Source organism: Homarus americanus, unplaced genomic scaffold, assembly GCF_018991925.1.
Source record: "Homarus americanus isolate GMGI-L3 unplaced genomic scaffold, GMGI_Hamer_2.0 scaffold46197, whole genome shotgun sequence".
NCBI classification, from domain to species: domain Eukaryota; kingdom Metazoa; phylum Arthropoda; class Malacostraca; order Decapoda; family Nephropidae; genus Homarus; species Homarus americanus.
In genome coordinates this window covers 3,790,072-3,851,019 of record NW_024723050.1, presented here as the reverse complement: position 1 = coordinate 3,851,019, position 60,948 = coordinate 3,790,072, and the positions used below count along the sequence as shown (strand labels likewise).

General features: G+C 39.1%; 3 protein-coding genes across 7 annotated transcripts in view; 2 read left to right on the top strand and 1 right to left on the bottom strand.

Moving 5' to 3' along the window:
* The first annotated feature begins 3,104 nt into the window (after positions 1-3,104).
* On the top strand, positions 3,105-12,364 carry LOC121863287 (tubulin alpha-3 chain-like). The gene is made up of 3 exons (XM_042361872.1): positions 3,105-3,223; positions 8,721-8,943; positions 11,166-12,364. Exons 1-3 carry the CDS (start codon positions 3,221-3,223, stop codon positions 12,293-12,295), a joined length of 1,356 nt encoding a protein of 451 aa, XP_042217806.1. The 5' UTR covers positions 3,105-3,220; the 3' UTR covers positions 12,296-12,364.
* A 1,346-nt stretch (positions 12,365-13,710) lies between these two features.
* LOC121863286 lies at positions 13,711-45,099 on the top strand. 5 transcript variants are annotated; one of them, XM_042361868.1, is made up of 13 exons: positions 13,719-13,856; positions 14,873-14,999; positions 21,340-21,477; positions 28,060-28,189; positions 30,070-30,183; positions 33,890-34,000; positions 34,998-35,119; positions 35,337-35,472; positions 35,689-35,882; positions 37,493-37,545; positions 43,610-43,801; positions 44,245-44,350; positions 44,735-45,099. In XM_042361868.1, the coding sequence occupies exons 3-13, from the start codon at positions 21,360-21,362 to the stop codon at positions 44,839-44,841; spliced, it is 1,383 nt and encodes a 460-aa protein (XP_042217802.1). In that variant the 5' UTR covers positions 13,719-13,856; positions 14,873-14,999; positions 21,340-21,359; the 3' UTR covers positions 44,842-45,099. The 5 variants fall into 5 exon arrangements, with proteins under 5 accessions (XP_042217804.1, XP_042217802.1, XP_042217801.1 ...); XM_042361867.1 differs by having other exon boundaries at positions 14,870-14,999; XM_042361866.1 differs by lacking the exon at positions 14,873-14,999 and having other exon boundaries at positions 13,720-13,856.
* An 8,190-nt stretch (positions 45,100-53,289) lies between these two features.
* LOC121863285 overlaps positions 53,290-60,948 on the bottom strand; it is a 9,052-nt gene continuing 1,393 nt past the window's right edge. Inside the window, exon 2 of the mRNA XM_042361865.1 lies at positions 53,290-55,960. Coding sequence (XP_042217799.1) covers positions 54,226-55,047 — 822 coding nt within the window. The 5' untranslated portion in view covers positions 55,048-55,960 and the 3' untranslated portion in view covers positions 53,290-54,225. The remainder of the gene's footprint in view (positions 55,961-60,948) is intronic.

Below are 60,948 nucleotides of genomic sequence, written 5' to 3'. Positions count from 1 at the left end.
TTGGTTGATTGATCAAAACAGAGGTGCCCAAGCGGCACTCCGGTGAGCTCCGGCAGCACTGCACCCCTGCTCTAAACTAAGCTTTCAATTACAGGGTATATCATTATAATACCTAAACATGACACACCTTGAGAGGAAAAAACTGACGCTTGTTTCATGGACCAATGCCCTGACAAACATGGTCTTGTAGCATCCTGGAGGACCATAGAAAATAACTCCTCTCAGTGAATGTTCCTCAGGATCATTTGTGTGCAGTTGAAGCATTGTCTAAAATGAGAATTTAAATTAGATACAAGATAACTGAAGATTTTAATAAGGATCTGGACTGTAGCACTGTACTGTACTGTACATGCATTTATATAGTACAGTACAGTATACAGTACTGTAATTGCTGAAGATTTCATATTTTCCTGGACTACAAATACTGTATTGGAAATAATATTACAAATATATATTTTGCAGAGTGATCAGGAAATTAAATTAGCACGAGCAGAAAAAGTGAATGTTACACAGATTCATACATAAAAAAAAATAGTGAAATACTGTAATAAGGAAGTCCCAGGAAATGATCTCTGAGAACTTAAAAAAAAAAAAAATGATATACTGTAGGTGTTGATAAAAGGAAGGATGTCAAGAATAAGGAACACAGATACTATAGGAGGAGCTACAGCAGAGTTGAGGGGCGAGAGAGAGAAAAAAAAAACATACTTCAGGAGGCTTTTGACATACAGTACAGTATAGCAAATGAACACGAGTAAAAAAGGAAAAGTACAAAACGAAAATTTAACTTGCCTGAAACTTAGATCTGACTGTTTAGTATCTCCATATATCAGACCATCTCACCTGTCAAGCAGAGGTCTACCTTAGTTTATATTTAATTTTTTGCCACATCAGCTTACTAGCCATTTTGGTAGGGTCACACTGGATAAAACCCTTCTCAAGTGTGTCTGGGTCGAGGCTCGAGCTCCTGACATATGTACAACTCTGCTAAAAGTGGTAGTCAGCTGGACAAACTTGATTTATATATCATTGGAAATTTGGAGAATGAGAACATCTGTACTGTACTTCAATTTAGGATTTACTGTACAGATGAAAAATAAGGAAGTTCCTCTACTAAAATTATATGGCACAGTTGTAGAATTATGAGATATTGGTTCACACTCAGGATGGGATGGAGAAAGGAAACTCACAATGTGCTCTCTGTATACATATTGTATTGGATGTACAATGCAGCTTGGTGCTGGGAAGGCAGCATGGTTACAAGCGTTGAGTAGAGAGAGCTGGTTGGTGAGGATGCCCAGAGGAGGGCACGCGGCTTGAGGGACGCCAAGGTCGCCGGCGGGAGCAGGAGCCGCCAGGCTGGCGCGGAGGAGGAGGTGTTGCTTGCTGGTGGCCGTAGGTAGAAGAAAAGGTGGTCACAGCAGGGTGAGGTCTTATGAGGCGGGGGTAGGCATGGGTTGATAGTTGACCCCTGCTCCGTTAGGGGGCGCTGGAGGCGTAGGCTAGGGAATTTGAAAAGGGTCAGCTACTCAGCAACAAACGGCGTTTGTAGGGGAGGAATCCACTACACAGTTAAGTATCTGTTGTCACCATGATCCACTATGGAGGTACTGTACAGTAAAGTTTGGCACAAGGCTGTACATTGACCTTTATTCACATACTGTACATATAAATGTCATAGTAATGTAACTGAAAGAAAACTGGGATATGACAAATGAAATAAAAAGGTGTAGAGAACAACCAAGAAGAAGAACCCTATTTCTACAACTGTGTACAAAGTAGAGTACACAGGACATGATACAGAGAGGTGTGTGGTGGTTAAATATACTTGAAGCTCCTCTGTATTCCATGGTGGCTAAAGCTCAGAAAATTCTACTCCCATCATTATAAGTGCATAAGGACAGAAAGGCAGCTAACAGACCCCAGGTATAGCTGTATAATAGTGTATAAGAAATATTCTCATTGATATAAATCGGTACTGCTCCTTTGGATTTATGACATATTGTTTATGAGCATTGACAACATTTTTATAATGATCTAAACTTATTGTACAAACAGCTGAGTAGTTTCGTCTCGACATAGTTGGGACCATAAAGCTGTCCTCTGTTGAAGAGCAGAATTATTCTGTAGTGTACTGTATGGTGAAAAATGTAAGAACAATTGTCTAAGAAAATATATATAGATATATAAATATATTTGTTTCAAATTTTTTTTAACTAATATAATGTAAATGAGTGCAGTTCATAGGCTGAAGACATGAAGGCTGTGTAGCTCATAGAATAATTCCCACCAGACATAAATGATCACTGAACCATCCAGGGACGTTAATTTACACCATATACATTCTCAATCAAACTACAGTACTGGTCTTGTGAGTTTGTAACCAGTGTCAGGAGCACATTGTTGGAAACACTAAGAATAAGTGCATCTGGAGGAAATCAGCAGGTGTTATTTGATGACTGTAACCTGAGTACAGTAGGACATCAAGTACCTAAGTGTGTGATGGTCGTAAAGAGGTTGAACAGTAATAAACAGAATTCTTCACAATCGTATGTAAGGATATGTTTTCAGTATGTATATGAAAGCAAAATTTGACTTTAAAATAAATTAAACCTGTGTATCAACCGTCAGAACGGCTAGTAAAGTAATAAGTGGATAGTGGTAAAAAAAAAAGTCAACAGCCGTTAAGACTACAGGTACCAGTTTTCGTTGAAAAACCGTATACGAATTTTAGTCATCCTGTTGATGAATGCTCTATTTTGTATTTCAAAGATGAAATATGCAAAATCATAGTAGCTTCTAATATAAAACACTTCATTTTTATATTGGTAGTAAAATATGACGTCTCATCAACTATATTTAAATTTTGTCTCTTTCTTTATTTTAGACTGGATTAAGAAAATGAGAACTATTTAAATATTTGCAAGTTTTTCTAAGAATTATAAAAGAAAAAATTATGTTATTATCGTTGTGATGAAGGTTAAACTTTTAAAATTGTCCAACACAGCGTCGACACCTTCGCGCCACTTTTGGTCCAATGAGAGCGTTCTTCACTGTGCGTAGACCAATCAGAGTGTGTTGGTGTTATGACGTCATGGGTGGTATATAAACCCAGGCAAGTTGAAAACTGAAATCGTTGAGGAATTGCGAGGGCAGCGTACACAGTTCCTTGTGATCTCGACGTAGATTTCCGTTTAAGACTCCTTATAATAACGCCAACATGGTAAGTTTTAATATTTTGTGTATGTTAAACTGGTTGTTAAGGTGTGAAAGTGTATCATGATATATTTGTAATTGATTTTAATGAAAGTGGAGTTGGAGGTTGACCGGTGTCGCGGCGCGGGCGGGAGCAGACAGGGCTGGGCCAGCAGACAAAGACACGCCCTTTCATTGGAATTTTCTCCCACACTTTATTTGTATTCCTTTACCATTTTGTAAGACATGTTTAGAATGTAATGATAATAGTTTAATTGTTAAGTTTTTACATTCTTTGAGTTCCTATCATGTTCGTATGTCATTAACTCGCCGCGTGTATGAAATGGAGATATTCTGCCACACCGGAGTTTATCAGCTTAATGGTCACCGGTTTGGATCCAAATTGATTATAAGTCGGTAAACCCAATAAATGCAAGGACTAAGGACTTGGGTTTTTTTTTATGGCCGTCAACAGCTAATATGGCAAAATTACTGAATGGTAAAATCACGGAAGGGCGTGACCAGTTCTCGAGAGACGGTTTCTCACTGGGTATCGGTAGGTCTGCTAGTCGAGTCTAGCTTGAGTTATACCTCCCGAAAATTTGAACATTCACTTCCAAGGGGCGCCGAAGAAAATGGCCGCCGGAAATCAAATCATACCGAGCGGTTGACACGCCCTTCGCCGAATTTTCAGGAATTGATTTAGAAACTACAAAACATTATGCAGTGGGCACTCGTAGTTTCGGCTAAGTTATATTTTTTTAATTTAACCAAACGTAACATAACCCGAGTTTTTCATTATTAGGCCTAGGGGCCTAAATTTTTGCAATTGGACAACCATGGTTTATTTTTTAGCAATAGTGTTTTTCCGATAGTTTAGGCAGTTCGTTTCTTCTAAGACGGTTCTCGTAAATGGCTTTAAATGATTTAACCTAACCTGGGGGCTCTATCCCTTGGTATATTTGTCATTTGCAAGACAAACGTCATGGAAGTTAAGTGTTTAACATTCTCTAAACCATCTGAAAATCAATTGCTCAAACCAAAAAGCACCGAAAACTAAACCTTACAAATCGAACTAACGTAACCTAACCTGTTAGGTTCATTGGTTGTCTACTGGTTATATATATATATATATATATATATATATATATATATATATATATATATATATATATATATATATATATATATTGCTAGTCTAAAATCACTTAATGGCTTTAGATGGAAAACCACATAGGAACAATACAACGGGTATTACAAAACTTAGTTTCAATAAATCCAAAACTAACTTTAATTGACAATCCCAAATTAAAAAAAAAAAATTTAAGGTAAACATTAGAAATTCATCAATCAATATGTATAATTCACACGACCATCACAATCACCAGACTGGTTTTAATACCAATTTGTTTACCAAAAGCTGGATAGTTTTTATGCATGTATAGACGCCTCCATTATCTATATTTTAACTTGTGGCTATTTTAAACGTTTACATCTTTTAGTTTATAAATTGAAACTGCCAAATCTATTAGCCTGAAATCTTTAAATTGCAATAAAGTTACTGTAAACCAGTGGAATATACTTGAAGGGCCATGTTTGTGTGACAGGATAAGACACATTTGTAATGATCGGCAACCATTTTAATGTGCTGCATTACATTTCACTGCACTTTCCTACAAGATTTACATTATCTTCATTGTAATCATAGATGAAGCTAAAATTTGTGACATTTCAGTCTTGCACTTGTCTTTCTCTAACTTATGTTTTTTTGTAATTTTTGTCAATTTTTAAGACCCTTTTCTGAAATTTCTGCTGGAAGTTGGTGATAATGGAGATAATAATTTTCAATATTGGTTACCCGGTAGTCAAGTGTTGCCATTTGTTTTTTACGTCTCGTATAGGTCTGACCACCCATCACGCAGTGCTCCTTACCTCTATGTTGGCTTCTTAAGCATCTACAGCGTTCGAAGATTGTCAAGTAACATGGAGGAAAAAAATATTTTGAATATCCAAAGGAAGACTGGAGCACTAGTAAAAATCGACCCATTATTTTACTTCAAATGCAGTTTCACCGAAAAATGGTTGGGTCAGGTTTGCTTGGTTGGCAATTGTGATTTACTTGAGAAAAAAATCAAGATTGAGGGGGGTATAAAAATAATTAATTAACTGGTGAAATGAATATCAAATTACAGTAGCTCGAAACTCGTCAAATAACCTAAAAAAAAAAAGTGCTGAAGTGAAATTTGGCCCTGAAATTTTAGACAACTCCAAACTGTTAAATTCAATTGTATTTTTATTCGTCACCCTCCCTTAATCCAGCCCTGTATGGTTTGTAATAAGCTATAATAATAACAATAATGCTGTGAGAGCAGCTACCTGTGTAAGATATGATATATACTAATCGGTATGGATTATCTCTTGAATTGGGTGCGAGTAATCTTGGGTAAAAGTTCACTTTTTTGAGTAGGATTTTTCTTGGGTGCAAGATGACCCCAACCCATGCTGCATCCTGGATGTGAAGAGCCAATCATATTGGCATATTTCAAAGTGCCTGCATTCTTTTTGATGCCCATGTTCATCTGAAGGGGGGGGGGTGTTAAATTAGACCATATCATAGTTTTGTTTATGCCAGGGTGTTGGGTTCGGCGGTTTTCTTTGGTTAGGTTGATACGGTTTTGTAACATGTCGGCTGCGGGTTTCTTGGCCAAAGTTAGGTTTAATTTAGAAATGATCACTTTACACATTCGTGCAAACAGATTGTCCACTAAAATTGAAATAGTGGAGGGGGGGTGGGTATAGGGATTTACCAATGCTTTACTTGGTGGCTACCGCTGCACAAACGGTCCAAATTGGAGTGCACCAGCACCCCAAGTGAGGTTATGTAATAGGATTTTGGTGTTGGGTAAGGGCTTTAAAGGTTCGTATTGGTAAAGACGGTGTTCAAAATATTAAGTGACTGAAAAATAACAAACCTATGGCCATAATGTGATAGTATTCTTGGTGGATTCAATGATTTTGGAGTGGTGAGTGTGGTCTGATTCTACTGGTTGACGATAAGGCGGCTGATGCAGGTATCGAGGCAGTTGCGTATATAGGCCCTTCCTTCATAGGAATGAAATTTTTAAGGTTCATGTCATCTTTGAACAGGCTTGGCATTCATTAACCTGAAGATCACTTCATCAGGCTCTTGACACTTGCCATGAAGACAAAAACTTGTAGCTTTCACTTGTGCAAGTATAGGTCATGGCTTAAGATTGTCCTGCTGACATGACTGTAAATTCAATGCTACTACTGCCTTGTTGCATCCTATGCAAATATACAATGTACTTTCCTTGCTCTCCTATTAGGTTGATATTTGCTGCATTAATAGGGAACTTGAATTCTGAAGGCTATGAAATTTTGCATATTTGAACAAAGGGTTATATTGCGACTTTGTTTAAAGATTTTTCGTACATTGTGGCTACCAAAATTATAAAAAAAAATCCTATATATAGTGAAACTTTTTTATTTTGTGGGAAATCAGTCCTGAAATATTTCAAATGTACAGCCAAGGCAAACAAATGTGATTTGCTCACCAGAGGCGCCACAGTGGCTGCTCACGCACGCCCGCCCGCTCAGTCTTTCTCCGAGTGACAAGAAAGCAGCCGACTGCTGCAGATTACAACTTCTAGAGCGAGTGTAAGTGGGTTGCTAGTGATGTGAAAAGTTAAGATAATGGAAAAGATTTAATAATGTAACTTATATTATTGGTGTTGGTTTATGTAGGTGTGGGATTGTCAAGTGAGGGTGGCGTCTGGTGTTCCCAGGATGGTGTCAGATGCTGAGATGCGTCTATTGAAATGACCTGTTCATTGGTGCTTTAGTTAGTAAGATAATTAACTATTAAGTCAAGTTTATTCAATTTTTGGCCTACAGATCCTAAACCTAATTTCCCCCATTTATTACTTGGAATTATATATCGCGATTTAGTATACTGTATAGCGAACATCGTTGGACCCTATCTTGAAATATATCCCGACCCTACTGTCCTTCCATTTACCAAGAAATATCCTCTTTTGGGGGACTGGTAATTTAGAGCAGACCAGTACTGGAATTTAAACTTCGCATACTGAGAAATGTCTTTTTTTTTTATAAATATGCATTGCAAATTTGAAAATCCTATTGATAATACCATTAATGGTAATCAGTCATGTCCAAGACAACTATATTGCGAATGCCACTTGAGACTATGGTATCGAACAGTACTGCTGTAAGGGCGTTGCTTCTGCCGATCGCTAAATATGACCCATACCTAAGGGGAGACACTCCTGTAACTGATTGAAATTGTCTTTCATGTGAGCAGCAGGTTACTGGGCATGTGCATATTTAGGGTACATTGATTATAAAAGAAATAGGGGTTTTCCAATTTGAAATGTACAGTATTTATGCAGTTTAGTTTAAATGTACAGTACTGTACTGGGGTGTCTAAAGATGACAACTTCTTGGAATAGACCAAGCTGTTACTTCAGTGTTGCCAATGTCATGAATGCTTAAATGCAGCCTATGTTCCTGTAAATTGTCACCATTGTTTGTACATAATCTACATTTTTATAATGCACTTTTTCACATATCCGTTGAGACATTGTTACAGAACTATTTGACAAATTTCATAACCGAATGACAATCTAAAATAACTGTTCGTTCATGCTAACGGAAGTGATTGACAAAAGTTATGAAGTTGACAGACTTAACAATAAACCAACAGTACATAAAGTTTGAGAATGTAACAATTGGAGAATGACATACCACCAACAGTTATTTTAGATTGTCATTCGATGTGTTCTGTCATTGTTATGAAATTTGTCAAATAGTTATGTAACAATGTCTCAAGAGATGTGTAAAAAGGAGACTACTAAACTTTACTGCATAAATACTAAGTGTAAGAGACTTAAATTTAATATACAGTATTGGTTTCAATGTGATTTTTCTTACAGTATTTTCGTTTAAATAAAAATGCTGTGGGATTTGTAATAGGATAAGCTTGTGATATTTAGATATTCAAGCATTTGGGAAGGTTGTGTATTTTTGCTATTCAGTGCAATACAGTAGACCATTGTAGCAAGCAGATGGTGGCTAGTTTGCAAGCTTTTTCCCACACCACAAGTCACCCCACGCAGCTTGTTGTACTCTCAAAACTTGTTTGTAAAATTGCCCCTAAAAGACTGCATAGTGTCAGTGAAATGTAAAGGGCAGAAGTCAGTGATAACCCTATGAAGCATTAATAGATCAGTTTAGAGGTGGTGTGCTTCTGTGGCTGGTCAGTTGCTTGTTATAGTTATATGATGTTGCTCAAAGGTAGTATAAGTTCTTATTTGTGATTTTGCTAATTTGCGCCATTTCTTGGAACCTGTCCGTTGGGAATGGCAAGGGTCTACTGTACTTGATTTTATTATCTACTTTGCAGTCTTTATCAGTGTCTAGTTCTTTAAATTACATTAATAAAATAAACCAGTTGTGGAAATAAAAACTTTACTTTTTATTTACAGCGTGAGTGCATCTCAATCCATGTAGGCCAGGCTGGTGTTCAGATGGGCAATGCCTGTTGGGAGCTGTACTGTCTGGAGCATGGCATCCAGCCTGATGGCCAGATGCCCTCAGACAAGGCTATTGGCAGTAGTGATGACTCCTTCAGCACCTTCTTCAGTGAGACTGGTTCTGGCAAGCATGTACCCAGGGCAGTGTTTGTTGATCTTGAACCTACTGTTATAGGTGAGGATATTTTGTTTATTCACTAGATGCATAGTTATGCAGACAATCTTCCCTAACCATAACAATACCTGGTACATAAAAGGGGGGGTTGACATGCTATTGTTTTGTATGTACAGTCACCCAAAAAAGTCCTGTCGTGACCCATGAACCCCAAGATTCAGACTCTTGAATCAAAAGCATTTATGGACCGAATAATGTATGTCTACTGCTTCGGGTTCACGAGTCTGAATCATGGTTTGCGACAGGACTTTTTTGGGTGACTACTTATATACATGTCCAGTCTCCCCATAAGTCCTGTTTCAGAGATTAACTCCTGCACTCTTTTTCTGCTCCTCTTTTTTTCTTCTTTCCTTTCCTGCTCTGCTTTCTGACCCAATTACATCCTGAAAAGTGCCTTTAAATCCTGGCAATACAAATGGCTCCTGGTTTTATATTGTTAGGACATAATTTTCCCACTGTTATGAACCAGTAGGTTTTTTCCTTTTTGAGAGCTTAAGAAGGTCTGGAATGTGCTGCAGTGGAATGAATTGTCTTGTGGAGTTCAAAGTTGATCCAGTCTTGCTTTATTTTTTCACAATTTGACTTTAATAGTATTAATCTTAAGTTATTCATTGTTTTTTAGAAGTTTGGCAAAAACTATCATACTATGCAAATAATTTTTTGGGGTCTTTGGTTGATTTGAGTTCTTGGCATGGTTATACAATAAGCATTCATCTAGATTGCTATTGCATCGGCACATAATTTTGCCAGCAACTTGGTATCATCCACACAGAAGTCAGTTGGTTGGAGTACAGTTCAGCTCATAAATTTACATGCCTCTTTCCATATCCATCACAATCAGGAGTCTAATTTGCTTTGCTACTCCTTTTGGTGTTGCATCACTTGAGGACTCCTCAGCCTGCCATTTTTTGAAATTGGATAACTTGGTATGTTTAAGTTCTGTACATGGGATTAGAATACAGTAGTTCAGGGAAAAATTGGAAAATGTCAAATATGTTTGTGGACAGATTTCCATAGAATGAGATTTGTGGGTTTGATTAAAAAAAAAAAAAAACTTCCTAACTTCGTGTTTGAACATAAGGGGTAAATTTACGATTAGTTGCTTAAAGGTGTTGTGGTGGTCACTGGCTAGGGATGCTGCAGGCTACCGGGAAGGCTGTTCAGTTGGCACTATTGAAAGTTTTATGGTCCCAAGTAATGTTTGTGGGCAGACAGTATCCTAATTCGATATAAAAGTGCACAATCTTAAAGGGTTCATGATTATCTGTCCTACCTAAATGTGTTTATTCCTTGAAGTGGATACATTGCAGTTGAAGTAAATAAACCTGCACCATAATGAACAAAATAATTGATATGGGGTAAGATCATTTTGCTTGGTTTTTAGGTTACTTTGTTTATTCATGTAGTTGACCATTTGACATTAGCCAGTGATGTCCGAGGAATGAGTAAGGTTATATTCTACTGCTTTTCAATATTTAAAGTCCTGGACTGTCTTTTTGAACATGAAGCCCTGCTTCAAAAATTGTGTACTTTGAAACTCAAATTGGTATGCACCAACCTGAAAGTGGGTTTAAATTTTGTTATAAGGTATAGATTTGGTTATTGGAATGTGAATGTTGCTGAGCTTTACATTTATTCTTACTTGATACAATGCTATAAAATGTGAATCCACAATTTAAGCTTGGCTTGCAATAAATGTTTTAATGTGCTGGTAGCATACTTATACAGTATTGTGTAATGAAAATCCTATGTACAATCCTGCCTATTTACTCGTACCTGTATTTGAATGATTAGTACTGTACTGTTTGGTAACTGACCAGGATGGTTACACAAGATTTGCAGTTGGTGTAAAAGGATTTTTCTGAATCTTGAGCAGTCTAATAATTATGTATTGCTAATGTGGGAGTGTCAAATGTTTAAGTAGCTGGGTTTTTTAAATATATTAAGACCTTTAAAGCAACTGGCTAGTATCCATTGTCCTTGTTTGGTGTTGAAACTGACAGATCTTTTGACAAGCATGACAAGTACCACACTGCATTTAAATGTGTGATGGGTATTTTTCCCTCACTGTAAATGTTGAGTTACCAGGCAATCTAGTAGATGAAGACCTACTAAAGTATTAATCTAAAGTCCCCTTTTAGTTCAGTGATTAAAGTTGGTAACCTTTGTTCAAGGACTTCATTGCTCTTGATTCTTTCCGCTGACATTTATTCTTTCTACAGATGAAATCAGAACTGGTGTGTACCGTCAGCTGTTCCATCCTGAGCAGTTGATCACTGGGAAGGAAGATGCTGCAAACAATTATGCTCGTGGTCATTATACAATTGGCAAGGAAATTGTTGACATAGTACTTGACCGCATCCGCAAGCTGGCCGACAACTGCACTGGTCTTCAGGGCTTCCTAATATTCCATTCCTTTGGTGGTGGCACTGGCTCGGGTTTTACTTCTCTGTTGATGGAAAGGCTTTCTGTGGACTATGGTAAGAAGAGCAAGCTAGAATTTGCAATTTACCCAGCTCCTCAGGTTGCTACAGCAGTTGTTGAGCCCTATAACTCCATTCTGACCACCCATACGACACTTGAACACTCGGACTGTGCCTTCATGGTTGACAATGAAGCCATCTATGACATCTGCCGCAGAAACTTGGACATTGAACGACCCAGCTACACCAATCTCAACAGGCTGATTGGCCAAATTGTTTCCTCAATCACTGCTTCTCTTAGATTTGATGGTGCACTAAATGTAGACCTAACAGAGTTCCAGACAAACTTGGTGCCTTACCCAAGAATTCACTTTCCCCTCGTTACATATGCCCCTGTAATCTCTGCAGAGAAGGCTTACCATGAGCAGCTTTCTGTATCAGAGATCACAAATGCCTGCTTTGAACCTGCCAACCAGATGGTAAAATGTGACCCCCGGCATGGAAAGTACATGGCGTGCTGTCTTCTCTACCGTGGGGATGTAGTGCCCAAAGATGTTAATGCAGCTATTGCTACAATAAAAACAAAAAGAACCATTCAATTTGTGGACTGGTGTCCTACAGGCTTTAAGGTTGGCATTAACTACCAACCACCCACTGTTGTCCCTGGTGGTGACTTGGCCAAGGTATCCCGAGCAGTGTGCATGCTGTCAAACACTACTGCCATTGCTGAAGCTTGGGCTCGTCTGGACCACAAATTTGATTTGATGTATGCCAAGCGTGCATTTGTCCATTGGTATGTTGGTGAGGGAATGGAGGAAGGAGAGTTCACAGAAGCTCGTGAAGATCTTGCTGCTCTTGAGAAAGATTATGAAGAGGTTGGTGTTGACTCTGCTGATGCAGAGGGTGAAGAGGAAGGGGAAGAGTATTAAATGATACCTGTGAAAACCCCTAACATTCCATTTCATCTTAGAAGTCTGTCCTAATAAAATTTAATTTGAGATCTATTTAATTATCCTTCATTTGTGCTGTATGTAGATAAAAAAAAACTGCTACTGAATGAACCTTGTACCCCACAAATTGGAAGTAGGGAGATTGTTCTGTACATTGAAAATTAACATGACTATTGCTGCTGAATTATATAGAATACAATGTAAAAATCTGACTTGATGCCTAGAAAATGGGGGGGGGGGGTTCGTTATAAATGTAGCATCAAATGTCAAGGAAAATTGGCATAGTGAAGCCAGGTGGGCATGAAAATTTAATTCCTTCAGAAATTCATGGGAGGTTTAAATGGAATTGGAAATTGGTCACCACCACAAAAATTGGATCGGCACGTTTATTAAAACATGCATACTGTACTGTAAAGTTGTGCCTGCATTATTACTGCAGTGATATTTTCTGACATTAGGTATAGTACAGTATACGGTTATCACTTCAATATTTATTTTTACGGGGATTAGCCCACCCGGGCACAGGCCAATGACTCATCGGGGCCTGGTGGGCGAAAATGTGCTAATAAATCATGGTAAATAAATTTAAAATAGACAACTTGAAAATAAAATAACATGTTAACCATAAAGAAATGCAAAAATAAAAAGTGAGAACAAATATATAAAGGCACGTGTCAGTAGCAAGAGAAACGATTAAGACCCTGCAATTGAGGCAGTCAGATCAGCAACCTGGGACTTTGCAACAATTTTCGTGATGCCATATGGCAGCAGGGTCTACCATTAGACTATACTTTATGCTTTCAATATCTACAACTACCTACTACGCTTGCGCGGTTTCGCCTTGCACTCCCGTCTTTCTTATTAGTCTGATGAAAAGTATTTGTCTTTTTTGGGTAAAGTAAATTCTTACTGTTAAGCATGAAAATTCCCATTAAACGTGCAACAAACTCACCCTCTACGTACAAGGAGGAAACTTATATATTGAGGTCATTGCTCGGGAGTTTGGTGCCACCCTTCTCTTGCAGGTCCTGCCAGCAATAACCTTAAATTCTAGAGAAATGTTCTACGGTTATTAGACAGCTCAATGGCGCTCAATTCTAGTCGCCTTGATATAGGGGACTTTTCGATGGTGACATCGACTGGAAGAATGAAAACGGGCGAATTAAGCCGGCGAAGAGGATAATAAAATGACAGTAAGAGCGAGCCTGGCGCTAGGACGATGACCTCAATATAGAGTAATGCTTGGATGCAGAGGGCGAATTTGTTGCAGGTTTTATTTTATTTCTCCTCTGTAAAACGATATTTCTAGACCTATGTGTTTAAATATAGGCTTTGACATCATATATATGTTTAATAGTAATACTATATACTTAAATAAGCCGAACACTTGAAAAGATAGTCCGCATGGGTTGTTAGATCGTTCAGCCCGTGACTCCGTGAGCTGTCCCATCACTTGTTGCTACGAGGAGTCTTGTGACGGTGTAGCTGGAGGAGTTACGAATAGAGTTGTCAGACTCGATCATTGGCGAAGAGAATAAAGGTAATTGATTCGCATAGCTAATGAGAAAAGTAGTTACCTAGCTGCAGATAATTTTTTATTTATTTTTGGCGGGTATTGTACTTGACAGGACACCAATTGGAAGTACTGGAGGGTGTTCATAGCTTAAATCTACTGTGCTGTAAGTTGTATGGCGAGTTTTAACTTCCGTAAGTATTTATCTACTTTTTTATTACCTAATAATTATGATAGGTAATTATATAGGACTAACCCATGAGCGAAATTGATTGAAAACAATTCTAAAAACATAGGATTCTCATCGTTATATTATAGTGGAGACTTGTAGTTTGTGGAAATATGTAAAAAAAATTAATGTTTTTTAAATAAACGCTATTTAACATTTGTGGGTATGAAGAACAGACCTAACCAAACAAACCTACCTAACTTCCCCTGTATATTAAACAAAGAACTTACTACGATATGGTGAAATTTGAGACATTTTCTGGAGATGATACGACCGCATCGGCGCTATGCAGCCCTGGCGGGTTAGTCCTTTATATTAACCGATAGTAATAAGTGAAAGTTGAAAAAGGGTAGTGAAAGTGATCCGTATTCTTGAATAAGGTACTGTACAGATATACAGTACGTAAAAACTACCATACAGTAATACTGTACTGGGATACAACCCATTTCGCTACCACTATCAAATCCGTTTCGTCACCACTAACAGTTACTGGTATTAGGGACAAATTCCTTATTTTACACGAATAGAAATTACACATGTATACAGACGACTCGAGAAGTATTGTATTATTATTATAGTACATGAATATGAATTATTTAATAAGGAAAACGTTTAAAACATTGGTAAATACAAAATACAGAACAAATTAAGATTTGTTTTATTTCTATACATGAATATTAATTGTTTAATGAAAACGATTCAACATTGTTAAACAAAATACAGAACAACTGAAGGTGATTTGGCACCAGTGCATAAATCACCGAGCAGTGAGAGGATTGCAGGCGTATTAACGTTTTTATTTTTTTACTAGCAGGATCGCTGCCCTCCGGGTGGCTCATCCGCTAGGCAACGGTAGGACGCCACCCTCCGCGAGGCTCCACATTGTCTCACTGTCAGTCCCTAAAACAACTTCTTCCTTCAATAGTTCATTAACGGTGTATGTAAGTTCCACCATGTTTTTCACTACAACGGTACAGCAAAGTATATTTTTTTAGCATTAAACTGTTATTGTTTTATTGTCTAATCATCACTACATATAACACCACCCATCATCACTACATATAACATCATCCATCATCACTACATATAACACCATCCATCATCACTACATATAACACCATCCATCATCACTACATATAACACCATCCATCATCACTACAGATCGGTAAAGTAGTTTCCGAGATTCTCGTGTGGACACAACAGACGCACACACACACACACACACTTCTTTGTATATATATATATATATATATATATATATATATATATATATATATATATATATATATATATATATATATATATATATATATATATATATTCTCGTCCTTAACAAATTGTCTTGGTGTCTTTTACTGTTTTCTAACCTAAGCAACAGTTATTTTTGTGTATATATTGCTGGGAATGAACACGGTGACGAAACAGGTTAAAAATAGTGGTGACGATACTGTACTGTACTAGTCACGCCATGCACTGTACTACTTTTTATCAGTTGCAGGTATATCAATCATCGGTATTATTTTACTTTCGGATATAGCGCCCTTGAAAATTATAAACTACTGAAGCATTTAGATCTCGCTATTCTGAGCATTTTGAACCCTATATATACATGGAAGAAATGGATAATAGAGCCACAATTGAATTTAATTGATTTTAAGTAGTTTTCAGTCCTCGTCTGTGAGATGATCATATCGGCGCATCACGCATGCGCAATGCTGACTGACATCATCCAGCCGTGACCAATGAGGTATTGATATCATTTTAAGTTTATTGCCGAGTTTTACCAGAAAGATGATCATTTATCCCTGGACCTTCCACTTCTAACTAAGGTATTGGAATTTCGGACATGGCGCGCCCCAAAGTTTTTAACCAATGAAACATTTAGGTTAGTTTAAGCTAGGCCTACCGGGGGTCCGGGGGCAGAGCCCCTGGCTAGGTGTCAGGTTAGGCCTACCTGGGATCCGGGGGCAGAGCCCCTGGCTAGGAGCTAGGTCAGATGACTCGTTTTCGTTTTCTCCCCCACCCAAAAACCCCAATTTTCCAGGCTCTCCCCTATTACTGGCAAAAACTATCAATTTCCGCCAAAAATGAAGGTCAGATTTGTTTAAAATACACTGGAAAAACATATTGGTCAACCCCTAGAGACTCATGTCCTCAAGTAAAAATTTACCCAATCATCTCTGAATTCAGTGTTGATATACTGTACATTTTTTCTTGCTGTAATGACCCAGGTATTGACGGCCAGAAAAAAAAATCCACCAACCAAGTTATGTTTTTACCGTAGATTTATTTTTTACTCCTGGTAGACTGGGGAAGAGAAATAGAGGAATAAAAAAAAATTGTATCTGTAGGTTAGGTTAGGTTAGGTTAAGTTGAACTAGATTAGGTCAACTTCGAAGGTGAATATGAGAAGAATGTGGATGGGTCAGACAAATAAGCAAAATAAAAACATTGTACAAGAAAAGTGTAGGAGAGGCACTCAACTTTATTACTCAGAATATTTTTTATGGGTTTGTTTTAATGTAATGCACAGAATTTGATTCCAATGGGAAGCAAAAATTATAAGGTACAGTCAATATATTGTTTACACAAATGATGATACCTCTACTGTATACTGTATGTCCAATAGAATAACAACAGTTTATCTTGGTAAAGCCTGTGTAAGTTAGGTTTGGGCGCATCTTGCTGTCTTATGTAAAATATGATTTAGTCCGATAACAGAAGTGGATCCAAGGGGGTTTGTACACACCCTTCGTTTCTCATGAAACAGTGCAACCCAGTGCAAGGTTTTGTAAGGAAAACTGATGACCAGCTTTTTTGCTCATACTTAACAGTGAAGCAAATTCTTTTTAAATGGAATTACTTGGGCATGAAGATTGACTAGAGGGTGAAGATGGTGAAGTTAACTTTTACTTTTATCCTCTTCACCACTGATCGGCTCGTTAGCCGCTTGGGCGAGCGGCCACGTCTCTGTTATGCACTGTTGGCAAGTACTAGGCATGCACCGGCTCCTGAATGTACCTGAACCTGCTCCAGTGTTGGTCAAGTCTGGTCTTGAAAGAACTCGCACTCGGTGCCATCACAACACACTGGCAGACTGTTCCAAGAGATCACAACTCTCACTCTGAAAAAGTTTGCCCTCACAGTTTTCTGCACCTGCGGCTTCTTCAATCTTGAGCTGTGACCCCTTGTGGGGCGAGCGTCCACCAGCTCCATGTAAGGACACTCGACTGAATAGTACCGCTTGAGATGCTTACTAGGGATATGCACCTCAATTAGGTCGCCCCTTACCCATCTGTAGTATAAGCTGGGCAGGTTCAGGCGCTCTAATCTCTCAGGGTAGCTAAGGTGCCGAAGTGCAGGCACCAGTCTGGTGGCCCTCCTTTGAACATTTTCAACCAACTGACAGTCCCTAGTATATCTCGGGGACCAGACGGGGTGACAGTACTCCAGATGGGGAAGCACTTCACTCTTGAAGATCTGATATCTGAATGATCTTCTTATAAGACCTAATAATTTATTTGCCTGATTTACCTTCTTCTCACAATGGTCCAAGAACTTCAGCTCGTTGTCAACATACACACATCCCGTTAGGTTCTTCTCACATTCAGTCTCAAATAGTGCCGTTTCTTCATCCCGTTGGGACATATAAAGGTAATTGCCAACCCAGGGATAGATCCAGGGGGGTCCTGGGGGTCTGGACCCATCTTTTCAGCATAGAATTCCAATACAGTACTTTTTCTTTAGTGCAGTATTGTACTCAGGCATTTTTATATAGTAAAAAGTTATTACTCTTGACCTCAGATTATCTCCTGATAATCAAGTGCACATGGCTTCAAAATGACCACAAAATGCCCATGGGTGGGCTCACTATGGTCGCCATAGTCCACCACCCACAACTTCCTGCAATCATCTCCTTGGTATGCAGTGACAGGTGCACCTCGTCCAATGTGAATGGCCCCAGGCAATGTATCATACCAATTGAAGTCGCCTTAATTTAAAATATAGTACACTACATTCTCTCTCTCTCTGCATATACAGTGGTCCCTCGGTTAACGATTTGCCTTCCATAAGATTCTTAACTTCGGTTAACGAGCAATCCCTCGATTAACGAGTTTTTTATGAGCCGAGTTCAACATGTTTTTGCTTGCATTTGGCGGTGCACCAGCTGTAGTATTAGTCCGCCAATACAGTAATCGGTTTTAGGGCTTAAATTCCTTACTATTTTAGTAAATATCAAGAAGTTTATACTATTCAATAATTTTAAAAGTTTAATATTAACTTTTTTAGTCATTCTAACAATTATTGAACATAATTGAAGGTAAAGAAACTAGTTTCTGGCATGCCATCCAGCCTGTTAACACACCAGACAGGCGTTAGTCTCTCTCTGTTTTCACTGGAGGTAACATCTTGCTTGAGACTCTTCAACTAAATGCTTTTTTTCTGTGTTTCCAAGCAAATTATTGGTCATTTTGAAATTTATTTTACATATTGACAATATATTATGCAGTGCAGTGTTGATTTAAAGAAAATAATCTTGAATTACACCAAGAGAACTAAAATTTTATGGGTGAAATGGTGCCATGGGGTGACTTCTCTTCCACCCCAATGCCTTCTCTTCTTCCTTCTCCTCCACCCCCATTCTAATTCCCATCATCATCATCCAGGAGCCTTCTACATACACACCTCAAAGTAAGTGTACTTTTCTACCTTTTTTGTTGAATTTAGGCAATTTTCGGTGAGCTGGAACCAATTACCCAAAAAACCATTGAAACAATGGTTTTGGTTAACGAGCAACCTGCTGGAACGAATTGTGCTCGTTAACCGAGGGACCACTGTACAGTATCTTGCAGAGTTTAATATTTGTGTTTTTTATTTTTTTTAATACCTCTGTACATTCATATAAGAAATGTTAAAAAAAACCCAATAATGCTAGTTTAATGTTGCTGTTGCTGGTTATTGTCCCATTAGGTTTGGCATCTATACAGTAAAGTGAGTGAGGTGTATCTGAAAGTTCCTGTAAAAAGATTGGGAGTTATAAGGTAGTGCCCTTATTCTACACCTTCATTGATATACAGTAGACCTTTGCCATTTGTGAGGGATAGGTTCCAAGAAATGGCGCGAATTGGCAAAACCGTGAATGGCAACTTATACTACCTTAGTGCACTACTGTATACTTATACCAAACATTTGATCAGCGATGGGCAGCACTCATACCCTCTTTTAACTTATCTAATAATAAAACTTTGTCAGGGTCATCACTGACTTCTGCCTTTTACATTTCACCCCATAGGTATCACAAGCACTGACACTAGGCAGTCTTTTAGGGGCCATTTTACACAGAAACACCAAATATTTGAGAGTACAACACGAGATCCTGCGTGGGATGACTCGTTGTGCTGTGAGAAAAGGCTTGCAAGCTGCCTCGATAGCCACCATCAGCTTACCGTGAATTGCAAACTTGCGAATGGCAAGAGTCTACTGTAGTACAGTACCTTGTTTGGTTTCTACATTCAGTATATCTCCACATATTTATTAGCCCCAAATTTCAAGGAAAATAGGTTTTTTTATGATGCTGAGAGGGAATCAAAACTTAATTATAATTGTGCAAAGCTTCTAGATATAAAGCAGATCTAAATGATTGTTAACAAATGGCAGTCGTGTGCGTATGGCATTAAATTATCTGTCAAAGATGTTATGAACCATACTGATATACTGGGGGTCCCCGGGTTCTATTCCTGAGGATGTTCTTAAGTCGGAACACATGTTATGCTCATACAGTACCGTAATTACAGAACAATGTTTAAAATTACACTATATCATAGCCTAAGTCCTTATATACATCTAAAATCACTTAATTTAAGAGAAAAGAAGAAATCGAATGACAATTTACAGTAAATGAAGGTAAAAGATAAGTCATCAGGTAAGTAAAATATTGTAGCTTTTGAGTTTAACCCTGTTCGTATCGGGGGGCGTTTGTAAGTACAGTGGTCCCTCGGTTAACGAGTGCTTCGGTTAACGAATTACCTTCCATAAGATTCTTAGCTTCGGTTAACGATCAATCCCTCGATTAACGAGTTTTTAATGAGCACCCCTCCACATGTTTTCGCTTGCATTTGGCGGTCCACCAGCTGTAGTACAGTATTAGTCCACCAATACAGTAATCGGTTCTAGGGCTTAAATTCCTTACTATTTTATTAAATATCAAGAAGTTTGTACTATTAAATAATTTTAAAAGTTTTATACTAAATTTTTTAGTCATTTTAACAATTATTGAACATAATTGAAGTATAGGAAGCTGGATTTTTGCGCGCCAAACAGCCTGTCAACACACCAAACAGGCGTCAGTCTCTGTCTTTTCAGTGGAGGTAACATCTTGCTTCAGACTCTCTTCAACTAAATGCTTTTTTTCTGTGTTTCCAAGCAAATTATTGGTCAATTTGAAATTTATTTTACATATTGACATTACAGTATATAATGCAGTGCAGTGTTGATTTAAAGAAAATAATCTTGAATTACACCAAGAGAACTAAAATTTTATGGATGAAATGGCACCATGGGGTGACTTCTCTTCCACCCCAATGCCTTCGCTTCTCTCTTCTCCCATCTCCTCCACCACCATTCTAATTCCCATCATCATCATCATCATCATCATCATCCAGTAGCCTTCTACATACACACCTCAAAGTAAGTGTACTTTATTACCTTTTTTGTTGATTTTAGGCAATTTACGGTGAGCTGGAACCAATTACCCAAAAACCCATTGAAACAATGGTTTCGGTTAACGAGTTTTTCGGTTAACGAGCAACCTTCTGGAACGAATTGTGCTTGTTAACCGAGGGACCACTGTAGGACATTCGTAAGTTGGGGACCCCCTGTACTGTAATTTCATGGTCTTGGGTTGATTTTTAGTTAAAGTAAATTAATGTTTAGATTTCTTCATTAAATGGTTTTAACACTATAGTACAGTCGTTTAATAGGTAAGATTTGTAAGTAATGGTTCTATGCTTGAAAGGTTAGCACACGATTGTAAATACTGTACAGGTACAGTACAGTACAGTAATTTTAAATGGTACAGTAGCTCTTTTCTTACTGTAGGAATGACGGTAGGTTCACCGCCTTTAAAAATCTATAACAAACTTATTTTGCTTGAAACTTGGGGCTAAAAAGAATGTTGAGTTATGTCTAAATACAATATTACTGATGATAGATGTCAGAAGACAGATCATAGGTTGATATGCTCTACTTGTTAATGAGAATATGAACTAATACTTTTAACAGGTGGGTTTGATGAAAATAAAATGAATCAAGAAACACCACATGCAAGAAATACCTGTAGAAATGGTGAACCAGAAGGAAGTGAGGACCTCTTGCCCAAGAAAGCCCACAGGAAAGTGACTGCAATTGTCGTCGGTGCAGGTATGGTACTTGCCATTTACAATGTATATTACTGTTACAGGTGCAATATTAGGAAGTGACAAAGTTATTTCAGATTTGGAATAGGTATTTAGATACATAAGAACATAAGAATGGAGGAAACTTCAGCGGGCATATTGGCCCATACTGGGCAGTCCCATTTACACCCAACCCCTATTGCTCATATATCCATCCAACCTATGTTTGAAGCTATCCATCGTATTCGAGTCAATAATGATGTTTGCTAACTTGTTCCATTCATCCACTACTCTATTTCCAAACCAATGTTTACCTATTTCGTGCCTAAATCTAAATTTGTCTAATTTAAAACCATTGTTACGAGTTCTCTCCTGGTTGGATAGTTTGAGTATCTTTGTTACGTCCCCTTTGTTTAGCCTTGACTTCCATTTATACACCTCTGTCTCTCGAGGGAGTGCAAATTAAGACTTTTTAACCTGTCTCTGTACTCGAGGTTCCTAATGCACGGGATTAGTCTTGTCATTCTCCTCTGAATTCTTTCCAATGATTCTATATCCATTCTGTAATACGGTGACCAGAATTGAACTGCGTAATCCAAGTGAGGTCTCACAAGCGCTAGATATAATTTTAAGATGACCTCGCTAGTCTTGTAACTAACACTCCTTTGTATGAACCCAAGTACTTTATTAGCCTTTTTTCGAGCAAATACACATTGCTTACTTTGCTTAAGATTCCTACTTATCATTACTTCTAAATCTTTCTCACATTCGGATTTCTCTATAACATCGTTGTTCATCTGATATCTGGTTTCTCTGTTTACATCTCATAGACTAAGTACTTTACATTTGTCCACATTGAATTTCATCTGCCATTTTTCAGACCATAAAAAAAAAATGTCTAGATCTTCCTGTAGTTTTGCGGAGTCTTCGTCAGATTTAACTACACACCCTATTTTAGTGTCATCAGCAAATTTACTTATGTTGCTGCCTACTCCGATATCTATGTCGTTTATGTATATAATAAATAATAATGGTCCAAATACAGAGCCTTGGGGTACTCAACTTGTGACGTTACTCCAATCGGATTTAGTGCCGCTAATCCTCACTCGCTGTTTTCTGTCCTGTAACCACGCACTTAGGCCCGGATTATGGGTAGGGCGTACCGGGCTTACTCCCAGGGCCCCCCCACATCTAGGGCCCGCCCACAACATTGTAAAAAAAGTTTTAAAAACCTTTACCACAGAGCGATAAACAAATGGAACAGATTGCCTCACACTCGCTGTGCACCACTTACGTAACTCCACCAGGCCGCCACAAATATTTCCTACAAAACTCGTGTTTGGTGAACTGATTTAACTTATTTAACACAGAGATTAAAATAAAATAATAAAATGGCTGTATAAACAAGTGAACACTACACCACACAAACTTCTTCAAGATCCAAAACTAATTCTTCAATCAGCAGTAAATTCCCTGGTTTTATGCCGGGGCGCTCCTGCTTAACACAATTGCTCAAGGTATTGGATATTTGGACCCATATTCTGGAACAGGGTGGTAATATCGACAATATTTACCTAGATTTTGCCAAGGCTTTCGACTGTACCCCACGAAAAGCTGAAAATCATACTGGAAGGGTACGGAATTCGGGGAAATGTCCTAGTGTGGAGAAGACTTTCTACATGACCGCAAGCAGTGTGTGGTGATCAATGGCACGAAATCGTCATCTGTACCTGTCACAAGTGGGATACCACAGGGCAGTGTATTGGGCCCACTGTTGTTTGTTTGTTTCATAAATGACATATCTGACTTTGTACACTCCTCCATACAAATGTTTGCCAATGACGCAAGTTATTTCGGGAAATTAAGAACCAAGCGAACTGTGAAGAGCTGCAGAAGGACCTCTGTGGGCTCCAGGAATGGTTGAAGAAATGGCTGCTGAGATTCAATGTCACGAAGTGTAATTGATTTTGATTTTGCTGCTTGCAGCGGCTACTTTATTGTGCACCCCACACTCATCCTGTGAGCGGTAGCGCAAAAGGATTACAGAGTAGGGTTTACAAAGGGTCATAATAATTAACCCCCGTTGTCAGGATATTATGACACTGAATGTTACACAGTATTTCATTTACATTATTTGTTTAGTTCTGTACATAAAGGGTAACTTATTCACAAATGCGTGAGTACAGGCGTGTGAGGCAGTATGTCTGGCCTCACACTTTGTTATTCACATTTACGGGAGGTATTCAAGCACATTGCGTATTTGGTTCTGTACATGAGAATTGATATAGTTACTAAGTGCAAAAAAGTGGATACAATCTTAATATGTCGGCTATCTTGCCATTAGAGATGAAGTGTTGTGCCATTTCACACACAGTGTGCTTGGACCTGTCCTAAAAGGTTCTATCTTCACACAGTCGAGGACGTAGTGTTCAAGTGTGTGGCCATATGTATGGCCACACACTTTACATTTAGTTTTGTTTACATCTGCTTGAGGAACATACTGCCAAAGGTACTTATATCCTAACCTTAATCTAGCGGTTACAACATCTTGTAATCTAGTGATCTTGTTACTTGCTCCATATACACGTTTCACTTGATACATCTCATCATGGTAACCTATGGATCAACTAGTGCCTGTTTGCACTTGTCTACTTGCGTCAAACTCATCAATAAGTTCTTTCCTAATTACAGTTTTAAGGGTTCTTTTTGACAGACCCAAATTGTATTCAACGGTGTCTTTGTTAGACGCGAGTTTGGCAAGGGCATCAACTCTGTCATGTTACGAAGTGTAAGAGGATGCACCTGGGGCGTACCAACGGTAAGGAGGTGTATCATATGTCCCAACGGGATGAAGAAACTGCACTAGTTGAGACTGAATGTGAGAAGGACCTAGGTGTGTATGTTGACAATGAAGCTGAAGTTCTAGGGCCATTGCGAGAAGAAGGTAAATCAGGCAAATAAATTATTGGGTCTTATAAGAAGGTCGTTCAGATATCTAGACAGTCCATCCCTCGTAACGATCTTCAAGAGTGAAGTGCTTCCCCATCTGGAGTACTGTCGCCCCGTCTGGTCCCCGAGATATGTCAGTTGGTGGAAAATGTTCAAAGGAGGGCCACCAGACTGGTGCCTGCACTTCGGCACCTTAGCTACCCTGAGAGATTGGAGCGCCTGAATTTGCCTAGCTTATACTACAGACAGGCAAGGGCGGACCTATTTGAGGTGTATAAGCATCTCAGGGGGCACTACTCAGTCGTGTGTCCTTACTTGGAGCTGGCGGATGCTTGCCCCACAAGGGGTCACAGCTCAAGATTGAAGAAGCCGCAAGTCCAGAAAACTGTGAGGGCAAACTTTTTCGGAGTGAGGGTTGTAAATTCTTGGAACAATCTACCAGAGAGTGTTGTGATGGCACCGAGTGTGAGCTCTTTCAAGACAAGACTGGACCACACTGGAGCGGGTTCAGGTACATTCAGGAGCCGGTGCATGCCCAGTATTTGCCAACAGTGCGTGACAGAGACGTGGCTGATCGTCTGGGCGGCTAGCGAGCCGATCTTTTGGTGAAGAGTATAAATGAAAAGGAAAAGTAATCAGAGACGTGACCGATCGCCCAAGCAGCTAACGAGCCAATCAGTGGCGAAGAGGATAAAAGTAAAAGTAATTTGTTACTGGTGTTTTATTGGCAACTTGCCATTATGATTATTGTGCTTATTTTATTGTGTTAAATACAGTACACTTCACTATACTTGTATTGTAAACTTAATTATAGCTACTATAGAAAGCTCTGTACAGTTAACCCTCACTTTACGCGGTTAATGTAACCCGGAGGGTCCCGCGTAAAGTGAGAAACGCGTAAAGTGAATAACATAACATATGGGATTAATTGAAATGGAGTCCGGGCCGATCCGCAAACTCCACTTTTTGACGACACACAACTATGCTGTAGTAAAAATATTATCTTAACTTTATGATGGTATGCACACACAATTAATAATTAAGATAAATATCAATAATATTAGGTTTTTTAACACTTACATTAGTAGAAAAAATGGCTGGGCACACGGGGATGGGCGGTTGGTTCCGAGACAGAGGGCAGATTATTGGCCCTCACCTGTGTCACTTGTATCAATTGTATCACTATCCACCACAGAGGCTTGCAGGGCCTCTTTGTCAAACTCCCCAAAGTCCATATAAGTCCATATCCTCACCATAATTATCACTATCACTGACTTGGGCCGGCTGTGGTGGGTGGCGGGTGAAGAACTGGTAATGTTTTGATGACTGGGCGACCTTGTGCGCACCATGTTCGCGCCGCTTACACAACATGGCGGATGGCGGGAGGTTTGGATCCAAAAATGGCGCGGCTCGCCAGCCGCTCTCCGCGTAAAGGGGTACACGCACCGCGGAATGTGAGCATCCTGGGTTCCGGCAGGGCACCGCGTAAACGTGGAATGTGGGACCGCGTAAAGTGAGGGTTAACTGTATTTATATTTTTCATCCTTAAGGTAGTTATTACAAGTCAACTTTGTTTACATAGAAAAATGTAAGGATGCAGAGTAATACAGTAGCCTTTTGTTTGCATATAAAGCTTAAGAGTAAATAAGGTAAAACAGAGCTATTTGGGTGCTTTGTGGCCTGACAGGCAGACTGTGATTACGTGGGTGACCAACGTGGCTACTGCTTACAGGATGATTGTAATTACAGCTCTCGATGACTGCAGTACAGAATTGAGATTGAAAATACACAAAATTTATTTAATATCACTGCAGCTTCAGTAACTGTAGTCTTCACTATTATCCAGTGATCCCTCGGTTAACGAGCACCTCGGTTAACGAGATTTCGGTTTAGCGATTTACCTTCCATAAGATTCTTAACTTCTGTTAACTAGCGATCCCTCGATTAACGAGTTTTTTACGAGCCGACCTCAACATGTTTTCACTTGCATTTGGCGGTCCACCAGCTGTAGTATTAGTCCGCCAATACAGTAATCGGTTTTAGGGCTTAAATTCCTAACTAATTTAGTAAATATCAAGAAGTTTATACTATTCAATAATTTTAAAGGTTTAATATTAAATTTTTTAGTCATTTTAACAATTATTGAAGGTAACGTAACTAGTTTTATGCGCGCCATCCAGCCTGGCAACACACCAAACAGGTGCCAGTTTCTCTGTCTTTTCAGTGGAGGTAACATCTTGCTTGAGACTCTCTTCAACTAAATGCTTTTTTCTGTGTTTGCAAGAAAATTATTGGTCATTTTGAAATTTATTTTACATATTGACAATATATAATGCGGTGCAGTGTTGATTTAAAGAAAATAATCTTGAATTACACCAAGAGAACTAAAATTTTATGGGTGAAATGGTGCCATGGGGTGACTTCTCTTCCACCCCAATGCCTTCTCTTCTACCTTCTCCTCCACCCCCATTCTAATTCCCATCACCATCATCCAGGAGCCTTCTACATACACACCTCAAAGTAAGTGTACTTTTCTACCTTTTTTGTTGAATTTAGGCAATTTTCAGTGAGCTGGAACCAATTACCCAAAAACCCATTGAAACAATGGTTTCGGTTAACGAGTTTTTCGGTTAACGAGCAACCTGCTGTAACGGATTGTGCTCGTTAACCGAGGGACCACTGTATTATGCATTAAATTATATATTTTCTTGTTTCTCTACTCATTTAAGCATTTTCTAAGCTGAAGATGAACAAATTTTTTTTAGTGAGTCTATGGTTTGTGATGGGTTAATGTCATTGAATCTTTCATATGAGTGTACCACACCAGAGACTGATTGATTGGTCAGAATTCTTTGCTCTATAGTGCACCTAAGCTTATATCATGTGGTTTTGGGGCAAACAAATTTTGGGCTGGAACACATCTCCGCTTTTCAGATGGGGTCTTATGGGAAATTGGGTCTTGGTGAAGAATAATTCACTAAACAAGCACTGTTTCAGGAATGCATATCACTCATAAGGTGGGACTTGCCTGTATGTTATTCAACACAATTTTTGTCAAATATATTGTATACTGTACACTGTTTTTTTAATTTTCGTTTATTTTTTTAGTTATTTTAGATGAATGGATTTCCTTCCATTTGGTAAAAAATAAAATGTGTTTAAGTACTATAGGTATGTTTTGTAGACTGCATTTTATCAATAAAATTATTGTTCTGTATAAAATATTTTGAGTGATTATGATTCATTGAGTGAACAGGATGACTACACCATTTTCACAACTGGTGTGTCTGCCTCCACAGCACTGAGAATGTTTTGTGATGACCATTACCAAGACTGCAATAAGCCATATAGCATGTACAGTAATGTGAAGGATGAAAATAAGCAGATAGGGCTACAAATCTCATGAGTTTGTTGTGGAAACCTGCAGATACTTAAACTTGGATGCTGTACTATACGGTGGCTGGTGCAGCATATAAAATGTGGATACTGTGCTCAAAATTGCAAAAAGTAAATCTATGGTTGGAGAGGGATTACTTTATTACAATAAATCATGGAGCCAAAAATATGGCTAAGATTTCAGAATCTAGCTGGAGGTCAAGGAGTTTTTATATACAGTACTGTATTATTTATTATGTCTTTTTCTTTTTTATGCTAACAGGTAATAGAGGAAAAAACTATGCCAGATATGCAGAAGATTTCCCTCACCTGTTCCAAGTGGTGGCAGTAGCAGAGCCAAGAACACAAGCTCGAGAATTTGTAAAAAATAAACACTCCTTATCCCAGGACCGGTGAGCCCCCACTTTAATTATTTTTATACATCTACAAGTATCTCTTTAATTTCATTCTCTATTGAATGTACAGTACAGTATTTAGCATTTATTCATGGAACTGTAATATAGTAGAATTAGAACCATAACTATAATTGAAATTTATGTTGGGATGATAATTCAAAGTGGTGCTTTCTTACTTTGTTACTTTTATCCTCTTCACCACTAATTGGCTCGTTGCCACTTGGGCGGTCGGTCACGTCTCTGTTATGCACTATTGACAGTTACTGGGCATGCACTGGCTCCTGAATATATTAGAGCCTGCACCAGTGTTGGTCAAGTCTGGCCTTGAAAGAGCTCACACTCGGTGCTGTCACAACACTCTCTGGCAGAATATTCCAAGAGTTCACGGTTCTCACTCCCAAAAAGTTACCCCTCACATTTTTCTGAACTTGTGGCTTCTTCAACTTTGAGCTGTGACCCCTTGTGGGGCGGACGTCCACCAGCTCCAAGTATGTACAGCTCCTCCCCGACTTATGATGGGGTTAGGGACCCAAATCCAGGTCGTAAGTCGAAATGGTCGTAAGTCGAAAATGCTTAAATAATACAAAGAAAATCTAAAATGGGTGTCTCTTTTTCTTCTCAGCACCACAAAACTCTCACTTTTAAGCTTGCCAGCCATTTTAAAGTGAATTACAAACGAAAATTTTGTCAGTACACAGTGCAACCACTGGCGTTGGAACTCGAAAATACGTAATTTGACAAAATTTTGGTACTAATGAGGCGGTTGTATGTCCGGGTGGTCGTAAGTCGAGTAGGTCGTAAGTCGGGGAGGAGCTGTACATTCGACTGAGTAGTGCCCCCTGAGATGTTTATACACTTCGATTAGGTTCCCCCTTGTCCGTCTGTAATATAAGCTAGGTAGATTCAAGCGCTCCAATCTCTCTGGTTAACTGAGGTTCCATAGAGCAGGCACCAGTCTGATGGCCCTTTTTTGGACATTTTTAATCAAATGACAGTCTCTAGCATACCTCTGGGACCAGACGGGTGACAATACTGCGGACGGGGAAGCACCTCACTCTTGAAAATTGTGACGAGCGAAGGACCATCTAGATATCTAAACGACATTTTTATAAGACCTACTAGTCTAATTGCCTGATTCACCTTCTTCTCACAATGACCCGAGAACTTAAGTTCATTGTCGACATAGACATTAGGGTCCTTTTCACATTCGGTTTCAATTAATGCAGTCTCTTTGTCCTGTTGGGACATATTATACACCTCCTTACTATTGGTGTGACCCAGGTGCTTCCTTTTGCACTTCGTGATTTGAATCTTGGCAGCCATTTCCTCGACCATTCTTGAAACTCAGAGATCTTTCTGCAGCTCTTCACGGTCTGTTTGCTTCTAAATTTCCCTAAATAACTTGCATCATCTGCAAACATTTGCATGGAGGAGTGTATAGCTTTTGGCTTCATTAATCGAGCAGACAAACAACAACGGGCCCAATACACTACCCTGTGGTACCCTGCTAGCCACGGGTACACATGACAATTTTGTACCATTTATCACCACACACTGTTTGCAGTCATGCAGAAAGTCTTTGGTCCACGCTAGGACACTTCCCCAAATCCCGTATCCTTCCAGTTTGATTCTCAGCCTTTCATGGAGTACGCTGTTGAAAGCCTTGGCAAAATCTAGGTATATATTGTTGATGCTTTCGCCTTGTTCTAAAATTTGAGTCCTAACATCTAGTACTTTAAGTAATTGTGTTAAGCAAGATCAATGAGTCAATGATTTTTGTATTATGTGAAGTACGTTGAGATTGGGTATGAGGAGTATTTTTAAGCAAGACATACAGGGTAGTTTTATAATTTGTAATTATGTTTAACTTCTTCTAGATGCTTTGATAGCTGGGAGTTTCTGGTTGAAAAGTCTAAACTAGCTGATTGTGCAATTATTGCCACTCAAGATCAACAACATCTTCAACCTACAGTTGCACTTGCGAAGAAAGGGTAAGTCATAAAGATATTTATATGTACTTGTGTATGTATCAATCTGTCCAATCTCTCAGTTTCACCTTCTTCCCGGTTACATGGACTGAAACAGAGATACATTATGATGCACTGCTAATATTAATCATAACTATTATCCATTTATAAACATTTGTAAAAATATTCACCTTGTCTTGGGGGATATTGGTGTTTAAACTTTTTCAGGACTTAAAAAGAGCGACATCTTCCAAGTCCAGGCAAATTTTGTAAACAATTATACAGTCATGCACCGGTTAACGTCCTAGATACGTTCTTGGAAACGTGACGTTAACCGAAATGGACGTTGTCCGATCATCACAAATTTTTTATTTATACTTATGTGTATGTGGAATATTATATACGTACATATACACTTTTACTGTTAAATCACTACTGTAATGTGATACAGGTGATTAATTTTTATCTCTTGTGCAAAATACATGACGTTTATATTAAAATTATTCACTGTTTTACAAGGATTCCAGCAACGCCAAGCAGATGGGGGAGAGAGAGGGTGCGAGGGGGCGTGGGAGGAGGGGAGGTAGTACGTTTGACAGTTGGCACAGGCCCAGGTCTAACGTGTGTATATTTATCAGTTCTTAGGTGACTAAGCTTCTCTCTTATAAAAAGCCAGTGAAATGACCTGGGTGAATATAATTAACATAGCTGGGATTCTTGTAACATACTGATTAATTTGAATATAAACATGCTATAATTTGCACTAGACAAAAAAATTTTAGTACCGTAATCAAATTAGTACATGTGCACTCCAGCTTTGCACTAAGAAATTTATGTAAATCTACCCAAAAATACAGTTGAAAAACTTTTTTATAAAATGTACTATACTGTACACTAATGTACAACAATTTTTATCTCTTGAGCAAAATATATGACGTTTATATTCAAATTATTGGCTGTCTTGCAAGGATTCCAGCAATGCAAATTATATTATCCTAACTTTAGTCTGAGATATTATATAAAATAAACATAAAGAAATCACCAATCTTTTATCTTGAACACGAGGGTGGTGGGAAGACGGCAGGGGGGAGTGGGTGACAGAATGTCTAGCGTTTGTTTGTTTATTTATTTGAGATTAGATTTGACAGTTGGTGCTGAAGGCCTGCGTGTTTATTTATCATTACTTAAGAGTGACTAAGCTCTTCTCATAATTTTCCACCCAAATGACCTGGGTGAATATAACTTACATTGGAAGGATTCTTGTAAGATAGTAATTTATTTGAATTTTTTTTTTCAATTTAAATTTTAATTGTTTATTCCTTGATAGAGGAAGCGGGATCCTGTTGCTGTCACTTGGTACCCCTGTACCATAACACCAGAAGCAACTGGCCAGTGTCACAAGTATATACAGTGATCCCTCGGTTAACGAACGCCTCGGTTAACAAAATTTCGGTTAACGAACTGCCTTTCATAAGAATCTTCAATTCGGTTAACGAACAAAAATTCGGTTAACGAATTTCTTACGAACCGACCTCAACATGTTTTCGCTTGCACTGGCTGGGCAACCAGCTTTAGTATCAGTCCGCCAATACATTAATCGGTTCTAGGGCTTAAATTCCTTACTATTTTAGTAAATATCAAGAAGTTTATACTATTCAATAATTTTAAAAGTTTAATATTAACTTTTTTAGTCATTTTAACAATTATTGAACATAATTGAAGGTAAAGAAACTAGTTTCTGGCATGCCATCCAGCCTGTTAACACACCAGACAGGCGTTAGTCTCTCTCTGTTTTCACTGGAGGTAACATCTTGCTTGAGACTCTCTTCAACTAAACACTTTTTTTCTGTGTTTCCAAGCAAATTATTGGTCATTTTGAAATATATTATAACAACCACGACTATGATTATAACAACCACAACCATGATCATAACAACCACGACCATGATTATAACAACCACGACCATGACTATAACAACCACGACCATGATTATAACAATCACGACCATGATTATAACAACCATGACTGATTATAACAACCACAACCATGATTATAAGAACCATGACCATGATTATAACAACCACGACCATGATTTTAACAACCATGACCATGATTATAACAACCACGACCAACCACGACTATGATTATAACAACTACGACTATGATTATAACTACCACGACTGATTATAACAACCACGACTCATTATAACAACCAGGACCATGATTATAACAACCACGACCATGATTATAACAACCACGACCATGATTATAACAACCACGACCATGATTATAACAACCACGACTATGATTATAACACCACGACCGATTATAACACCACGACCGCCACCGCGGCCAACGACCATGATTATAACAACCGACCATGATTATAACAACCGCGGCCATGATTATAACAACCCGACCAACCGACCATGATTATAACAGCGGCTGATTATAACAACCCGACCATGATTATAACAACCACGACTATGATTATAACAACTTCGACTATGATTATACTGCTTCGACTATGACTATAACAACCACGACTGATTATAACAACCCGACCGCGCGATTACTTAACAACCCGACCATGATTATAACAACCCGCGAATATAGTTATAACAACCACAACTCACGATTATAATAACCCGCGACCGTGATTATAACAGCCACGACCATGATTATAACAACCACGACTATGATTATATGAACCACGACTATGATCATAGCAAACACGACCATGATTATAACAACGACGATCATGATTATAACAACCACAACCATGATTATAACGACCACGACTATGATTATATCACCATCGACCATGATTATAACAACCACTACTATGATTATATCAACCACGAGTATGATTATAACAACCACGACCATAATTATAACAACCACAACCATGATTATAACAACCCGCGAATATGATTATACTCAACACAACTCTGAACGCAGCCGCCCGACCGCGGTTATAACAACCACGACCGCCAGTTATAACAACCCGGCCATGATTATAACAACCTGACCATGATTATAGCAACCGATATGATTATAACAACCACAACTACGATTATAATAACCACGACCATGATTATAACAACCACGACCATGATTATAACAACCACGACCATGATTATAACAACCACGAATATGATTATAACAATCACAACTACGATTATAATAACCACGACCATGATTATAACAACCACGACCATGATTATAACAACCATGACCATGATTATAACAACCACAACTACGATTATAATAACCACGACCATCTATCTAATAAACTATAGGAATAGCCATGTGTGTGTGTGTTTGTGTCTGTTCTGGGCAGCCGAAACGGCACAATCGTTTTTCATCAAACTTGGTGGAAAAATCGCAAAAAATTTGTAGAGTGGAACAAACCTGGGCCCATGTCAATGGTTTCTTTAGGAAGACATTAATTAACCATTTTATTTACGCTGGAAAATGATGTCGCTGTATGCTGTCAGCCGGACGGCGGTTGCGCGCTAGCCAAGCATGAGCGTTCGAACTTTCACGCCTCGGTAAACTGTACAACCGGACTCGCCACCGGGCACGAAGGGCCCACGATCACTTGTAAGTACAGTATTATAGTACAGGGGGTATTGGAATACCCCCTGTATATACAGTACACATACTCTACTTGTAATTTATAAAATGACAGTTAACAGTATACTGTATATAGTATTTTCTGTCCAGATACCACATTTTACTGGAAAAACCAATGGCAGTGACGGAAGAAGACTGTCGTGCCATTTATGATGCTTGCAGGGACGCTGGGGTTATATTGGCTGTGTGTCATGTATTAAGGTAACAATTTTAACAAGTATTTTTACATAAGAAAATAATGACTTTCTTTACAATTCTTAGATTAATATTAATCATAATTTTATTACAGTAGCATTCATTGTAGAATACCAGCTCTTAATTACATTGATAATGGAATAAGGGAAAATGATGATTATATGTACAGTATTAAGATATTTATGATGCTTGAAGAAAAATGTTTCTTGACAAATTTCTTAGCTCCAACTGATTTCAGAGCACATGAAAGGACACTCAAACACCTGCACACAAGAAACAGTTCTAGTAGCTGATTGATTTTAAGATTTAAAGTCCTAATATTTTCTCTAAATCAAGGAAGCAAGTTGATGTACTGTCCCATAAGGTGTTGTTAAAGGTGCCATAATAACTGTAAATTTAGTCTTATACCCAAAGAGACATTTTGTTGACAGTGAAGATCACCAAAGAATTTGTTCTCTTGGGAATATTCATTTGTTTCATCCTAAATTTGTATGAGGTGAGAGACAGAGAGAGATGGTAGTTGTATGAGGTGAGAGACAGAGAGAGATGGTAGTTGTATGAGGTGAGAGACAGAGAGAGATGGTAGTTGTATGAGGCGAGAGACAGAGAGAGATGGTAGTTGTATGAGGTGAGAGACAGAGAGAGATGGTAGTTGTATGAGGTGAGAGACAGAGAGAGATGGTAGTTGTATGAGGTGAGAGACAGAGAGAGATGGTAGTTGTATGAGGTGAGAGACAGAGAGAGATGGTAGTTGTATGAGGTGAGAGACAGAGAGAGATGGTAGTTGTATGAGGTGAAGGAGTGTTAGTGAGTTGTTATATGTACAGTATAGTATAAGAATAACAATGATGCAGACTGTCATATTTATTATAAAATTCTCAGTAAATTAATTTATTGTAATGAAAAATAATGTTACTGTACAACTGCATAATGTATTGAGTGATAAATAGGTTTTGGATATGTTGAATTTATAACCTTATATTTTTTGTTCATTTGTGATCAGATACCATCCACCTGCCAGAAAGCTGAAGGAGTTAATTGAATCAGGAGTAATTGGAGATGTTGTCAACATCAACCACACTGAACCTGTTGGGTTCTGGCATTTTGCTCATTCTTTTGTCAGAGGTAAAGATTTATATAAAATTTTTAGATTGTGATTTTTTTTTTGGTACCAGTACTTAATTTAAAGGGATACTGCTAGTCATCCCATTGTATTTTGTAAAATAAAGTAAATTTATATATATATAAAATGATGTGAATTTTAAATTGCTTTACCTCTACGTATATTAAAATTTACATTAGGAAGAATTTCTAAGTCATTAATCTCTTTATTGTGCTGCAGGAAATTGGGCCAATTCAAAGAGAAGCACATTTTCACTGCTGGCTAAGTGTTGCCATGATGTTGATCTCATTGCATATTGGATGGGAAACAAGAAATGTGTTAACCTCTCCTCCTTTGGTTCATTACATCATTTCAGGTAAGTGAAGAAATTACTTGGAAAAATACAGTCATGTTCAATAGAAAATTTGAAGCTTTTTGTACAGGTGTCTGTTTTGTTAACTGTAGCTGAGTCCTACATTTTAGAAGACTTGGACCTTATTGTTTGTGTATTTTGTATGTCTTTAAAGCCATATTTCCTTACACATATCTATAATTTCTAAGCCATATGTTTTAAAAGGATTAAAATTCACAGAAAGGAAAAAAAACCAGAGGGAGCTGGAGACCGTTGTCTACAGTGCCCAGTAGAGGCTTCCTGCGCTTACTCTGCCAAGAAGATCTATCTAGATCCTGCACCCAGTAAGCCACGCTGGCCTATGAGTGTTGTGTGTGACATTGAGGATCCGCCTGAGGGCTATTTGGGCAAATTAAAAGAAGCTATTGAAACTGGTAAGATTAACATGCCCACACAAATTTTAGAGCGTTTTGTTTTTGTCCTTTCCATTGATCATACACTTTTTCTTTTACTTTTATCCTCTTCACCACTGATCGGCTCATTAGCCGCTTGGGCGATCGGTCACATCTCTGTTACTTTTCCTTTTCTTTTATCCTCTTCACCAAATGATCGACTCGTTAGCCGCTTGGGCGATCGGTCACGTCTCTGTTATGCACTGTTGGCAAGTATTGGGTATGCACCGGCTCCTGAATGTACCTGAACCTGCTCCAGTGTTAGTCAAGTCTGGTCTTGAAAGAGCTCACACTCGGTGCCGTCACAACACTTTCTGGTAGATTGTTCCAAGAATTCACAACTCTCACTCCGAAAAAGTTTGCCCGAGCAGTTTTCTGGACTTGCGGCTTCATCAGTCTTGAGCTGTGACCCCTTGTGGGGCGAGTGTCCGCCAGCTCCAATTAAGGACACTCGACTGAGTAGTGCCCCTTGAGATGCTTATACACCTCAATTAGGTCACCCCTTGCCCGTATGTAGTACTGTATAAGCTAGGCAAGTTCAGGCACTCCAATCTTTCAGGGTAGCTGAGGTGCCAAAGTGCAGGTTTCTATCCTTTGATACTGTAAAAATTTAAAGTTGCAGGGCTGCCATAATTCAAACACGCTTGTTAAGGTAGTGCAGAATACATACAGAGTACGGGAAATGCTTTAATTATTCCATAATCACATTGTAGCTTTTCTTTGTGGTCTCATGCATTCTTATTCTATATACTGTACTGTAATTACCTTCACAAATTAATGATTTCCCTTATCATTTTTTTTATCTCAATGTTTTCTTTTCTTTTTACAGCCAGTATCTGTGTGTAACCACATTTATTTACTTATTCAGCTGTACAATATTCTATTCTTTTCTCAGTATATTTCCTCAAAGCTATAACTAAAATGCTAACACTATGCCATTTCCAGCAAGTGGGAAGTGGTAGGCTAGCCAAAGACATTCATGTGAATGGTAGGCAATTCAAGGTTCACTTCAACAGGACAATGAGACTAACCTTATTCTCACAGGATTGAATCTGTCTCTTAAGGGCAGGGAGTATAAAGTGCTACTAGCTGACCCAAGGAGCCCTTAAGTTAAAGAAGATTTTTCCTTCTTTTCCAGGGAGAAAATCTGTCTGATGACTTGCTTTTAAATAACAATAACATTGACTCAGATTAACACTGTATTTGGCTTATGTGAAGAGCTATAATGGATACTTGCAGAATAAAATATTATTAATGTATTTTTATAAAAAAAAAGAATCGTGAAACACACACCCACTTTTCAAAGTTTAATAGAGAAACAGTCTGAAGGCATCATCAACATCTATTATCCTGAAGCTACCATACAAAAAAATTGTTTTATAATTTCAAACTCCAATCATATAAGATAATTGTATGATACAGTATCATCATTTATTTATTTTACTTTCAACTAAACATATCTTGAATTTTTATGGGATTTGCCAACTGTAAGGATACACAATTTATATTGTTTTTCAGTACTGTAGTAGTTGTGGTAATTGTGTACAGGTACAGTAGTTGTATGCTTCACTAGAATTTTTAATTATTTTCAGGTCCTTATGGAAATTGTGTTTACAACACTGACAATGATGTTTGTGACAATCAGGTAAGTCATTGTTACATACTCCATGTATGGAAACTATGTTTTGTGTAGAGTTATGCTTACATCATTCTTATGTAATTATAGTTGAGATATTGAGGTAACACATTATGAGACCTGCAAACAGTGTCTGGACCAAAGCAAGTGTTAATGTGTTGACTGTTCTGGCCATTTGTTATGGTAAAATTCCAAACTATGATGGGAGTTTTTGGCATCTTCTCTTTATTGGGGAACTGTAAAAGTGATAAAATGACCAAGTACAGTATATTAAAAAGTAACTTTGTAAAACACTTGAGAAGTCAAACAAAACCTGTTTTAATTGGTGGAACTGAGAAGCAACAGGCTGACAGTGCTGTGTTTTGGAACTCGGGCATATGATGATATGAATATTTAATAGTTTGAAGGAAAAGGGGAAGGTGATGGGTGAGTCACCTTTTTCAGAAAACCTGAATATTAGATCTGTGATGCAGTGATCCCAGCATTTTCAGATTTCCAAGTACGTACATTATTGTACATACTGTAGTTGGAAATTAAAAGAAATAAAAGTCTCGATTTTATGGGGTAATAAAAACTAAAAGAAAAGAAAACATCATAATACAGGATAAATGAGGTCTAGTTTTGAAACATTATCTCATAAAACACTAGTACAGTATTACTCCGCTTTACATGGTTTCACTTTCCGCGATTTCTCATTTACACGAACCGGACTTTCACTTTCCGTGGTGCACCTACTCATATACGCGTGAAGTATAATTTTTTATTTTTTTATTTAGCTCATAAAATTCATACAAATTACCCGGCCAGAATATAATTTACATTGCTGGAATTCTTACAATATGATGATCATTTTGAATATAAACATCATGGATTTTGCATTAGACATACAAATTTTAGATCTAATGTAATAATTTGGTTTACACAAAGCAAGTATTTTATCTTTTGTGCAAAATATATGAAGTTTACATTCAAAATATTCCCTGACCTGCAAGGAATCCAGAAATGTCAATTATATTATCCTAACTTTAGTCTGAGTTATTATTTATTACTAAAAATGTAAATTACTATTTTCTCCCAAAGCTTCTCTGGTAGGGAGGGAAGGTGGGGGGTGGGGGGGAGGGAGGGAGGGACCGACCCAGCTAGGGCCGAGTATTTTGATTGACAGATAGTGTCCTTGAAGAATATTTCTTTGTTTATTTAATGAAGATATATGTTTTAGCTCATAAAATTCATACAAATTACCCGGCCAGAATATAATTTACATTGCTGGAATTCTTACAATATGATGATCATTTTGAATATAAACATCATGGATTTTGCATTAGACATACAAATTTTAGATCTAATGTAATAATTTGGTTTACACAAAGCAAGTATTTTATCTTTTGTGCAAAATATATGAAGTTTACATTCAAAATATTCCCTGACCTGCAAGGAATCCAGAAATGTCAATTATATTATCCTAACTTTAGTCTGAGGTATTATTTATTACTAAACGTTAAAATCTAGTGTTTCACCCAATCATTTCTCAGAGAGGTAGGGGCCAGTGAGCTGGGAAGAGGGGGGGGGGGATTTGAGTCCATTATTTGAATGGACATTAACCTGGCGACTGTATTTCTCTTAAATATTAATTGTGTGGGCATACCATCATAAAATTTAGATGTTATTTTTACTACAACATAGGTATTGTGTCGGAAAAAGTGGAGTTTGGGGGTCGGGCCAGTCTTTATTGGAATTAATCCCATATGTTCTGTTGTTCACTTTACGCGGTTCCCTGTGGGTTCAATTGACCGCGTAATCGGGGTACTACTGTATCTGGATTGGGATAGTGAAGTTTTATCTTAGAATCAACAAAACTGGTGTGTCACTCCAGTTTGGTGTTGATTGAATTCTTGATAAAGGTTTGTTGAAGCCATCATCAGTATATCAGTGGACAGTTGACAGTTTCTTGCTATACAGTTGGCCTCACTATAGAGTATGGTTACCCATGGAAAATGTTATCTACACAATCATCTTACTTTAACCTGTTCACTCTGTCTTATCACATACGGTAATCATTTGTATCCTCATAGAGCAACTGCCTGTATAGTGTGCTGAAATTACTGTAATTGATCCACAGGTGAGACATTAGTACAGTACTGTATGAAATAAATTTGTGGCTGATATAAGTGTCATATTGGTATGAAATTTGTATGATGATTTAAGAAAAAAAATCAGGCAGTTGTTTAAAGTAGTAGAATGAATTATATGTGAGACATAAATTGTACAGTATAGTTTGGTTTTACGCCATTAATTAAACCCATGGGGGTCCGCGTATAAAGTAAAACGCGTAAATAAAATAACAGAACCTATGGGATTAATTGAAATAGAGACTGGGCCGACCGCCAGACTACCCTTTTTTTTGGCTATCGCCGACACAATACTGTACATTGTAGTAAAAATAACATCTTAATTTTATGATGGTATGCACACACAATTAATATATAAGAGAAATATCAATAATATTAGGTTTTTTAACACTTACATTAGTAGAAGAGATGGCTGGGCACACGGGGATGGGGAGTTGGTTCCGAGCAGAGGGCAAATTATTGGCCCTCACTTGTCTCTCTATCCACCACAGAGGCTAGCAGGGCCTCCTCGTCAAACCCTTCGAAGTCCACATCCTCACTATCACTGACTTGGGCTGGCTGTGGTGGTTGGCGGGTGAAGAACTCGGTGATGTTTTGTTGACGGCTAGCATTGATGTGGTCGTGATACAGCTGAACATAGGGCTCCTGGCATTTCAACAGAATGTTATAAGACACTTCGTAGCGATGATTGATTGGGTCTTTGGCAAGGATGAGCTTCATTCTCTCAGCTAACTCGGTGACATCCTTCACATCAGCATGTGTTAGTTTCTGCTCTTGTTGTTCTGTTCCACCTCACTGCTCACTGATGTCATCATCTTCCAACATCTCGTCCTCAGTCACCTCAGGTTGCCTGATTACCTCCAGGATGGCGTCGTTGGTGGTCTCGGAGAAGCCTGCAGCTCTAACACCTTGTGCAGCCTCTCTTGCATTCTCCAATGCCACAGCAACAGACTGAGCCTCGCCAGCTACCGCTTGCCTCTGCCTCCCACCTGGGATACCCTCCAACACAAGCCGCCACGCGTGCCGAATCGTTGCCACAGATAGCTGTCCCCATGCCTCCACCAAGAAATCTAACAGCCTTCTTCACGTTAAACAGCTTCCAGAACTTGTTCGTGTTCCTTGTCCTCGCTCTCGCTATCGGTGCCACTCTCTAGGTTCTGCAGTTCATCCTTGGTGTTGATGAAGTCGTTCAGGAGCCGAAACTTCTTGGCGGTGAAAGCAGCCTTCACGTTGCAAATCAACTCCTGATCCATGGGCTGGATTAACGACGTAGTGTTAGCGGGAAGGAAGACCACTTTTACGTTGGGGTGATGATCCAACAAAAGGGGCGAGTGTCCTGGTGCGTTGTCGAGAAGTAACAAAATGTTGAACGGCACATTATTTTCCTCGCAGAATTTCTTGAGATCAGGAACGAGACAGTTGTCAAACCAGGAGAGGGACAGACCAGAAAACTTTCACGCCTTCCCTGAGGTTAGCCAGTGGACATTTAATTTGCTCATGTCCATATTCTTGTAGGCATGAGGCTTGCGGGCTTTGTGGATCACAGACAACTTCAACTTAGCAGTGCCAGAGGCATTGATGGTGAACAGTACGGTGATGCGCAGCTTCTGCATTTTGCGTCCCAGACACTTGCTAGCAGACTTGACTACGAAGATCTTGGATGGCAATTTCTTCCAGTACAACCCTGATTCATCCATATTTAACACTTGGTCGTCGGTGTACTGGCCTTCCTCCATAATTTCCCGTAAAAATGGGGGAAAATTCCTGGCGGCAGCCTGGTCGGCACTTGCTCCTTCTCCGACTATCTCAATATTCGTGATCTTGTTGCGTCATTTAAAACCTTTCAGCCACCCAGCGGAAGCACTGAAGGGCTTGGGCTCCGCAACTCCCATTTTTCTTGCTACTGCTGTGTAAAGTTCCCGGGCGTAATCCTGCAGTGCCCGAGTGTCGACCGCCATGTTCCTTCTTGACTGACGAATAATGTAGCTTACCAACAGACTCTCTCTCTTCAGCAGCACCTTAGTGTGGCAATATTTCACCAGCGAGGAACCTACAGACTTGGTAATGTTCATGTGTTCATTGATTTTGCCGGCATCCTTCTTGATAGTGCGGAAGTGCGGATGTTGATTCATTCACTCCATATTGTCTGGCCAGATCCATCTGTCTCGTGCCTTTTTCTAACTCCTGAACGATCTTGTACTTTACCTCATAGCTTAAGGCGTGTCGCACCTTCTTGGGCTTGGGGCGGGTTGGGCCAGGTAGTTCAGGGCTTCTCGGGGGTGGTGGGGGTCCAGCGGAAGCCATTGTGTAGAAAGAAAAAACAAAACCGGTTCCTGGGCACGAGTGAATATACGCGGGAACAGTGAGACTGACTCGGCAGCGGTGGAGAGCATGGGTGGCGGGGGTGGCAAGGATAACTAGACCAATCACAGCGTGCGGCGGAGGGGGTGTGTGGGTGGTAAGGATACGTGGCCCAATCACAGTCTGCGACGTCAGCACCCAGCACCTTGCCCTGTAAATAATAATTATCTCTTCTGAACAGGTGCCGCGTAAATGGCCGTCCGCGTAAAACCAGACTATACTGTATGTCCCAGTGTGGTTTACTTACCTATGGCATTGATCTAAACTAGAAAGACATCCAGCAGATATACTGTACAGTGATCCCTCGGTTAACGAAAAAAATTCGGTTAACGAATTCCTTAAAAAATTTTCCCAACATGTTTTCGCCTGCTCATCAGCTGTAGTATTAGTCCGCCAATACAGTAATCGGTTTCAGGGCCTAAATTCGTTACCATTTGAGTAAATATCAAGAAGGTTGTACTATTCAATAATTTTCCAAGTCTTATATTAAAATTTTTTAGTAATTTTAACAATGATTTAACATAATTGAAGTACAGGGAACTAGTTTTTAGCGCGCCAAACAGCCACTTGACTCACCCAGAATGGCGTCAGTTTGTGTCTCTGCTCAGTGGAGGAAGCATCTTGCTTGAGACTCTTTTGAACATAAACTATTTTTATGTTTTTACAGTACAATTATTGGTCATTCTGAAATTTATTTTACATATTGACAATATATAATGCAGTGCAGTGTTGATTTAAAGAAAATAATCTTGAATTACACCAAGTGAACTTAAAATTTTATGGGTGAAATGGTGGCATGAAGCATGGGGTGACTTCTCTTCCACCCCCACTGCCTTCTCTTCTCCCTTCTCCTCCACTCCCACTTCTAATTCCCATCATCATCATCACCATCATCATCAACAACCAGGAGCCTTCTACATGCACACCTCAAAGTAAGTGTACTTTACTGCATTTATTTTTAGTTTGTATGTAATTTTCGGTGAGCTGGAACCAATTACCCAAAATCCCTTTGAAACAATGGTTTCGGTTAATGAATGACCACCTGGAACGAATTGTGTTTAACCGAGGGACCACTGTATAGTACATGTTTGTACATTTGTTTCTTGAGAACTCTTTTGGTAGAGGGGGGGTCAAACAGTAGACTAGAGTGTATGAATTTCAGAAAAGATTGTTTCCATAGAGAGAGAACTATATGAGTGAATATAAAATCATGAAATGCATAATTTATGACCAGTGATTCATTCAACTAGTGACAGTCACACTAGCCTCTGATATTTCTAGAGTGGGTTACTTTTAGGCTAGGCTGAGGCCACCCACCCACTGGCATGGTCACAACACTTGGGCCAGTTAGTGTTTATGTAACACTTTACACTGGTCTGAGAGGATAGCGTACCTGCCTCTAGAATGTACAGTAAGTTGCCATCTAGACAAAGCAGACTCTGCCAGAGATGTCCTAGTTTGTGAATTTGAAAGTCTATTGTCCCCTTCCCTTGTCTATGAAATGAGATTTCATATTTCAATCCTTTGTTTTGTGAATTAAATAGTGCTTCCATAGCTGTACTATATTGAAATGTTCCTTTCAGATTGTCAATTTTGAATTTAGTGATGGGGCAACAGCAACACTAACAATGGTAGCCTTCACCCAGCAACTGTGTGCCAGAAAAACAGAAGTGTATGGCACTCAGGGACAGCTGGTGTGGGATGAGTCCAAGGGACATATTGTCCAGCAATTTGACTTCTTATCCCAAGCATCAACAGTTCATCAGTGTAAAGAGGTGAGAATGATTATTTGTTAAACACTGTGACAATATCCTGTTGCTTTTATAGCCTACAGAACCCTGTGAGAGATTCTATCACAAAGCATCTTATAAGCAGAATAGGCCATTGCCTGTAGATTGTGTAGTACTTGACAGCAGGAGACATAGCCTATTGGAGGAATCTTTTATTTCATATCTGGAAGCACTCTTCACCATTTATTCCAGCTAATGGGGATATCACTGCATTGTCTTGGACTTCTCCAACTTGAGATGACGATGAATAGATTTATTGTACAGCAATTTATTTAATTAAGTTAATTCTACCAGTATATTTTAATATTTTTTTTATAAAGGTCATGTACAGCTACCTGTTTCTCCACATTTAGTTTTAGAACATAATTAAAAGAGAACTTACTCTCTTTTAATGGTAGCCTTTGTATTTTATAGTGTTTTTCTTGCAGAGCTTCAGAGCCCCTCCTGGGTGGGGTCACGGTGGGGCAGATTTTTTCTTAATTGAAGCATTTGCAAAAGCGGTGGCAGAAGGTGATAAAGCGTATGTCTTATCAGGTATGTACTGTAATGGTATTTTGTTTGTGTGTGTGTGTGTACTTTTCTAATATGAGGTTTGCGATGATATTAGCAATCTTTTAGGGCAAAAATGTGAAATTGGCTTGTTAAAATGAGTGATACAACTTTATTAGCATTCAATATAAGTTTGGTTTTATTTCTCGTAAATTTAATTAATTAATTAGAGTATCGTAGATAATATGAAGGAGATCTTTGACTTTGTGAGTAATAAATGACAGTATGTGAAGTAACAGTTACAGTACAGCTATATTGCATTAAGGTATGTTGGTTGGATTAGAACATACCACAGTATATTAAGGTTAATTGAGATTTCAGTATAAAATTGAGTGTGATGGTAAATTGTTCCTATTGTAACTTTTTCAGGCCCAAGTGTATCTTTGGAAACGCACCTTTTGACATTTGCTGCAGAACATTCAAGGCTGACAGGCCGTGTTGTGAGGCCCAGTGAGGATCCTCGATGGATGGTGTAGTATTTGAAGGATGGGAGAGAGAAAAGTGCAGAAGAGAAGATGATCGAAGGAGTCATGGAGTTATATTACCAAAGTTTTCAAACAGTTCAGTAGAAGAATGATAATTCATTCTACGGTATATAGTGAGAAAGATGGTCTGAAATATGTGATCTTCCAAAGCTTCGTAGTATTTTCCCCATAGGTATAGGTACAAAATATTTTTTGTTTAAATTTTATGGAGCCTTTTTGGGTTAAATCTATATACTGTATATATATATATATACACACACACACACACACACACACACACACACACACAAATTTCTCGGTTAACGAATTACCTTCCATAAGAATATTCATTTCGGTTAACGAAATTCTTACGAAAATGTTTCGACATGCTTTGGCTTGCTAACCAGCTGGAAGATTAGTCTGCCAATACAGAAATCGGTTCTAGGGCTTACATTCGTTAAAATTGGAGTAAATATCAAGAAGGTTGTACTATTCAACAATTTTCCAAGTTCTATATTAAAATTTTTAGTAATTTTAACACTTATCTTACAATATTGCAGTACAGGGAACTAGTTTTTGGTGCGCCCATCAGCCACTTGACTCACCCACCAAGGCCTCAGTTTGTGTCTCTGTTCATTGGAGGTAACATCTTGCTTGTGGGTCTCTTGAACACAGAGTATTTTTACGTTTTTACAGTACAATTATTGGTCATTCTGAAATTTATTTAACATATTGACAATATATAGTGCAGTGCAGTGTTGATTTAAAGAAAATAATCTTGAATTACACCTTGTGAGCTTAAAATTTTATGGGTGAAATGACGGCATAAAGCATGGGGTGATTTCTCTTCCACCCCCACTTCCGTCTCTTCTCCCTTCTCCTCCACCCGCACTTCTAATTCCCATCATCATCATCAACCAGGAGCCTTCTACATACACACCTCAAAGGAACCTTCTACATACACACCTCAAAGTAAGTGTACTTTACTTCATTTTTTTTTTACTTTGTATGTAATTTTCGGTGAGCTGGAACCAATTACACAAAATCCCATTGAAACAATGGATTCGGTTAACAAAATTTTCGGTTAAAGAACGACCTTCTGGAACGAATTGTGTTCATTAACCGAGGGACCACTGTATATACAGTATATTTAAGATGAAATTGTGAAAATATACAGTTGAAGAGAACAGATACAATAAAAAGGTGTGTATAAAAATGTGAGAGGGAGATAGGAAGGAACTGGTTCACAAATAGGGTGGTGGACGAGTGGAACAAGCTTAGCAACTTTGTAGTAAGTGCGGGAACTCTGGAAAGTTTCAAAAGGAGGCTAGATAGATTCATGGATGATAGAGAGTGGTAGTAACTCTCGACAGGAGCTGCCATGCACAGGCCAACCGGCCTATTGCAGACTCCTTATTTTCTTATGTTCTTATGTTAATCCAGTACAGTGGGATATGCTATAACGAATGGATCCTACTACGAATATTCCTATAACGAACGGTTTTACCTATAAAATTGAGAATGCTATAACGAACACAACTCCTACAACGAACGCGGATGAATACGGGACTATTTCGCCTGGCGCATGAATATTGTTGTACCGCGACCCACAACAAGAGCGTCAGGCACCATCTTTGTCTCATTGTGTAGCCAGTGCACCACTGTTATTGTTGAAATTTCGTCTTTTGATGTGGAAATTCGCGTTATTTGTATAACTATTTTGTTATACAAGTATACAATTGTAACAATGAATCGTCCAAAGCGAGTGAGAAAGCTAATAACCCTTGAAACTAAGAAAGAAATTATAAAGAAACGTGAGAATGGAAGAAGCATTGTGAAACTTAGTGATGAATATGGGATGGCTAAATCAACTATATGTATGATTTTGAAGAATAAAGAGGAGTTAAAAACTGTGCAAGTGGCTAAGGGAATCTTTAGACTTAGCAAAGCAAGATGTAATGTGATTGAAGAAATGGAAAATTTACTCTTAGTGTGGATAAAGGAGAAAGAAATGGCAGGTGGTAACGTTAGTGAAGCTATAATTTGTGAGAAGGCTAAACACTTGTTTGAGGACCTTAAAGCCAAGACTCCCAGTGGAAGTGATAGTGCTGTGCCAGTGTTTAGGGGTACCTGCATGCTGAATAACACTAAGGTAAGATAAAGTACCGTATTTTTTACATTTTCCACAGAATTTTTTCAGTGTTAAGTGGTTGTATTTGGGGGCCTGGAATGGATTAATCCTATAACGAACGAGGTTCTGGGACTAATTACGTTCGTTATAGCATACCCCACTGTAATTGGAATGACCTTTCTTTGTTGTTCTTTGAACAGGGGACACTCAGGAAGGTTTGTGGATTATAACATGGTGTGCTGTCATTAAATTGTCTTAAAACAAATGCAAAAATGCTGGTACTGAGTGCTGTACAGTAGTTCAAAAAGAAAACAAAGTTTGTTATTTACGTTGGCTACTGCTCACGACAAGTGTAATAACAGCACTTGGTGTGTATGTGGAGAAGAACTACTAAAAACCTATTTAGTTTAACTACAGATACCCTCAAACAACTACAGTATAGTCTTCATATTATGATACATGGTAAACAGCTATTTTCATAATTTGATATTTTCATGTTTTCCTCCTTTTTTAAACATCCTGGAAGATCACTACACATCCATAATGCACCACAAGTTAAGCAGATGCTCACCTGTGAGATTCTACTCACTGGTACTGCTTTCTCACCAAAAAATATTACACTTTTTGTTAGGAATGTGCTGAAAAACTATGTTTTTTAGTAAATATAGTACTGTATGTGGTTTGTAATACATTCTTGTAATTGCAGCTGCTGTTTGAAGATGCTTCCAGCATCAAGATTATATATTACCACTTGTAGTGGCTTTCATTGTGTGCGTACCACACCAGTGACCAATCACAGGGTTGAAATTCTTTGGGCTGGAGTGCTTCTAAACTTTTACCATTAACATGGGACCATATCGGCAAATGGGTCCTATTGATCGAGAATTCACTTAACAACCACTTTTTCAAAGGAATATTGCTTATTAAGTGGGACCTTTCTTTGTCTGAGTTATATAAGAAATGATCAAGTGGATTGGATAATGTCTTAATTTTTCCCAGCGTCCAGAGCATTTGTATCTGAATCGTTAATATTTTACTCTAGTCTTCATTAATACTGTTTACCTACAATTAGCAATTCTATAATGGTATGTAAAGATTTAAATACATCTTTGAAATATAGATAATTTATCTGATCAAATTATGAATCGTACAGGGAGAAATTCTGAGTTTCCTTTTGTCCCATAAATGCGAGAATCATGTTATTAAATTTCTTGTTTTTCAAATCAGTTTAATGATACATACACTACAGTACTGTATATTGGTAGTTCTCTGTTGGAGTCAAAATCAGCTGTAGTGTTCTGGTGCTTCTCATAAAATTAAAATTTTTGATAAATATTATGCATTTGTATTTACCAGATCTGTAGCATTTATTAACTTCAAGTTATCTTAATGCTGCTTATTAACAGAGCCAGGATAAGAATAAAATAGGCTATTGATGCATTAAATGGTTTTAGTTAATTTTTAATTTTACTTATACATTTACTTTTATCCTCTTTGCCACTGATCGGCTCTTTAGCACCATTGTTGGCAAGTACTGAGCATGAACTGGCTCTTGAATGTATTGGAACCTGCTCCAGTGTTGCTCAAGATCCAGGGCTCCCTCTAGTAGCAGCAAGAATTACATTAGATGCTGCTAAATTTTACCACAGATTTATCAAAATTATCTTAAAACTGAGAAAAATTTTCTCTAAAGATTGCCTTAGTTTTCCGATTGCACAATTAGCATATATTATGATAAAAGTACATTTGTTATATCAGGGTAGTACTGGAGCCTTCTCTAATCACCAAATGTGAGAGGTTTGGATATTAATAAACCATAAATTATATTACATGAAGTTTTAATTATTTCACTTACAAATTACAATTTACCTTAATAACAATTAATTCACGTTGGAAAAAAAATCCTTATGAATCTGAAATAAAAAAGTAACCCTTTGTTGCTTCAATTAAAAAAAAAAGAAAATAGTAATTTTTGTTATGAAACCATACAGACCAATGCTCCTTTTTTTAAAACTAACATCATTAAGAAAATTAAAAATTTTTACATGTGGTTCAATAATAATGAATGTGACCATTGCAATAAAAAGAAAAAACATTGTCTTTGAATCAAATTGAAAATAGAAAATCTGCTCAAACTGATTTTCTATTATCAATTTGATTCTGAGATAAAAAAAAATATATTTTTATAGCAACTGAAATAGTCACATTAATTATTATTGAATCACATGTAAAATTTCCTTTTAAGACCATTTCTGGTGTGCAGTAAATTTACCAGACTAGTACAGTACTTTTCAAACTACAGGGTACTTCTAATATCCGTTTTAATTCTTCGGAAATGGCCGAAGATTCTTTTTACAGATGCATTTGAGTGTGGTAAGGATGATGCACAACCAACTGCTTTTGTGAGATGGGGAATTTTGACTCTCCTATTTCATTTTTCAACAAGAGTTGTTTTTTCCAGAATTGAGTAGCATCTTTCTCCTTTTTAAATTGACCATCTAAGCTTAACTGTCTCCACTCTATGGCTGCAACATGTTTTTCACATATTTTTCTCAATATAAGGTAGAGTTACAAATACAGCTGCTCCTCGACTTACGACGGGGTTAGGGACCCAAATCCAGGTCGTTAGTCGAAAATGCTTAAATAATATATAGAAAATCTAAAATGGGCGTCCCTTTTTCTTCTCAGCACCACAAAACTCTCACTTTTAAGCTTGCCTGCCAACCATTTTAAAGTGAATTACAAACAAAAATTTTGTCAGTACACAGAAAATCACTAACGTTTGGACTTGAAAATACGTAATTTGACAAAATTTTGACACGACACTGGCGGTCATATGTCCGGGTGGTCATAGGTCGAGTATGTCGTAAGTCGAGGAGTAGCTGTATTTTCCCTAGACTACTAGGTTTTTCTGTCAAACGCATTTTCTGGTTTGAAATTTTTTTAAATTTTTAAAGGAGCAGTTGTAAACCTTGACCTAGTTTGCACCACTAATTTAATTAAGAATGCCTGACAGCTTTGTTGATTCCCTCAATGTCACTACTAATGGTAGATTGTGAAAGTGTTTCGGTAGCATGAATACCAACATATACTTGCTTAATGGCCAATCTTAGATTGACATTATGAACGTCAATGGCAAAAGGGTCACAATCACTTACGTGTTTAAGACTGATGAAATCACTCATGATCTCACATAACAAATTTTTAACATGACCATGCAAATACTGAAGCTTAAGTTTGTCACTCTGAAACAATTTATTAAACTCATTTGTCCTATGCAACTGTACTTGCATAAATTGCAACTGAGCTTCAATGAATGGATTGTTCAGGTTATTGAGAATAATTTTCGTTACATATGACGGATCTCACCTTTCACTGATGATTGCTGTGAAATACAGCTTCAAAGCATCCCATTGTTCTAAAAGTCTACTTACACGTACTTCAAGGGACAACCATAGTGTCTGCTCAACACTCAAAAGTTTGTGAGGAGATATATCAAGGAAGTGTTGAAATTCTTCTTATTCATGCCTTCGTAAACTTGATCTACTAAAGTGAGAGTACAGTATACATTTCTACACAATAGTATACTGTACATTTCTACACAAATCTTCTTAAGAAGTTCAGAGTTTTAGGCATGCCTGTGATACACACAGATGGCACGTCATACTACCACTGTAAAGAACGTCCGAAATTCTGCATGGTCTCCCACGACTGACGACAATAATTTGTTTACAGAAATTCAGAGAAAACTAAAAATTTCTAAAAAATCTTATTTTTTTAATTCAACATTTTACCTCAAATTTATCCTATTTTGATAAAATAGAATAGAAATTTACCTCAGAATTACCTTAAATGTACCCAAATTACCTTAAACTAAGGTAATTACCTTAAAAGTGAGAGCCAACACAACCCTCTCTGGCAGATTGTTCCAGGAGTTCACAATTCTCACTCTGAAAAAGTTTGCCCCTCACTGTTTTCTGGACTTGTGGCTTCTCCAACCTTGAGCTGTGACCCCTCGTGGGGCAGGTGTCTGCCAGCTCCAGGTATATATATTCAACCGAGTAGTGCCCTCTGAGATGTTTATACAATTAAATTATGTTGCCCCTTGCCTGTCTGTAGTATAAGCTAGGCAGTTGCAGGCATTTTAATCTCTCTGGGTAGCTGAGGTTCTGTAGAGCAAGCACTAGTTTAGTGGCCCCTCCTTTGGACATTTTCAATCAATTGACAGTCTCAAGCAGATCTTGGGGACCAGGCGGGAAAGCACCTCAGTCTTGAAGGTCGTTACGAGGGATGGACCATCTAGATATCTGAATACTCTTCTTTTAAGGATTTTTACAAGGCGTTTCACAAAGTCCCACATGCACAACTAGCCTCTAAGAGCCAGGCACATTGCATCACATGCAAGATTTTGAAGTGGATTAACAGGTGGTTTGAAGACATGCAACAAAGAGTGGGAATAAATGGAGTACAATCTGAATAGATAAAGGTTCTCAGTGGAATACACCAAGGCTCTATCTTTGTACTCATCCTGTTTGTGATCAACATAAATGACATAGATTAAAACATATCAAGTCACATTGTCAAGTTTGCAGACAACACAAAGATATTTGGAAAGTAGCAAGTTAAAATGATGGTGCAACAGTGAAGAAAGACATGCATAAGTTGTTCAAATAGTCACAAGACTGACAATTGCATTAGAAAATGCAAGACCCAACATATAGGATACAACAACTCTTATCACAATTTTTGTATTTTGTTAATAACAATTTCCTGGATATCATCAATTAAGAGAAAGATCTAGGTATTATGATGGATCATTCAATGAAGACAGCACAACAAATGGGAGCATCAGTGAGAAAAGCAAACTGAAATTTGGGAATTATAAAGTGTACCTTCGAATACAAAGATAAGAAAATCTTTCAACTGTACAGATCTCAAGTATGCCCCAGTCTGGATCACTGTATACAGGCATGGATACCCTACCTCCACCTCCAGAATGACCTAGCATCCCTAAAAAGGTGCAACACAGAGTGAATAAGATTCCAGAACTATGTCATCTCGATTATCCTAGTAGACTGAGGGCCTTGGGACTAATAACCCTTCAGATAAGGCACAATACGGCAGATCTCTTTGAAACTTTAAAAAATCTTGAAAGGGATTGAAAACATAAACCCGAACCACTTCTTTGTAATGTCATGCTCCACCAAAACGAGGGGACTTAACTACAAGCATGCCAAGTTATCAATGTAGACATACTTTTTCACATAAGAGAGAGGGTGGTAGACCTATGGAATGGTCTACCAGCCCACGCTGGTATAGAAAATTAATCAAATGATGACAAACACATGTTAGATATGAAATATGACACAGGTGTAGCATAGGACATATGACAAAGTTGTAACTTAGGATATTTATTAAAAGATAATGCAAACATGTCGCATATGAATTATGACTAATGTAACTTGTATTGAAAACTAATTAAGTGATATGCACACATGTCACATATGAGGTATACTGTAACATGAGTTGTAAACAAGAATATTGTATGTAATGTTGCTTAACCACTAATTATACCCCCAAGTACAGTATAGAACATTAAATGATGATATAAATGTAACAGAGTTGTAACCTGTTTCTGCTAGTGTTTACTTTTACACTTATCAGTTATGTAGTAAATTTTCCTTATTTGTTTTTAGTTAAATATGTAAAAAAAAAAAAAGCTGTTTTTATTCTAAGAATCCTCAGTCTATACCAGTCACAGTCGAGGTGTCTGACAAAAGCATCTCAAGAGCCGATTCAACATCCTCTCTCTCATATACTCACACACAGTTTACATATTCCTCAAGCCAATATACAATCGTGGATAATCTTACAACTGGAGGGAATACATTTGTTTTGGTTGTTAGGAGGCATTTTTCAGCTGTTTCTGAGTTCACTTTTTACTGTATGTCGTGAAAAGATAACAAGAAGGCTTTGTAGTGTTAAAGTTATGATGTCTCGCACTCAGGATGGGTTGGAGAAGGGAAACTCTTAATGGCAGTTTTCTTATATAAATATATTCTATGCAAAACAGTCTGATGCTGGGAAGTTGCTGCGTGGTAGAGGAGTTGTTGTGCAGGAGCTTCTTTAGAGGAGGTGTTGTGTGTTGCAGGGCTCTAGGTAGAATGGACATCATGGCGAGGCTGGGAGCTTATATACACGTCCACCGGAAGTAAGCGTTGCCGATGTCGACCCCCCCCCCCGCGAGTCAGACGGCTAGGCTTGTCAGAGAAACTTCGTCGCGGGATCGGCTGATCAGCGACTAACGGCAGTGGCAGTTGTAGGGGAGAGTATCCACTACAATACTTCCCCTCCTCTCCGAGCGCTGCAGGACACCTGTTGTCGGCAGGGTTGTATCCAACATGTGAGACATAACGGGCGGGGGTGTGGACTACTCGGCCGCTACGGGTGACGACTCCGTCTAGGGACATGAGATCTGTGGGAGAAGCAGAGGGAGGAGGGTTGTGGAAAAGAGAAGGTTGAACAGGCAGCAGGTGCAAGGTCCTCAGTGGCGCCGGGTGGGGTGTCTGGGTCCATAGGTCCAGATGCAGGATCCTCATCAGGAGCAGGGTCCGTATCAGGAGCAGTAGGTACCTGAGGATGGAAAGAGGGTACGCAGAAATATTGTGGGCGAGGTGGTGCTGCAAGTGGCAATTGTGGGCAGACAGGCAAAGGAGGTGCGGGATGAATGTGTTCAGGGCGATAGGAAGGCTGGCGTGGGGCAGTAGCCTTGAATGCAGAAACTGCCTGTCGTAGTGTTTGCAGTAGGTCGTGACGGGCAGCAGGAGCGAAGTGGTCAAGGTCAGAAGTAAGGCGTGTGGTGTGCTGCTTGATAGTGTCGGTGACTGCGGCACGTGTACCCCGGATCGTGTGTGCTGTAGGCTCATGGATGAGGCAGAGGTTGCTTGGGTTGACAACGAGTTTGTGGAAGTGGAAGGTGAGGAAGTCGAACCCAAGGATGGGTTGAGAGACATCTGCCACCACGAAGGACCAGCGCAGAGTCTTAGGAAGACCAAGGTCTAAGGCGAGGATGTATGTGCCGTAGGAAGCGATGGGGGTCCCGTTGGCAGCGAACAAGTCGTAAGAGGGTTGCTTTGATGTGTCTTGCGGCGAGGGAGGGATGATGCTGACTGATGTCCCTGTGTCAACGAGGAACTTCCTGCCTGAGATGCGGTCGGTGATATGCAGCAGTGAAATGCCTGAAGTGACGGAGGTTGTGGCGTCTATCAATCCCGTCGATGTTGTTTCCTTGTGTAGTTGCAGGGAGCCTCACAGTGTCTAGCGTTAGCACCAAAACGTTGATGGTACCAACAGAAGGAAGGTACACTGTGCTGGGGGCTGGCGGCGGCGTTTAAGGCAGGAAGGGGATGTCGGTGTCGGTAGGACACAGTGCGTGGGGCAGGGGCAGGATCAGCAGCAGGATTGATGGAGTAGAGCTGCTCGATGGTGTCCATCCTGCGGTGCAGAGACTGTAGCAGGTCCCTCGTGTCTTGTGTAGTGTTACTTGTCCAGGGAGCGTTGATCTGATCGACAACATTGGAAGAAAGTGACGGTGAGACCGCTGAGTTGTTCGCGGCAGCATGGTCCACAGTTTGGCATTGACGGAATACTCTGTCTGCCGTGGCTGCATAGGTTGCCGAGGTAGTAGAGAAGTCCAATGCCGAGAGGATGACACGAACTTCTACAGGGAGCTTCTGAGTGTGAAGCTCGTGCAGGATACTGTCAGGAAGCCTGTCTCTGTGGCAAGAGTTCAGTCTCTGCATCTCGTCCCAGAGACGTCCAGGTGTTGAGTTGCCGAGGGACAAGTCGGATAGGTCTTGCAGGATATTGGTGTCAGGCCGCTGGTATCGCCTCTCGAGAGCATCTCGTAGAGCTGCGAATTTGTCGTCAGTTGGAGGGTTGGTGATGACTTCTGCTACTTGTGTGGCGACTTCTGTGGGCAGCAGGGAACAGACCAGGGCAACGTACTTCTGTTTGTCTGTAGCTGTTGAGCTGCAGTCTTCAATGTTGTGATTGAAGACTGGGAGAGTGATCCGTTTCTCCTCCATCCTGTGTGAGTGCGTCACTACGGGGTCACTATTTGTAGTGTTAACGTTATGATGTCTCGCACTGAGGATGGGTTGGAGACGGGAAACTCTTAATGGCAGTTTTCTTATATAAATATATTATATACAAAACAGTCTGGTGCTGGGAAGTTGCTGCGTGGTAGAGGAGTTGTTGTGCAGGAGCTTCCTTAGAGGAGGTGTTGTGTGTTGCAGGGCTCTAGGTAGAATGGACTTCACGGCGAGGCTGGGAGCTTATATACACGTCCACCGGGAGTAAGCGTCGCCAGTGTCGACCCCCCCCCCCCACGATTCTAGATGGCTAGGCTTATCAGAGAAACTTGATGAGAGTCTAGACAGCTAGGCTTGTCAGAGAAACTTCGTCGCGGGATCGGCTAACGGCAGTGGCAGTTGAAGGGGAGAGTATCCACTACAGCTTCAAGATGTTGTGGTTTAATGACTTGGTGATGAAATGTTCGGTTCAGACTGGTGTCCGAGATCTCGTCCAAAATTATTCCAAGCTTCCCACTCGACGGCACATCTGAGATGATAAGCTCTACAACGAAATTTGACACGATCTCTAATAATTCAGTATGGATATCTGGTGATGTCCATTGATAATGCACCTGAAGATGACTGCAATTTTCCTTGGAGCCAAAGGAGGTCCTTGCACCTGATTTGTAATAATTCTAAAAAGTTATCTCTATTCGTGTCTGAAATTTCTCCAATTTTTTATCTTTTTTCATCATGTCCTCTAAGTGCAATGTTTTGTTGAGCTGTAAAGATGAGGGATTCGATGATTACACAAAGATACTTGCGATTGTTGAGGATTTGTTCTTTATGAACTGTTTCTAATTCATGGAGAACAGCTGATATTTTGCTAGTGTTGTGGCAAACAGGAATGACTGAATTACAGTATCTGAAATAACACAAACATTGACCATTAATTATTTAGGTCAAAACTTTGATTTGGAACACAAAAAGTGGATAATAACTTGAAGTTGTGAGTAATAATATGATGTTCACACAAACTTATGGTACATAATTAATGAAGTATAATATTGCTTTACTTCAACATGTAAATACACGACTACTCTAAATTGAGTCTTCTATGTCTATTACAGAACTCAAAATGGCCAAATGTGAAAATGAAGAATTTCGGCATTACCTATACTTAGAAATTAAACTTAACGAAGAATAATCAAACATAAAGAATTAAATCTAACCTAATGCATTGTCAGGAAAATAGAAAAAAGTAGTCAGGATTGGAAAGAAAGTCCTAAATCAAGCATTCAAAAAACACGAAATATCTTTTGGCGGCTAATATTGATGACTGACCCACCGACGAGTTATTTGTTTTGGTGTTTATTTTCTCAATCTATTTTCATCAGTGAGTTCTATGATAATAATTTATCATGCAAATGCTTCGTTTGGTAGATAATAAGGCATTTAAAGTGTGCACTGCTCTGTCTTCTTGATGGTAATGTGGCACTTGTTAAGTTATGCTAGGTTTTGTTAAGGTAAGATAAGGTTAGGTGAGGTTAAGTTAGTTTAAGGTTAAGTTAGGTTTAGGTTAAGTTAGGTTGGGTTATTAAAAAAAAAATGTACAAACTACTACAGTGTCCTCTATAAAACACAGTGAAATTGTGGCACTTATGGTTTTATTAGGTTGGGTTAAGTTAGGTTAGCTTGGAGAAGGACGTGCCCCTAAGTGCTCGTGTTAGTGACCAGAGGAAATGGCCGCCATGGATCGTTGTGTTGTGGGGGAAGAGGGGCGGAGTGTGAGGAAAGACGACCCCCTGGCCACTCTGTTAAGTCAGCTGGAGCAGTTGAGGAGAGAGATAGACGCTCTAAAGGGGGAGAACGAAGCCCTCAGGACTGACCTCCTTCAGGTAGTGCGAAGGAGGAGCAGGCGTGGAGAGTGGTTGTTTCCAATGGGACTAGGGTCAGACTCAGGAAAGCTGACCAGGGTGTGGAGTATAGTAACCCCTACCAAGTGTTGGAGGAAGCTGGTGAGGAAGAGAAGAGGCAGGACGATGTGGTGCCAGGAGAGAAAAGGGCAGTTCAATGTAAGGGCGGAAACAATCTTTCTGCTCGTTACCGCTGCTTACTCGCTCGTTTGCTGGCGCGATCCCCACTTGGGGGGTTGGACGGAGGTGTGAACGGCGCTGCTACCAGTGTCACCGGCTCAGATCCTACTCGGCTGTCAGTACAGTCACTACCTCCCCCGCTGTTCGTCAAATTCTGGCTGTGATCTCATCAAAGGCTCGGGACTCGTGGGCTGTGTCCCCAGACCTTCACCTTATCGACTGTCAATCCTCTGTACCCCATACCACGACCGTCAGTTCATCTCCTCCGTCTGTGCCCCGGTGTTCTTCTGATATCAAGACATCGGCCGCTGTCGCTCGCGTGAGGACCCTCCCCCTGAGAGTGGATCATTGCGTTCCAGAACCTTTCCCAGGGCCGCTGCCGGAGGAAATATCTGTTCATTGTTTGATTCTTTTGTTGTTTGATTCCTTTAATTGCTGATTCCCATTCATTGTTTGATTCTATCAGTTGTTGACTCCCATTAATTGTTGATTCCATAAATTGTTTGATTTCATTAATTGTCTGATTCCATTAATTGCTGACTCCCATTAATTGTTTGCTTCCCTTAATTGTTTGACTCCATTAACTGTTGACTGCATTAATTGTTTGACTCCCGTAATTGTTATTTGATGTTTGTTGAGTGGTGTCAGAGTTTTGTGTAACATTATTATAGTAAAGAGATGTCAATCTCAAACGGTTGTCTGTTATTCCTCAGAAAACCATGGTCCTTGACTTTCCTTTTTTAAGATCCTGATTAGTCTGGTAAGGGATTTCTATCCCTAAGTCCCAGGCCTTTACATTCAAACCCTGCCCAGTAGTAAGGTCGTGGTAGTTGGGGACAGCCTGGTGAAGTTTTTAGATAGGACTTTTTGTGCAGGAGATAGGAAACGTAGGACTAGGGTGTGTTTTCCTGGGGCTGGGACAGGGCATGTAGCTGAGAGGATAGATAGGGTTTTGTCAGGGGAGGGTATCAAACCAGTAGTGTGTCTTAGTGTGGGAGGTAACGACATAGGAAAGATTTGAGGAACTTTTCAAGAGGTATAGGGAGGCGCTGGGGAAGGTTAGAGATAGGGGAGGGATCCCGATAGTATGTGGTGTCTTGCCTAGAAGGGGAGTTGGTCGTGAATGGCTGTCCAGGGCAATTGCTATAAATTGACGACTGGAAAAGCATTGTGCAAACAATGGTTGGGCATTCATTGATAACTGGCAACCATTCTATGGCAACGACTACCTGTACAGTCGTGACGGAGTACACTTGCCTCGTGTGGGGGTAAAGACGTTGTCTGCATCCCTGGAGCGTGAAATTGTCACTCCAAAGGAGGGATTTCGCCAGTAGAGAGAGGTCGGGGTAAGTGGAAGTCAAAAAACAAGCAGGTCCTGGGAAGTAAAATTGGTTACTCAGGACAAGGGGTAAAACAGGACCAGGGAAGGGTAGGTTTAAATGTATACTATAAAAAACAGTAGGAGTGTTAAAAATAAAATAGAATTGCTGAAAGCGGTTGTATGTACTGAGTAAGTAGATGTCATAGCAATCACCGAAACTTGGATGAATCTGGCGAGCAAAAACTTTTTATCGGAGTACCACATAAAGGGTACAACCTTTTTCACAAGGACAGGGAAGGTAGGAAGGGGGGAGGGGTAGCACTCTTCGTCAGGGATACATTAAAATGTATTAATAATTCAATAAAGGGTGAAATAGGAACCGAGTCTGTATGGGTAGAAATTACGGAAGGAAGAGAAAACTAATTAATGGGATAGAAGCAGCTCAGCCCATATAGCAGGAAATGAGTAGGGCAGCAAAATACAACAACCTATGCATTATGGGGGATTTCAACTTCAGAAGTATTGACTGGGACAACATTGTAGGTGACTATGAATCTGAAGACTTCCTAGATGCAGTACAGGAAAATTTTTTGAAACAACTAATTACAGAACCTACTAGAGGTGACAATATATTAGACCTAGTATTAACAAATAAAGAAAATATTATCAGAGATATCACAGTAGGGGAAGAACTAGGGAACAGTGATCACAGAGAAATCAGTTTCACCCTAAATTGGGAAACGAAAAACAATGACAATATGGTCAGAGACCCAAACTTTCGATTGGCGGATTAATTATCAGGGGTTAAGAAGGTACCTAGGTGAGGTCGCCTGGGAACAGTCAGGTCAGTCCCCAGTAGGAACGGGTGAGGTCACTGGTGACACAACAATTGATCATGACAATAATACCTGGTATATTCACTGGTATACTACAAGAACAAAATATACCATACAGAAAAATTAGGTAAAATAAGAACGAGCCAAGGTGGACGACCAGAAAACTTGAACATGACATAGGAATAAAGAAAGGAATATATAAGAAATTAAAGGGAGGGGAGGAGCAGCTCAGAAATAGGTATAATGAACTATCTAGGAATGTTAAGAAAAATATAAGGAAGGCAAAGAGGTACTACGAAATCAGGATAGCAAGAGAATCCAAGGTGAGTCCCAAGGGATTTTTCCAGGTATATAGGACAAAGGTCAAGGACAAAGTTGGGCCTTTAAAATCAGAGAGAGAAGTGATCGATGACGGTGAGGAAATAAACAAAGCATTAAACAGCTACTTCTTATCAGTTTTCACAGAAGAAATTCACGAGGAAATTCCAGAGGTGGAACTGATATTTAGGGGAAATGAAGAAGAGAAATTAAAGAATATCACTATCAGAAAAGAGGATGTTCTTAAGAGGATAAATAAATTAAAGAAGACAAAATCCCCAGGGTCTGATGAAATTTTCCCTCGAGTTTTGAAAGAGTGTAAGGAACAGATTAGCAGACCCCTCGTAAATTTATTTACAAAATCATTAGACACGGGAGTAGTGCCAGACTTGTGGAAACAGGTACTGTATATGTAGTACCCATATTCAAAAAGGGAGACAGAGCATCAGCGTCAAATTATCGGCCGATTAGTTTGACGTCAGTCGTGGGGAAATTTCTTGAATCAATTAAAGCAAATAGCATCCAATCGCATTTAGAGAAAAACAAATTAATCTATGACTCTCAACAAAGGGAAAATCTTCTCTAACAAATCTGCTGACTTTTTTAGGAAAGTCTTTGAGGTAGTAGATAATGACAAAAATACGATGTTATTTACTTAGACTTTAGCAAACCGTTTGACAGAGTACCGCATCAGAGGCTTCTGAGAAAAGTTAAGGCTCATGGTATCGAGGGGAAAGTTTTAAATTGGATAAAATCATGGCTCACCGATAGAACACAGAGGGTCAGCGTAGATGGTGTTAAATCTGAGTGGGGCTGTGTAACCAGTGGGGTTCCCCAGGGGTCAGTACTGGGCCCACTCTTGTTCATAATCTACATAAACGATCTAGATACTGGGATCAGCAGTGACATAAGCAAGTTTGCGGATGACACCAAAATAGGGCGGCAGATTAATTCAGGGTAGGATGCAAATGCACTACAGGAGGATTTAAATAAACTGCAGGAATGGTCAGAAAAATGACAAATGAAATTCAACACCAGCAAGTGCAGCATACTTAATGTTGGAAGAACAAATACTGTCAATGTATACAGCCTTAACAACATCAACCTAGAGAAGTCGACTTGTGAAAGAGATTTAGGGGTACTTGTAAGCCCGGACCTGCGGCCTAGAAAACATTGCGTTAATGTTCAAAATAAGGCAAACAGAGTATTAGATTTTATATCTAGAAGTGTAAGTAATAAGAGTGCAGAGGTCTTATTGCTACTATATCTTGCACTAGTCAGGCCGCACCTCGATTATGCGGTTCAGTTCTGGTGCCCTTATTATAGAATGGATATCAATTCA

Excerpts from the sequence above, each read along its gene's own strand:
- LOC121863287 (XM_042361872.1), top strand. Across the intron at positions 8,944-11,165 it reads TCTTGAACCTACTGTTATAG|ATGAAATCAGAACTGGTGTG; the intron begins GTGAGGATATTT and ends TTCTTTCTACAG.
- LOC121863286 (XM_042361868.1), top strand. The coding sequence starts at position 21,360 with ATGAATCAAGAAACACCACATGCAAGAAATACCTGTAGAAATGGTGAA. Across the intron at positions 21,478-28,059 it reads TGCAATTGTCGTCGGTGCAG|GTAATAGAGGAAAAAACTAT; the intron begins GTATGGTACTTG and ends TTATGCTAACAG. Across the intron at positions 28,190-30,069 it reads CACTCCTTATCCCAGGACCG|ATGCTTTGATAGCTGGGAGT; the intron begins GTGAGCCCCCAC and ends AACTTCTTCTAG.